Here is a 72,089-nt window from a genome sequence, read left to right on the forward strand (position 1 = left end):
CAATCAATGATAATTAATTAATTAAGTCTATCAGTAAAATCAAAAAGTAGCACAAGTTTATTGGTGGTTAGAATATGCTTACATTTCTGGGAATTTCAGCGTGTTGTAGAATTTGAAGTTCAGATTGGGAATGTAATTTTCAGGCTTTCTACTGGGTGTTTCAAAAAAGGTATAGTTTGAGCCAACTTATTATTTTATGAATCTAAACTTTATCTAAACTTCATTTCACGTGTTCAAAAGTTATTTGTAAGTTCTCTTTTGAAAAAAGCAAAACTCTAGCTTACAAAAAGCTTTTTTCTGACATATTGAGTTGTAGATATAGCACGCTTTTTATATGCCTTGGATCATGGGTTCTATGGGTTCTATGGATAGGGGTGCTACAGGAAGAACCCATTAGTTTTGAATCGCCCCTGAGAGCTTAAAAAAAACTAATGCTCAAATCTGACTGGCTCTTGATTTTCTCCTAAACTTAGACTAATTCTAGTCTGAAACCCAATTTTTACTTTTTGTATAATGTTCAAACTTATGTTCGTTGAGTTCAATTTATTCGATCAAACAAATGTCGCTTAAAAATTGAGTTTTAGGCTATGCTGGATTTTTGCGTCCGGCGGTTCAAAAGATAGTACCCTTGGTATATAGTTTTCATTAACAACAATCTAGAACTTCCTAGAAATTCGAAATTCCTGATATAGAAATGTTGGAAGTAAAGCAAAAATCTATTTTCATTGTCTTGTTTAAATCCTTACGGTCTAGTATTTAGAGAAAAATTGAATTAGTTTTGTACCATTGAATTAATCGAAATGATGTCTTCTAGGCTACTCTCAACTGTTAACATTTTTCTCTGACCTTTAGTTGATCTTCTTCTTCTTTTAAAAAAGTTCCTTTCTATACTCTCGTTCTTTAGTACGAACAAGATCATTAATAACTTGAAACAAATTAAATGGAAAGATATCAAGGCTCCAAATTACCTCTTACTCAAATGTTGCGCTAGCACGCCGTTTACCTCTCTCACCGACCGCTTGCCGTGTTTTGTTTTTACACAAGAGGTTTGTCCTTAATGGTGTGATTGGAAATTTCAACGACCAGAAAATTTAGAAGAAAATCCGAAAGATTTTAAGGACATACATTGTAAAAACTTGGGCTTATGGATTTTATTACTGTTTTACAGAAAAATTTATCCACTCCCATATCAAATATTAAACAAATAAATAAAAAATGTAGATAAATATAGGTATAAAAAGATAATACTAACACTAATCATAAATAATAACAATGAAAATTCTTTACGTATATCGAAGCTTTAAAATTCAGTATAATTTACACACTTGCATACTACGTAAAGTTTGCAGTGCCATCCAATTCTTTTTACTTTCATAGATAGAAGATAGAGTCAAATACATATTTTTCCTTACCTTCTTTTATTTGTTCGTGTCTTTTAAAAAGAAATGAATGTGATCAGAAATGTAAAACTATTTTACAAATTTCTTTGCGTTTTCATAAAAAATACAAAAATGAATATCAGTGAGGTGTCATCATTTGTAGTAGTGATTTTGTCGGCTGCACAAAGCTTAGATGATTGTTTTCTGTAATAAGAAAATACAGTGTGTCCGGCAAAAGCGGAACAACTTTTGTTTATACAAACTGTATGAAAAAGATCTGTTTTAGACATATCTTTGTAACATCACTGTTGATAGGGTTCGTGTGTAAAATTATTACCACAATCTTAGGGAGGAGCCCATCTGATGACACTTGTGACCACATTCCTCTGGTGGTCGTGCTTAAGCTTACTTGACTAATTGTAGAACCTGGCCTTAACGATAAACCACTACCATTGTTAACGTATCCAGGTTTAGCTTTCCCAATTCATCGTCCAGGTCGTCTTCTTCCCTGTCTCTGTCTGTTAAATAAAAAAAACAATATAGCCTGCTTTAGAGGTTTTAATTTTATATTTAACCTAAAAATCTTTCTAAACTAAAAACATGAAATATTATGCAAATAAAACTCACTCTCACCAGCTCGCTGCTCTCACCAAGCTTCCTCTTTTTGTTTGGTTCCTCAGTTTCCCGAAACAATTGAGTTAAAAGCAAATTATCTTCTTCAAGCTTTAAATATTAGATATTGTCAATTCATGCATCCTAAAGCATGTACAAAATTGCTTAAATAAGGCAGTAAACAACCTCACTGGTGAAAGTAATTTTCTTCTATCAAATAAAGAAAACCTCAGAAGAGTATTTCTTTTCCACGGAGCAAGAAAATTATTATTGATCAAGAAAACGAGAATAAAGCAATCTTAAAATAAAAACTCGTAAATCATAAGAAAAATAAACTCAAAGTAAAAACTGTCTTCTTTAGAGCTAGCAACCCAGGTACCACCTGCTAAAGAATCCATCTAAGGATGTGCTTACCCTTTAATACAAGAAGGGAGTACTAAGATTTAGGTTGCGAAATTCGCACCTGTCAAGGGAACAAAAGTCATCAAAAAAAGCAAAAAAATACTTTCATAATAAACCTCAGGTTTTTCTCGCTATCCTATAATATCGTTCGGGAACCGAATCTCAATTCAGGAATTTTATTTTGTTACGCCAACCAATACCCCCAACAGATCTCCACAATGAGAAATTCGTCCTTTCAAAGAAATCTGTTCAGACATCAACTTTTATTTTCAATGCTGACATCGAACCATTTAAACTACCTCTAAACACAATAAGTAAATTTTCATTTGTTAATATACAGGAATTTCCCAACAAGCAAAACCTTCATTGGTGCCATCTTATAATATATTGCATAAACAATATCATCTCATAATAAGTTGTGATGAATTATGGGGGTGAATTTTATCTAAGTGCATCTTGTTGAAGACTTAACTATTAACTTTTAAATTTCTTACTGTGGCCTCATTTTTTATAATCTGTAATTCGACACTGGAATTGCTCGCCTGAAAACAGTATTAAAGGTAATTGTCATCATGTAAATATACATAATCCTTATTCTCACAAGCCCGGTAGGTTTTTTTCAGCCATTAGGGTTAACAATAATGAACTGCAACTAGATGGCAATTGATATTACCATGTTTTTTATTGCTGGGAATCTGAATGCCATTGCTTTCCAAAAAAACAGAAAACATTTTCTACTTGATCTTTAAAACTTTTTTTACTTTTAAACTTTATTTTGCGCAATAAACGATTAGTATGGAATCGTATGATTAGTTGTTCAATTGACTGTGTCGGTTAATACATGGGGAGGTCGTTTGATTTTTACGTTACTAAATTTTTGTGATCAACGCACTTGTTATACATTTTTTGAAATCTAACCCCTTATTAAATTACACCACCATTCCAAAAGCTCTCAAAAATCGACCTTAAAAGTTTATGTTAATAATTATATTGATTAATATTTAATCATTTCTCAACGTAACTCGAGAAAATCGATTCTAAAAATTGCAATTGTGACGTCATTAATATTACAAATCGTTATAATTGTTTATGAGTTGACTTTCAAATATTGATTCTAACCTTTATCTTCACAACGTTATCTTAATGGTATTAAATTTTTCGCGTTTTATAAAATTTTACGAGTACTTCGCGTTTTTTCGGTCAAAATTTGTGAAATTTAAAACCGCTTAAATTTTTCAAAAATACAAAATTGCAAAATTAGATACACAAAACAATTTCAAAATAGGCTGAAAATTGCAAAACTTTCAAAAATCTATGTGTACACCCAATCAATACGTTGTGTTTCAACTGAAAACAGTCGTTTTCTTTCTTTATTTCTACTTTTTGAAAAAGCCCAATTTAGTGCATCGCGAAATTTAATACGCGTGAAACACGTTTCCTCGAAAAAAAATCGCGACTTAACATGCGAAATTTAATACTTAATATGTTCATATTTTCTTTCATGAAATTTTTCGTTTTGATTGTGACGTCATTAAAAACACGACTGTTCCCAGACGCTCCCGGTAAATAAAGAAGGCTATTTATGAACATTATGCTAAAAAAATTCTACGAAATAAAATAATGTAAATAAAGCACAAGTAAAATATCATATTTGATTGTCCTGTCCGACACATCACATAAAATGAAAGAAAAGAAATTAGTTTAATTGTGTTGTATGCAGGAAACCTATTTTTGTCTTTCAACGAATATTTGGATCCGATAAAATCGATTTTTCGAAGGTTGATTGGGATATTAGATGATAAAGCGTTATAAACAACACGTACAGTCTGAAGTGTAAAGGTACCAACTGCGTTTTTGTTATCCCCAAGAATACCAACACTTACGCAAATAACGTAGATAATAATTGTTAAAATGATTTAATACTCAGAGAATACTGAGATAGTTAAAACAAGCTCGTGGTCTCTCGACCCACATTCGATCGTAATCAATTTTTTCCTCAAAACTTCTGAAATAATAAAAAAAAAGGAAAAAATGTGTTTAAGGTTTTTTGTCTTTGAACGAATACTTTTATCCGATAAAATGATTTTGATATAATCAATTCATCACATGAAAATTCAGATTTTTACAATATTGATGTAAAAATGAGTTTCAGAAAAGGGGACCGAATTTAGAACATCCTGATTTAGACTTTTCTAATGTTGATTTGAATTTAGATCTTGAGGATAGGCATTCAACTTATGGACTGTTTTATAGAAGAACTCGCCCACCCCCATATTAAATATATCAATAATAAATATCAGTATAAGTAATAATAATAATGATAACAATAACTTACTTTCTTTACCCTGCTTTATGCAGCAATCTCCCTTGTTTGACTTGAAGACATCCAGGCTCTAAAATTCAATAATTTATATACATACTTAGTATTTATTGATGAAAAGAGCTCTTCAAATTGAGCAAAAGATGTTCAACATTCAGACTGAGTTTCGAGTTCAGCTTTTCATTAATTTGAACCATCGGAAACAAAAATTGGAAGGGGTAATTGTGATAAAAAGGAAAAATGAAATAACAGATTGAAATGATGTTAATGAAGACATATCTCTTTTTTGATTAGACATATCTCTTTTCATTAATTTGAACCATCGGAAACAAAAATTGGAAGGGGTAATTGTGATAAAAAGGAAAAATGAAATAAAAGATTGAAATGATGTTAATGAAGACATATCTCTTTTTTAAGACTAACTAAAAAGTATCAAGGAACAGACTACAATTAGTGCTATCGTCAATATTTGATATGTCGATAGACAAACCCTGCAAAACCTCGGACCTTTTAGAAGATTGTTGAGGATTTCTTTTCATTCATCGTTATCATAAAAGGGAACATTAGGAAATTTTATATTGTTTCAGAGGGCCTGCTAAGCAGTATTCTATTTAAAACCTTCACGCTTCCGAGCCAACCAGAAGCTGCTCAAATCATATATAAAATTTAAAGGGTTTTCACAATCCATCATAAGTTTTGGATTTCATTCAAGGAAAAACTTATTAAATTTTAAAAGAACAATTTTTAGGTGAAAGTAGTTATATTTTTGTATCAATTCTCATGAAAACCATCTTGGTTTCTATCTAAGGCCTGTAATTTGAAAAGATGGTTTTTTGATACATTTGACTTTCGATACTTTTAATTTTGGTTTATAAAGAAAATTTGGATTTACCCGAAATTCGTTTCATTATACGCTCAAATTTCATATTTCTGCTGTCCGCTAAATTTGATCCTGGTTACGTATTTTCAAAGCTTGTGCTATTTCAGGGCATAAAACACGACTTTTAGCCAAAAACCATCCTTTAACCGCCAAAATTCTATCTATTCGCCTATTGATTTCTCTATGAAAAACTTTTTCACCCATCCGTTAAATTAAATTCTCGGTAAAATTAAATTCGCTTCCAATCGCCAAAATTAAATCATTTCATATAGGCCTTGAAACAGGTTTTTGGCCAAAATCGTCCATTATCCGCCAAATCAAATCCCCACCAAAATTTCTTCCCTTAAAGTTTTGTACTGAATAAAAAACTACGTTAGTGATAGGAGAAAATTGACGAAATTGTTAGTGATAAGGCCATGTCAATATAAATGAAAATAACAAAAATACATTTTCCTTACCCTGTTTAACCAAACAGTCGTTCTTTTGATTTTTTGTAGACATTTAATATTCTCAGTACATCTACCCAGACCTATGCCTCTGACATGCACCTTACGAATTGAAAATAATTAATGAATAAAATTAATATAAGTAAATTATAACTTGACTTATATCGTCACTTACATCACCCAAATCGTGTCCTTCCCTGTCTTTATCTGTGAAATAAAAACAAATACGATCACATAAAATCCAAACCTCTAAAGAAGGCTACTTATGAACATTATGCTAAAAATGAATTTTACGAAATCAAATAATGTAAATAATAAAGGCAATTAAATTATCGTATTTGATTGGGTCATAGTAAGTATAACCATATTACAGCGTTTTCAAAAAGCGTAAACCAATTTGATTGGGTGTGGTCTGATGTCTTTGTTAGTTTGGTTTGTTCGTTTACTTGCGTTTTGTATGGGCGAGTTTCTTTTGGTTTAAATTTCCTTCATTCTCTTGGAAGACTTCATTCGTCCTCTTTACGAGACATTTTCATGGTTCAAACCATAGCTGGTAAATTGTGAATTGCTTTTGTTTTCAGTCTTTCTACAAGCACATGCCTCTTTGGATCTTGAGATTCTCGGCTTCTCTAGCAGCTACATTATCTGAGAAGAGATGAACTTGAAATGTGTATTTGAAATAGAAAAGATAATATAAGACACAAGATTTCGGATAGCCTTAAATTTCCCAAAGGAAATTCTACTGAGAAAATTGCTTACTTTGAAAAAAAGCGTATGAATACCTTGAGCTTTGCCTTTTTTTACGTTCTTCAACATGGTAACATCTACGAAATAGTAGATATTTTTCAAGTTTGAAGCAAGCAATATACTTGCCAAATTATTATCAAATCAGCGTTTTGTCATTCCCTAAAAGTACCAGCACTGAAGCTATTAACATTGATAATTGTCAAGATGATGTAACACTGACGATAAGACTATTCTTACCAGTAAAAGCGAGCTCGTGATTCTTTATAGGCCGCAATTGGTTTGTCCTTTTTTGCCTCACGACTTCTGAAAAGATGAAAAATTGAATGATCACTTCTGGGCATGCAAAAATTCAGTTTTTTGACGGAAAAATTAGTCTCAGAAAAGAGACTGAAAGCTTTTATTTAAAGAGTTTGTAGAAAATAACGAATCCTGATAGAGACTTTATAATGTTGATTTGATTTTAGATTTTAAGGATAGGGATTCAAGCTTGGACTTATGAACTGTTTCTTTTAATAGAAAATCTCTTCCATCCCCATAAAATATATAAATAATAAATATCAGTATAAATAATAATAATGATAACAAAAATAACTAATATTCTTTACCCTCTTTTATGCAGCAATCGCCTTTGTTTGGTTTGAAGACATCTAGGCTCTAAAACTCAATGTTTACATACTTGGTATTTATTGATGAAAAGAGCTCTTCCAATTGAGCAAAACGTGTACAACATTCTGACCGAGATTTATTTGTCGTTTTATTAAAGGGGACTTTAAAAAATTTGAGATTCTTTCAGGGTTCCAGCAGTACTTGATTTAAAAATTTCACCCTTCCAGGTCAACTAGAAGCTGCTAAGATTATACAAAAAAATCATAAATTCTGCATTTTATTCAGGGAAAAACTTATCCAATTTTAAGAGAACAGTTTTCATTTCGAACATTTCCCTAAATACACGTTTTTTCATAAGAACCTCGGATGTCTTTACACTTTTTGGATTTTAAAAGTTTTCTTAAAATATTCTTGTTTTCACAATTTTTTGAGCATTTTTTGGCCATTTTCCCAGAAAGAAGGGTGCTTTTAGAGTCAAAGTTTTAAAATGTAAAACTATTTTCAAAAGTTGTTCTTATATAGTTTATTCTTTGCGAAGAATAACCGTATCGAACTTTTAACTTCTTTTTATCCTGTTTAGACCGTGTTTTGTTATAACATTACGACCCGAGCATTATAACTAGTAGATTTGAAATTGATGTTGTAGCATTTTAGAGCTAGACCCCTCTCACTTGGGCTCTTGAGCCCATCTTTTTTGTAGTCTGGACTATTAGATTCCAAGTTTTGTAAAATGGAATATAAATATCTATCACTTATTTTCTTTGTTAATCCCAACGAAAATGTTAAATCGCTCATCGTTGTCTTAATCTTGTAACTTGAGTCCAGTCCATTCCAGGCTCTTGAACCCGTTTTTGTAGTCTGGACTTATAAATTCTAAGTTTGAAAAATGGAATATAAATATCTATCACTTACTTTCTTTTTTGTCATTCCCAATGAATGAAAAGGTGGTATCACTCACCGTTGATAACTTAATCGTGAACTGTATCGATAAAGCTCTCCGTTATCTCTCCTATGTACTTATCTGTGGAAAAGATTCTTTCTTTTAACATTTGTAAATTTTGTAACTCGAGCCTTGTCCACTTCTTACAATTTTGATAGTATCAATCAATGATAAATAATCAAGTCTATCGTAAAATCAAAAAGTAGCGCAAGTTCAATGGTGGTCAGTATATGTTTGCATTTCTGGGAATTTCAGCGTTTCGTAGAATTTGAAGTTCTGATGGGGAATGTCATTTTCAGGCTTTCTATCGGGTGTTTCAAAAAAGGTAAAGTTTGAGCCAACTTACAATTTTATGAATCTAAACTTTTTACCATCAGAAACAGGAAAGCATAACCTAAATTCTGTTTATATCTTAAATCCGTTTCACGTGTTGGAAAGTTATGTGCAAGCTCTCTTTTGAAAAAGCAAAATTCAAGCTTACAACAAGCTTCTTTCTGACATATTCAGTTGTAGATATAGAAAGCTTTTTATGTGCTTTAAATTAAATCATGGATAGTTGCAATGAATTTGATTAAACAATCTGTTGTGTGAGTGAATTTAAAAGCAACCATTTCTCACAATTCTTCTTGTGTGGTGTAAGATATTTATCTTACATCAGGTATTTATCTTACTTTTTTCCCATTCAACTTTAAAATCTAGAAGAAATTATACTGAGGAAATTTGTAATTTTACTTGTTGTTTTTAATGTTCCTGCACACAGGCAGTTGAGAAAATTTGCTGTATTCTTAAAGTCAATAAGATCTTTTGTCTTTCGATTAGATGTCCTCTACAAATAAGTGATTGAAAATCTTCCAGGTTTCTTCCGCTCATTTATGTCCAGGATTTTTTGCATTTTCAAAAGACGGTCTTAGAGAAGAAAAGAAGAAACTTTTGATGTTAGGAATAAAAATGAAAATTGCCTCTACTTTTAAGACACATGCGAACAGGATCAGAATTCCCTAGATATTTTCGAGACATTAACTACTATTCAAGGATTTGATCTATGCAAGGTTTTGAAAATTTATTTTTAAAAATTATAACTTAAATTCTTTAAACATTTCACAGTCCTCCTCTCAGACACATCAACTGTAACACAGAAGTCCATCTTGTTTGTTTGGTAGACATCGAAACAATCTTTTTCCAACGACGCAGTCCCTGACTGAATACAGAGAATAAACCAATAATAAATAATAAAATAAATAGTTACAGATTTAGATAAAATTAAATTTATATACTTAGTACTTAAATTGATGACCTAAACATGTACATTCATTCAACATTCATTCAACATTCTACTTTCCTACCGTTTATGTTTCTATTCTTACGATGAAAAATGATCAGATCGGAACTCAAAGACAAAACTTTAGAATAAATAAATCAGAAGAAACCAAATTCGCTAACCCGATCGTAGTGTACTCTTATATTAGCTGCAATATTCTATTATATGCTTGAGATTTGAATCAAATATTGACCAATTAAACTGCGAGATTTCGATAATGATATCTTTTATCGGCGTATATTCTCTCAAGTGGCACAGTCGGTAAAAATGACAGTGGCAATTTCTCCCTAATCGATTGTAGAAAGGTCTTGTTCCATTTTTGAAATGTTTCATTTGTCCGTCTTCTATATTCTCTTATTTTCTTTTACGCATTTGTTCCTTGATAATTATTTAACGCAACCAAAATTCTCACTATCATTTGCGTTGCCTTGGCCGATGTTGAGGTCTAAACTAAAATTCTATTTTAAGTGTGAACAGAAGCAAGCTCAGTCTGTGTCTATTGTATGTCGAGTATTTCTTCATTGCGAGACGACGAATTGAATTAAACTCTGAAGCTCGACTTGTATTTTGAGTGACTTCTTCTTAATTATAGGCAGCTCTAATCCCAGCGTAGTTAGGTGGCTTCATTTGAGCTGTAATCTTGTCCATATTTTCAATTGACACTTTTTCAAATTCGATTCGTGTTGAGCAGTATTCCGAAAGATGTTTTCTTTTCTACAAATTCACGTACTTTGTTGTCACTATTGTGTCTATTCTAAGGCTGAGTTTTGAAAATGAAGAGATTTTGTGAAATAAAGGGGTTAAGTAACGGGTCTAGATAAATGGTTTTGACAGAAATTTTTTGATCAATACTCAATGTACAATTTTTAAACATTACTAGGGAAGCAAAACCCTTTATGACAAATAATTGTTTGTCTAGATATTGAATTTCATACTTAGTCAATAATAGAGACTAGTTTATTTTCCGAATTATTTGCAAAGAATTTCATACTTAAATATTCACCAAACTGACTTAGACCAGCTTTTTCTTACTTAGTTTGTTTGATACATTTTGTAATAATACTCATTTTCAACTTTCATTTTATGATAGAAATATTTATTAGCTAGAATTTAAAAATGTTGTCATATTAGTTTTTAGGGATTAGTTTGCTGTAACAATTTAGAAATAAACTCTATTACCAATTTATCATTCATGCATACATTCTTTGTCCCTTTTAAAATCTTTGGAACACATTAACAATTTGACCTGTACTGTCTTTATGACAGAAAGTCTAGGATCCTTAATTTTAGCCCTTCCAAAAATAAGTGGACGAGATTTTCTTTTGAACTTACAATCACCATATTTTACCAGTGAAATGTTATCGGATAGAATATCATCTACCTTGGGCTACTTCGTCATCTATTCAAATTTCTTTTGTTAAAAGTGATTATTGGTCGTAAAGACAGTTTCTCAAAAACATGAGCGTGGATAGAAATCTCTCTATAAGGCTATGTTTGCACGGTATTTTTTCTCAGAACACAAACTTTAAATTTTGAAAATTTTTTGATATTTACAAATCCATTTTCACTTTCGATCTGAAATTTTAGGATCTGAAATTTAGTGACTCAATCTATTTTCACTCCAAAATTTAAAAATTAAATTTTAGTCTACATGAAAGGAATAACTAATTTAGGTGAAACCTTGACAGAAAATTATCTCTACTTAGAAATGCGTTTTCAAATAGTTTTCAACACTGGTGAATCTTTGTAAGGAGCTGATTTCAACTATAACTCTTATATGTTTTTAGGGGACCGCAGTGTCCCCAATTTTCATTTGAAAATAGTCGAATTATGTGCATAATTTTCTAAAATTCAAAAGAATTCAACCAACCATGAGAAAATATTCAATTAAAACACGATTAGAACAAAGAAAACACATTATCATTTAACACGTGCAATAGCATTCCCATTGCAACTAAGGGACCTCACACAGACACGCTTCATTTTAAGGAAAAAAGCTTGTATTTATTCTATTTGATAGTAATTCTATGATTTTACTGTTCCTTCAAGGTCGCCATTTGGGAGAGATATATTAAGATTTGATCTTACTTGAAGTCTGGGAATTTCTTAAAATTCTTAAATTTTTAATTTTTTTTAGATTATGGGAGAATCTTACACATTTCCAACACCTCCTTTTAAAGGAAAGGTTTGATATCCACGGGGGGGGGGTATGCGTGGACGGGACTTCCGAAAACCAACCCTTAGAGATTGATTTTTGCTGAAAAAGTGGCCCTTAGAGATTTCCAAAAGAATTTTCCCACTGTCTTGACGTTTCACTCTTTTTTTGACTCGAGTTTGTGAAAAAGCCGACCGTTACAGGGCCTTATTTAAGACTTCCTGATTTTTGCAATCCTTGGAGAGACTTTGGAAGGTGAAAAACAGGCCCTTTTCCGTCCGCACATACAGTACCCGGCATTTCTGGGTTGGTAATACATGTAAAATATGTTAACTGCAACGATGTTTTTCTCTTTTTTCTAGAATAAACATAAACAAAAAAAACTAAAAACAACAAAAACGATAACTACTGAATACATGCCTAGATGGCATAAATGAGAAAATCTCGCACATGGATATTGAAAATTTCGAAAGTAGTTACGTTTCTACCGTTACTCAAACATCTGTTCCGGACAGCTGATCAGAACAAACTGCTGCCAGTTCAACTAACAAAAAGGAATAAGCGTCGCGTAAAAACTTTCAGATCACGAGCTGAGAAACCCAGATGAGAACTCCACGTCAAAACACCCTAGGGATGGACAAGGAAAATTGTAATTTGTAACTGATAGGTGCTTCCTGAATAAAACAGGAATGCAGCAGAGGAAGGAACAGTTGATATCATCACAAAATCGTGAATACCGTATCAAAATCTGTCAGAAGATAAAGAAATTAAAGTGTACAGTTTTCAAGAAGAGTGACATATCCATCTACATTGAAAAGGTTAGTTTAAACTTGAGTCGCTGGGTTACGGCGAAAACTTTTTCTAATTTTTCAATTAAAGTTCGGACTTGTCGTCCCTCGGATTGAAAAATTTCTACATGAATTGAAGTGTAACTGAAGGGGGAAATCGCCGAAGTCATGTGAAGTATAACATGATTAAATTTCACTCTTGAGTGCGTTTCATATAACCTGCGATTAACCAGCCTCTTCTGAACAACTTAAGCCTAAAAACGTTCTTAACATGCTCTTATCCTCATCATGTTGAGTTTTTTTTATCCATTTTCCTAAGAAATTGGGTGTTTTTGAGTGTGCGAAGACTTGAAATGTTCTGAACTTGTTCTTAACATTTATGCCATTCTTCCGTAAGTTCTTATATAGTTTCTTCTTATGAAAAAAAACTTAGTATCTTCTTGGATGATAATTAAAATTTTCAGACTCAAATGAGAAATTTTTTACATTTTTTACGCAGTCAGATTTAGGCTCAAAGATCGAACCCTTCCGTTAGATCATAAAGATACAGGCGGGTGGCTACAGTCATGGACAAAATATTTGAGACAAAGGGATTTCCCTACGATATTTTAAACACTACATACAAATGATATTTTAGCACGTTAAACTAGTTGGAAAGTAGGGTTTTAACTCTGAGTTTCACATGAGACTTAAAACTTAAGGTATGGAATATAGCCACCAAACCCCTCCAAAATCGAAACATTCAATAAAAGAAAGTTGAAGTGCTAAAATAGCAATTCTCGCCCGAACTTTAAATTCTAAAAGACGTGTAAATACACTAAAATCTCAATAACATATTTCGACCATGCTTGTAGAAAGTTTCAATAAAATGTCTTAATTATTATAGGGTAGGTCACAGGTCAATCATCAACACGACTCAAGAATTACGAATACTGGATTTGAGCAATTATCGTATTTCTAAAATTGAAGATCAAATGAGGAAATTTTTATGCTAATTTTGCTGCTCCAAGTTTGATAGATGATCAATACCAACCTCCAAGTTAGTTCAAAAATGTAATACATTAATACATTAGTTTTAGTTTAATCAAAAGGGACTAAGGGGTCGGTACATATGCTGCCAGATGAATCTTTTCCTTTATTTATACTGCTTCTGTGATTTCGAGAGGAATTTTGGTTTAGATTACCTTACGTAAGCAATCCCTTGCAACCTAACCTGAGATTAGATTGTGATTGTTTTCTGCCCACCACGCTGAAGCTCTTAAGGGCTCTCTTTTCTGTGAAATATCTCCAACTTATTACTAAGAACGGGGGTTATGTTATCTTTTTTGAACAGTGCAATTAAAAGTCGGAAAGTGTTGGTGCATTGGTATATTTGGTATCATTGATTATTTCGAAACGAAGTGAAATCACAGTATAATTGTTTTTATTGGAAAGATAAGCATGAACTTATATTGTCTTTGCTATTTTTAAGGCATTAAAGAACTTTACTAATTCCCAAAACACTAAACACAATTTGGCTATGAGGTCATTAAAGAGATCGTAAAATGTGTTATGATCGAACAACTGTTTTATCATGTCACTACCCCCGTTTTAGTAATAAGTTGGGGATTTAATATTTCACAGAAAGTGCTACGAAGGGGTATTCCGGGTCCCATATCTTCCGAAGGACTTTTTTGTTTGCCTTAAAATTTAACAAACTTCTTAATCTAAGGTTAAACTACCACTGTAAAAATGAACGTTATAGAATAATAGAAAAAAAGCTCAATTTTTGCAATCGCAAATTTAAGGGCTCTGACCATAGTGAATTTTTCATAATTGCCGTGTTTAAAATGTGTTTTCTGACTGATGTAACCAACAAAACTATGGCATGTTATACATTTTCTGTTAGACAAACTATTCCTGAATCTGAAAATTCAAAAATTGCATTGAAAAAATTGATGAAGAAGAAAATGAAGACTTTTGCGAGGAAGCGTATTTCAACTTTGAAGAGCTTAGTTTCGGCGAAGAAAAATCATTTTGAAAAATTTTTCGCAGTAGATGGTGTATCTTTTATAGAACAATAAAAATTTTTGCGGAAAATTTTTGTAAATGCTTCTTTGTCTCGAAATCTTCAAAATAGTGGTTTTTAATCAATTTTTCATCTGGATTTTGCTTAAATAAACAGTCATAACTTTTGACACATCTTTTTAAAAAAGTTTTCCGCAAAATTTTAAATAGTTCAATTCTTTGCGGACAGTGTAAAGAAATTTTGAAACAAAAAGTTTAATTACCCATTGAAACTTAGCTATTTAAAAATAAATGAAATGATTCCTCAATTGTGCAAAAGGTTTTAACAATTTTAGATTTAAACTATAATTATTCTTAATGACATCATTGCATAAATTAATTAATTTTATGATCATGAAAGTAATAAATGGTTCATTGCTATTATGGGAATTTACTTTTATTAATGGTGAACACTGTTTAACTTCGAAATACAATGTGTAAGCGATGAGCTATTTACAAGAACATTTTGCGTCTTGGCTTGGCTTGGCTTGTAATTATTCTGCCGTAATTAGCTTGATGCATACTTTATAGAGAGTTTTGATTTTAAAAAATGAGGTTTTAGATACACAAAGTTTGATACTAAATATCTGACGAAGGAATTATTATTTCACAATTCTGTAAACGCCGTTTTTTGCTAGTTCCTAAAAGGAACCTTCAGCCAAAATATCGACATTAAACTGAAATACTGATTTTTGACTATGGTCAGAGCCCTTAACCGCTAAAAATGGCGAATTTTTCAACCAAAAATACATTCAAATATAGCGCTTTTGATTCTCTGAAATAAGCAAAAAAATTTCCATAATGATATTTGACTATCAAAAGTTACAGGCATTCTTGTTTCCACTGCCAATTCTATCTGGACAGACTTTAGGTATTAGAATTGTTTGATGATGCTCTTTCGTTGATCTCACAAGAGACCCGCTATGTTCTTACAGTATTGTTACAAAAAGATATCATTACAATGGCTCGGACACTTGCATGGGATATTGAGGGGTTAAAATGAGGTACCGTATTACTTCGAATTAACGACCCCTTCTTTTAAACGCCTCCTCAAATAAACGTCATTTTTCCTAAAGGAAAAATCTTTCAATTAACTCTCCGCCTCCAAATAAACGTCTCCCCTCTAGGAGGGGCGTTTATTTGAAACAACCAGCTGTAAGGGAGAATAATATGGAGGTTAATTATTGCATTCTTTCAATATTCGAACTGATTTGACCCAATTTCATCCTTGGTTAAAAAATATTTAGTAAACTCTCTCTTCTTTTTCAGATGATCTGGGGTTTTTACAACGTCGGCTAATGATTTGTTCCAGTGTATTTTACCGAACCAGTTCTTACACCCCCACAAAATACTTGTACCCAGAGGTCCCGAAGGTCCTGAGGTCCCGAGATTAGAATATACCAAATACACTCCAAAATATACATATACCCCCTTGTCTCAAAGGTCCCGAGGTCCCGAGATGAGAATACACCAAATACACCCCAAAATATACATATACCCCCTTGGTCCCGAAGGTCCCGAGGTCCCGAGATGAAAATGCCCCCTTAAAATACTTGTACCCATGGGTCCCGAAGGTCCCGAGGTCCCGAGATTAGAATATACCAAATACACCCAAAATATACATATACCTCCTTGGTCTCGAAGGTCCCGAGGTCCCGAGATGAGAATCCCTGCAAAAAATAGTTGTACGCTTAGGTCCCGAAGGTCCCGAGGTCCCGAGATGAAAATACCCCCCATAAAATACTTGTACCCTTAGGTCCCGAAAGCCCCAAGGTCCCGAGATTAGAATATACCAAATACACCCCAAAATACACATACCCCCTTGGTCCCGAAGGTCCCGAGGTCCCGAGATGAGAATACACCAAATACATCCCAAAATATACATATACCCCCTTGGTCCCGAAGGTCCCGAGGTCCCGAAGGTCCCGAGGTCCCGAGATGAGAATACACCAAATACACCCCAAAATATACATATACCCCCTTGGTCCCGAAGGTCCCGAGGTCCCGAGATGAGAATGAATTTTTGCTACCTAATACTAAAGTATTTGAAATGTTACAATTGGGCTTTCGAATAACAAAGTATCCGAAGTTGAGCCCAGTGTGGTGCGCACGTTTGACCTTGATTATAAAAAGAACATTGTATTGTCATCTATAAACAATAACTTGTGTATAACGCCCGTTATTGTTCTGTTTTGACTGATTATATAATTGCAAAGGTTTTTTATAACATCATCAAATTTTTTGATCGATAGCCGGACTGATTGATATTAGATGACAATAAAACTCGATCGATTGCATGGAATCAGCAAAGAAAATAGAATAAAAACAACAAATTTGTGTTAAACATTTAGCTAGACACTTCGAAATCGTTTGAAAACAATATAAAACAACCCCGACTCAACCAGTAAGGTTCTTTCTTCAATGATTATAGACATGATGCGCTAACCTGAGCTACCGAGCTGTGCTGTTCAAACACGAAATTTCAAACATTTTAAAGAATGACAAACATATTTTGCCCCATTAAGCAAAAATTAATGTTTTTGAAAATGCTTAACCCTATTAGTTAGAATCGTTTCGTGTCTGCCAAGCGCGACGGCTTGATAACAAATTTTTTCCGGCAAACCGATTCTTTTCAAACCTGTTTGACTTTATCTTTTATATATTCAGAACAGTATCCGGAGAAAAAGAAGAAGAATCGGTCCACCATAGCCACTTATTTCAATAGTTTGTGGCAGCCTATCGGAGAATCAGATTTTTACCTAACTTTTGCTTATATTTTATCCAACTTTTTGCTTTTTCTTGCACAAAAACATATGCTAAATCACATGAACTATCTTTAGAAGCTGTAGAGTGAAGCCAAAGAACTCAAGTTGAAACCTTTTGGTGAAGAAAACGGATATCGCAGGCGGTCTATATTTCAAAATGCGGGTTATTTCTGAGTCTTAAAGCTGTAAAAAGTAATTTTTTGCTTTTTGGCTGATTTCCCCCCGGGGGGGGGGGTACTACCCTTGTCGACCGACGGGGGTGCTCCGCTGAGGTTCGAAAAATGGACCCTACGTGGGACTCGAAATTTGCGGAAAAAGTGACCCTGAATGGGACTAAAATTCAAAAATTTTCTCAAATTTTCTACTTTTTCCCCAAATTTTCCAAAAAAAGGCACCCTACGAGGGACTGATTTTTCTGTTTTGGTGTTTTTGCGACCCTACCTGAATTTTAGATTAAAGAAAGCAATCTTGGAGAAAAAAAATTTACGTAGCATGGAGCGGTTTACAATTTTTCATGAACAGGATTCTGCTCTCGACTAAAATTCATTTCAGATTCAAATTTTGAATTCGAAAAAGAGAAAAAGTGAATGATAATTCAAACCAGAGGAATGTAAAAAGGTGGAAAAACCTTGCCCTTAGTTAGTGTCGAGTTAATAGGTTTCTTTTGTTGTTGCTTTAAAAAATCTACATAATTAGCATGCTGTGACAAAATTCTTTTGTTTCATGACCTTCGGGACTAAGGGGGTATATGTATATTTTGGGGTGTATTTGGTGTATTCTCATCTCGGGACCTCGGGACCTTCGGGACCAATGGGGTATAGTATATTTTGGGTTGTATTTGGTGTATTCTCATCTCGGGCAATCGGGACCTTCTGGACCAATGGGGTATATGTATATGTTGGGTGTAATTTGTGTATTTCTCATCTCGGGACTCGGGACCTCGGGACCAAGTGGGTTATGTATATTTTGGGGTGTATTGGTGTATTCTCCTCTCGGGCCTCGGGACTTCGGGACCAATGGGTATATGTAATTTTTGGGGTGTTTGTGGTGTATTCTCATCTCGGGACCTTGGGACCTTCGGGACCAATGGGGTATATGTATATTTTGTGGTGTATTTGGTGTATTCTCATCTCGGGACCTCAGGACCTTCGGGACCAAGGGGGTATATGTATATTTGGGGTGTATTTGGTGTATTCTCATCTCAGGAACTCGGGACCTTCGGGACCAATGGGGTATATATATATTTTGGGGTGTATTTGGTGTATTCTCATCTCGGGACCTCGGGACCTTCGGGACCAAGGGGGTATATGTATATTTTGGGGTGTATTTGGTGTATTCTCATCTCGGGACCTCGGGACCTTCGGGACCAAGGGGGTATATGTATATTTTGGGGGTGTATTTGGTGTATTCTTATCTCGGGACCTCGGGACCTTCGGGGCCAAGGGGGTATATGTATATTTTGGGGTGTATTTGGTGTATTTCTCATCTCGGGACCTTGGGACCTTCGGGGACCAAGGGGGTATATGTATATTTTGGGGTGTATTTGGTATATTCTCATCTTGGGACTTCGGGACCTTCGGGACCTTGAATAAATGAATATTGTAGAGGGAATAGTGTTTCTACATTTACATTACATGTCTCATTTTTAACAAATATAAGTCTTTTGTTTAAATGAATTTTAGAGGGTGAACAAGTAAATTCTTTTCCTGCTGTTCTGTAAAATTCAAAGTATTTGCGTCTTATAAAAACCCCAGACTGACCCTTCTTTTTAATGCCCCATTTGATAAACGCCCCCTCCTTTAAATAAAGAAAATTCAAGCCCTGGGCCTTTATTTGAAGTAATACGGTATTTTCTTGTTAACAATGTGACACACGAAATGGGCAGTGACATGTTGCGATTAACGATTTATACAACTTTTGGCAATTTATCAACATGACTTTGAGCAGTCTATATTCTAAAAGAGGAATCTTGACTACGAGTTACAGAGAAAGAAATGTAAAAATCTAACGTGGTAGATAGATCGTAGATAAGAAATGTGTCTGACAGGATGGACTTTGGTCACTTTTGCCACATATATTATTGCTGAGTTTTTTGCACTTTACAGATACATAACATTGTTTATAACGGTCGAAATTTTCATATTTTAGGGTAAGGAACATTGAGGAAAACTGGGAAATTTAGCCACTTACATTTTATCCACAACGCGGTAAAATTGGTGTCGGATATGTGCGAGCCATTTTTACACACTAGGAAGTCTTTGTAAGGGTTACAAAATACCAATTCAACATTCTGAAAGGGTCTGGATTTTATGAAAATCGAATTTTCTCCCTCTCAAAGGGTTCGTGATTTACAAAAATCCTGACCAAAATCGAACTTTTGGCTTGGATATACCCGTCAACTCACAAACCTAGTACCCCTGGACTTAAACGCTGGATTGAAACTAAAATCTTTAGCTTGGTTTAAAAAAACGTACTGTATAAAAATGAAGAAAGTTTTAAGTTTAATCTGTCATCCCAGAAGACTCTATAAAGTAGTAAAAAAACGACAAAAAACAGCTTTTTGTCGATCAACCAATAGCAATATCTTTTGATTGACTGAATAATTTTGAAAATTTTTTTCACAGTGATGATGATCTAAGATTGAAGAATCACGTCTGTGAAAATGGTAATTATACCACATAGAAGTTGATTTTTTTATTCAGTTTTCATTTTCATTTTACTTTTTTTCCAAATTTTTTACTTGATAATATTCCACTCACAAATATCTTTTTAACGAGCATAAAATCGCAACTTGATTCGAATTCTACAGTTACAGTCATTTTTGTCTCAGAGGCAAATTATTTTGAGACAGACTTTGCCAATAAATTTGAAAAGTAGAGCCTTAAAAAAAACAGGAGAAAACACCTCAAATGAAATATTACTGAAGGCTAAAGATGAATCTCTAACCTTTCCCAAGGAAAAGAAATTAATGCCCGATGACGGATTGACTTTCTTGGTTTTTGCATGGTTTATTTACAAAATTTTGGTGGTAAACGTTACTGTCCATTGAGTTTAAGCCCGAAGGGCTAAGGGCGAGACTCCTGGATGGGAAATGAAACCACTTATTTCCCATCCAGAACGCCCGCGCGTAGTTTTTACATAAACGCCGGATTGAAACTAAAAACTATTGCTAGATTTAAAAAAATGTAGTCCTCTAAAACAAAGGAATCGCTAGATACAATCCGTTGCCATGATTACGGCGCATCCTATGCACGTTTTGGATGGGAAATAAGTAGGCTCAATTTCTTTTGCCTGAGAAGAATTAAAGTTCGCCTCGAGCCCTTCGGGTTTAAAACTCAATGTTACTGTCCTATCTAGCCTAAGGGCCGCTTATAGCTTATTGATAGACTGGGTGGCGCTGATAAGTTGCTTGGTGTAATTTGGCAGGCTTCAAAACCCCGACAACTGCTCAGGTCCAAGAAGAGCCCCTTTACAGATGTACTCAAACACTTTAGGTGTACAAGACGTATTCTACGGTTTAATCGTGCAGATTTTTTCATGAATCGTTGGAAAAAGAACACTTTAAAATGAAAGTGACTTGTAGGTTAAACATATCCCTTTAATCCATAATTGCACGATGGGTTATTTTCTTTTTTATTTAGTGGACTTTCAAAGAGAGCAATTAATGGTTAATCGTTAATCGTTAATTGCATCCTGTAGTCATAATATTTGAGAAAAACACCCAGTCTATCAAAAAGCTATAGTGGCTCTTAGGCTAGGTAGGACAGTAACATTTACCACCAAAATTTTGAAAATAAACCATGCAAAAACCAAGAAAATATAATATTTGAAATAAAAAGAAAATTCCCGCAGACGATTTGGAAGCGCTCTGACTTAGGTTGGAAGGATTGTGTTCTAGCTCTGAGTTTTAACATGAGACTTAAGACTTGGGACCTTGGGATCTGAGGATCCAAAAGTTCAAGAATGGTTATATATAGGGCTCAGAATACAGCCTTGATTAAGTCTATACCCAACCCAAATTGAAAAATTCGGTAAATTTTACAAACAGCCAAAAGCGACTTTCTCGCCCGGATTTTAAAATGCTAAAAACGAGAAATACACTCTTCTCAAGATGCATAAATTTATTGTTGTCCTCGTTTTCAAACAGATTTCATTGCTATGAAATTATACATTTAAACCAATTTAAATTCAAAAAAGGCAAACTTTAACTCTAAAACAAAAGTACTTGAAATTCAAAATGTCTCATGAGGTGTAAACAACACAATTATCATTGTGAATACACGCTTTTTTCTTATAAGAATAGTGTACTTTGGTTGAGGGTAAGCATTATTCTTATTTTTCTATTGTTCTAAACAATAGGCCTATTGTTTTAAACCCGAAATCTCACCCTGATATTCTTATAGAAGTTATTCTTATAAAAGAAAAAGCGTGTATGTAATTTTATAGCAATGGAATCTGTTTAAAATCGAGGACAACAATAAATTCATGCATCTCGAGAAGAGTGTATTGACTAAAACATATTTTGACCGATATTGTCTCGGTGCCAAATTCTACAGGGTGTCTAATTTCGAACTAAAATCATTTTTTCCGGTTAAAAATGTCCCTTTCTTCGAATTAACTGACAGAAAGAAATATCAGCATTTCTGAATTTCCGTAAAAGTGATCTTTCCAAAAAGTAAAATATTTCACAAAATACTAATTTGGGCTCAGTGAAAATACTCACCGAAATGGTCGGAAAAAGTTTTTTAATCAAAATTTAGGGGTTTTTTGGTAATTTTAGAGCAGAAATCGAATGCTGTAAACGGAATTAACCTAAATTCTCAATAAAATTTGACCAATATTATAGATCCGGTCCCTTTTGGAGAAAAAAGCCATTATCAATAAAATTTTGGGAGGTATTTTTATGATTTTATTACAGTTTCAAAAATTATCAAAAAATAAAATTCAGAAATAGACTATAGTCTACTTTCAACCTGAGTATTTATGTGAAATTCACGCGAACCGTGCAATTTATGTAGGAAACTTTGGCCTTCTCAATATTCGGAAATCTATGATATTGTCACACAAAAACAAAGTTTGAGGTTTTACCCTATTCCAAACCCCGGGCAAATGCTCCCCAGCACTATGTTTGCAAAAAGACAGGAGATGCGCTTGACCTTTGAAAATTGGAAATTTAGGGTATACAATCGAGGGAAAAACGAAATGTTTTCTTAAAAATTTAAGCCTTTCTTAGGGATAGATAATTTTTGATTTTTAATTTTTGATTAACCCTTAGGGCAATGATATTAGATATTGTGATCTTTACGACCCTCAGAGGGGCTTAAAAACTTTAAAGGTCCACCCATAAAGGCGGCACATACCTTTGTCTGTACGCAGATCGAGTATCTACGGTTAATTTCAAAATTTATTGCCGTAGACGGTCTGTTGTCATTATGTTTTTTGATTTTTCACACCGACCACTGCGATGGGGTGTTAGTCAGAGAGGGAGACAATGAGAGCACTGTTGTTATTTATAAATCATTCTTCATCGCAGAGGTCTCCGTACGGGAATTTTTTTATCAAACACAGTGTACTACGAAAGCGATAAACGTGAGATACACTCTGGTACAGAGTACATATACCAGTACCATCCATTTGCCTAAGTAACCCCCTTCCCCCGGGTCCAAATTGTTTAAAAGAAGTGATTGAGGCGAAAAGAAAAGAAAAACAACTTGATTTCCCGTCAAATTTACTTTTTCTACCATTCATTATAAAAATCCCCTGCGAAATACGGGGAATAATATACGCTTCCCCCTAATTCGTGATATATCAATCCTTGAAAAAAATTCCATCGTCCACTAATTTGAATTAATGATTTCCTTATAGGTCGAAACAGCAGACAAAGATGCTGGATTAAACGCAAAAGCTCGTTTACTGAATCAGCGGATCGGCTCAAGATCATAGTACGTTTCGAATCAAAAGAAAAAACAGTATCGTCAGAACCAATTAGAAGTTAGATTACGGAACAAAGCAACCCTAACTGCGTACGATTCCTGAAATCCCCGACGATCTGAAACAAGCACTAAACCAACAACTTTCCAGATGAAGGATGCTACCAAAACGAAACTGAATGAAGGTCAAAGAGAATTACTTAATCAATAAATGGGCAAAATAGACCCATTTGGAGAGTTTCACAAGAAACAATGTGAATGGATTAATTGAAATAACTGAAGTTTAAAGTATCAGTAAAGTTTATAATATATTTTTTGTCTAGCAGAAAATACTTTTTTCCTTTTCATTTTTAATCTTCATGTTAAAGACCTTGCTTTTATTTTTCAAAATCTTTGAACATTATATTCAGATATCTTCCTTGGTTCGCCTTTGAGAGAATTATTTGTAAGCTATACTCGGGCGTCTTTCCGACTGCCATAAATTTGGAGATGACTGCCGTCAAATTTTATTTTCTTTCATTTTGTTTTTATTATGGAGAACACCTGTACCAACCTTCGTGGACTTAACTCTTCTAGCTCTAAAATGATCGAAGAGTGATAGATTTTAGCCCCACCCTCGGGGCTATAAAAATCAAAAAAGCTTTGCGTTAATAGAGTTACTTCTAAATTCATCTTTCAATAAATTTACATTAAAACTCAAATCTTAAATAAAAAACTTCTTATAAAAGATTTTGTGCAGTTAAATATGAGTATCCGAGATCATAATGCTATTCTTTTGCAGTATATAAAAATGTTAGTTGCGATTAAATTTATTGTAATTAGATATCATTATAATTGTCCTTCAATTTCATTGGGGAAATTACTTTTTACTATTTAAAAATAAATCGCCGATTCCCAAAACATGTTGAATTTATTGTTTCCGATTGCGAAAAGAAAATTATTTTTATTTCCTTTTTACAATCTATTGTTTCAATACTTTTACGACTTCGATAAAACTGATTACCCGAAAAGATCGGATAAATTTGCGATGCAAAATCCTGTTCATTTGTTTGCTGATTTATTCTTACGAATCACAGGAAAATCTGATCAAAGGATAAGTCAATTTTCTTTTTTAAAATAAATATGGTAAGAATTTTACTTTTCATTATTTTCTTAGCAAAATGATTTTGTTCTGTTTTGATTTGATGGTCTACTAGTGAGGTTGGCCGAACAGTTGTAAGAGTCGATAGTCTGGTCGAATTAACTGGTGGAGTTAATGGCTCTGGTGACGGAGTTGATCGTTTTGATGGTTTTGATGAATATGCTGGTAAAATTGATGGTTTTGATGAGTCTGCTGGTTAAGTTGATTGCTTTGATGAATCTGCTGGTAGAATTGATGGTTTTAATGAATCTGGTGATGGAGTTGATGGTTTTAATGAATCTGTTGTTAGAGTTGATTGTTTTGACGAATCTGCTGGTGTAGAATGATTGAGGGTTTTATGATATCTGCTGTAGAATTGATGGTTTTTAATGAATCTGCTGGTAGATTGATGGTTTTAATGAATCTGGTGATGGAGTTGATGGTTTTAATGAATCTGTTGTTAGAGTTGATTGTTTTGATGAATCTGCTGGTCGAATTGATGGTTTTGATGAATCTGCTGGTAGAATTGATGGTTTTAATGAATCTGCTGGTAGAATTGATGGTTTTAATGAATCTGGTGATGGAGTTGATGGTTTTAATGAATCTGTTGTTAGAGTTGATTGTTTTGATGAATCTGCTGGTAGAATTGATGGTTTTAATGAATCTGCTGGTGATGGAGTTGATGGCTTTAATGAATATGCTGGTAGAATTGATGGGTTTGATGAATCTGCTGGTCGAATTGATGGTTTCAATGAATCTGCTAGTCGAATTGATGGTTTTAATGAATCTGCTGGTAGAATTGATGGTTTTTATGAATCTGGTGATGAAGTTGATTGTTTTAATGAATCTGTTGTTAGAGTTGATTGTTTTGATGGCTTTGATGAACCTGCTGGTAAAATTGATGGTTTTGATGAATCTGCTGGTTGAGTTGATTGTTTTGATGAATCTGCTGGTAGAATTGATGGTTTTAATGAGTCTGCTGGTAGAATTGATGGTTTTGATGAATCTGCTGGTTGAGTTGATTGTTTTGATGGTTTTGATGAATATGCTGGTAGAATTGATGGTTTCAATAAATCTGCTGGTTGAGGTAATGTTTTTAATGAATCTGCTGGTTGAGTTGATCGTTTTGATGGTTTTGATGAATATGCTGGTAGAATTGATGGTTTTGATGAATCTGCTGGTTGAGTCGATTGTTTTGATGAATCTGCTGGTAGAATTGATGGTTTTAATGAGTCTGCTGGTAGAATTGATGGTTTTTATCAATCTGGTGATGGAGTTGATTGTTTTAATGAATCTGTTGTTAGAGTTGATTGTTTTGATGAATCTGCTGGTAGAATTGATGGTTTTAATGAATCTGCTGGTGATGGAGTTGATGGCTTTAATGAATATGCTGGTAGAATTGATGGTTTTGATGAATCTGCTGGCCGAATTGATGGTTTCAATGAATCTGCTGGTCGAATTGATGGTTTCAATGAATCTGCTGGTAGAATTGATGGTTTTAATGAATCTGGTGGTAGAATTGATGGTTTTTATGAATCTGGTGATGAAGATGATTGTTTTAATGAACCTGTTGTTAGAGTTGATTGTTTTGATGGCTTTGATGAATCTGCTGGTTGAGTTGATTGTTTTGATGAATCTGCTGGTAGAATTGATGGTTTTAATGAGTATGCTGGTTGAGGTAATGGTTTCAATGAATCTGCTGGTCGAATTGATGGTTTTAATGAATCTGTTCATAGAATTGATGGTTTTAATGAATCTGCTGGTGGAGTCGATGGTTTTGATGAATCGGCTGGTAGAATTGATGGTTTTGATGAATATACTGGTGGAGTTGATGGTTTCAGTGAATCTGCTGGTTGGAAGAATTTCAATGTGGCAAAAGTTTGTTTATACTAATTACGACAACATACTAGGCTATACCTGTATACATTCAAAGGAATAGGTGAACATTAGCACAGTTTTGTATGCAACGTTTCGACAATTGTCTTTATCGTCTATTCAAAAGATAAATGGCATATATATGCCAGTCATCAGGTAAGTATAAAAACTCCTTTTTTGCGATGGAGTTGCTAGTTCTGCTGGTTCTGTGTCTTGAGGTGATATGCTTAAAATTGATTTCGATTCTGGTAAAATCTGGTGGTATAACATGGTAGTAAGTATAGTAGCATTGGCGCAGTAGTGCAGTGGTTATCAATCTTGACTGCCGTCTAGGAGGTTGGGGTTCGATTCCCGCTCGGTGCTGTGATTCACTTGGCAAGTGAATGTACCTTCGCCCGGGCCAACCCATGCCATGTGAGGGGAATTGGGTAGACAGAAACTCAAGAAGCCTGTCGGTGACTGTGCTAGGTATCGATTCCACAATCCATCGTGGATGAGGTGAGAGTGCGCTGGCCTTGCTCCCTAGTGGTTCACGCTGGACTTAACGCACTCGATCCAAAAACTGTGTGTCAGTGTTTCGCAAGCTTGTCGCAGTATCAATACGGAACCGGGTGACCTCTGTAAAGAGCAGCCAGTCATCATGATCATCATTGGCATATATGTTAAGATACAAACGCTATCTAGATATTGAAGAGCAGTTTTTCATGAAGCATTATCAAAAGATACTATACATCTGTGATTCAGCTCCTAAATTTTTACTGAAATAGAAACCATGATTGGACTTGGTGAATTCTGAAGTGTAACGTGCTTAGAAATGCAACAACTGAATAATTTGAACTACATGTTATTTCAGGCTGAATCAATCGTTTACGACGAATCTAACGTGAGTATTACGTACTTTATTCCTCTGATTATTAGTTAAATAGACGATATCGGCTTTCCGAATGATTACCCATGATGCATTGCGCAAAATTCACGGACGATATTGACTTACTGAATTTTTTTACGTAATGCATCATGGGTAATCATTCGGGGAGAATTTAGTTAAGCCGATATCGTCTATTGTATTGAAAAGATGCAGATAGTATGAAATTTGCTTTGAACGAAAGAGCACTGAAAGAGATGACAAAAACATTTGAAAATCTTCTAGAATTCTGTTCCTTTGTGAGAGAATGCATCTGTGTTGAGTGATAAGCTTGTTTACTTTAATTGAACAAAACTCTATTATTTACTTTATAGGACAGCGAAGGCAGCACAATCTTTTCTACGTGCCTTACATCGACAGTAAGATATAGTTCTGTTTATAATGATTCGCTTATAGTCATCGATTATTTGGAAAGGAAATATATAGCGAGTTTATGTATTCGAGATAAATCGAAGAAGAGGGTATAAGGCAAAGGTGACACTTTGCTCGAAGACAGTAATAACACCAAAATACCGTCGTCTGTTTAGGTGAGCAAAAGTGATATAGGGCCGTACATCAACTATCAACTTTGTGTTGCGTCGACTTTACTCACCGTTGCCCTCGACACATGATAACAGCAAAACACCCCCTTCTTACAGACTTCTCACAGACCCACTGAGAACCTTTCCCACTGGAAAAATTGGCCATAGTATCGTCCCCAGTGGAAAATTATACTATAATTTTTGTCCCCGTTGAAAATAATCAGATCAGTAAATCCTCACTGCAGAATAATATACTAAAGTCTGTCCAGATATAATTGGCAGTGGAAACAAGAATGCCTGTAACTTTTGATAGTCAAATATAATTATGAATTTTTTTTTGCTTGTTTTAGAGAATCAAAAGCGCTATATTTGAATGTATTTTTGGTTGAAAAATTCGCGATTTTTAGCGGTTTAATTTGCGATTGTAAAAATTGAGCTTTTTTTCTACTTATGCTATAACGTTCATTTTTACACCAGTGGTAGTTCAACCTTAGGTTAAGAAGTTTGTTAAATTTCAAGGCAAACAAAAGAGTCCTTCGGAAGATATAGGACCCGAAATACCCCTTGGTAGCACTTTTCTGTGAAATATCAAATCTCCAACTTATTACTAAAAACGGGGGTAGTGATATGATTGATGAAACAGTTTTTCGATCATAACACATTTTACAATCTCTTTAATGACCTCATAGCCAAACTGTGTTTAGGTTTTGGGAATTAGCAAAGTTCTTTAATGACTTAAAAATAACAAAGGCAATATAAGTTCATGCTTATCCTTTCAATAAAAACAATTATATTGCATATGATTTCACTTCGTTTCGAAATAATCAATGATACCAATAATACCAATGCACCAACACTTAACATTTTCCAACTTTTAATTGCACTGTTCAAAAAAGATAACATAACCCCCGTTTTTAGTAATAAGTTGGAGATTTGATATTTCACAGAAAAGTGCTACCAAGGGGTATTTCGGGTCCCATATCTTCCGAAGGACTCTTTTGTTTGCCTTGAAATTTAACAAACTTCTTAACCTAAGGTTAATAAACTACCACTGGTGTAAAAATGAACGTTATAGCATAAGTAGAAAAAAAGCTCAATTTTTACAATCGCAAATTAAACCGCTAAAAATCGCGAATTTTTCAACCAAAAATACATTCAAATATAGCGCTTTTGATTTTCTAAAACAAGCAAAAAAAATTTTCATAATTATATTTGACTATCAAAAGTTACAGGCATTCTTGTTTCCACTGCCAATTATATCTGGACAGACTTTAGTCGACAGGTTATTTGCATCATTAGCCGAGCCTTTGTTTTTGTAAATAGGCTTTAAAACAAATTTTCAGTTTGTATTGAAAGATTGGTTGAGACTTTGTTATATTCATTTAGAACCGTCTTTAGGATTTTTGTGTGTAAACAAAAAGGGTCATCAACTGGTGTCAGTGAGTCAATGATAATAGTCTCAAACTGACCATTGTTTTGGTCAACCATGATGATGTTGACCGGAAGCGAATTCATAAATAATTTATTTCCACTGGTGTCAAATGGAAATTACTTGGCAAAAACACTCAGATAAGTCGTTTTTTCTTCTTTTTAGAAAATTGACGTAGAAAATGACGCCGGCACCGCTGCCGCGACAACCCCCACCACTACCACTCCCGCCATGGCCGTAAATTCAATTTTTTTCTCAAAATTTTTCTTTATGTTGGATTACAAGGTTTTTGAGGTGTCGTGTATATTTACAAGCCAAAGCTCGAACATTTTCCTCTAGAGAGGCTATTTTCCCAAAAATTTCATTTGGAATTATCTAATTCTCCAGTTGCTAAGACTGTGAGAATTCAATAGATAAGTGATCAAACCAAAGGATAAAGGTATCTTAATTTTGAAGACCAAGAACCTGAGTTTTGTTTTATAGTTTTACATTCCAAAGTTCTTCAATATTGACCATATTCTTTTTAGAGTGGAAGTTCCACAACAAAAGGAAGAGCAGGAGTAAGAATTTTATAGTTCATGTTGATCGAAAAGGATGGTCAATTTTTTGAAAGTTTGTACAGGCAGTTGGCATGTTACTCCCATTCGTTGAAATAAGAAAACTAAAAACTAAAGATAAAACCTCATATGTTGGTAGTATATTTTCTAACCAGATTAATAATGTGCCCAGCTGGTTTTAACGTTCAAATGACGTTATTTGGACGTTATGAATGTCAAATGGACGCTGTTTTGACGTTGTGTACCGGCTGGGTGAAGGATTTAATAATTCTAAAAGAATGAAGTTGGAAAATAACTGGCGAAGAAGAAAATGAAATGTTCATTTTAACATACCGACTGGCATACTCCAGTCGCAATGTGAACTAATTCTCTTTTTTGCTTGTTGTTTCTCAACTAAATCAACTCTTCAACTCTCACAAAATAAATACAGTTAAAAAAACACATTTATTCTTTTCACAGAAGCGCAAAAAACAACAAAGCAGCATAAATTACAAAAAAAGTAAGTCCTACCTCTTTATTGCCCTTTATTAGCTTAAATTTTTCGTTTTATCAAATCAACTTCTCGATTTTTAAAGAAGGCTCAACCAGTTTGCGTAAGAGTGTGATTCGGGCTTTTTTCTTACACGACGTGATTCAAAATAGTTTTGCCTGATCAAGGTATGGGCGTTATACGAAATAACGAAAATATTTAAGACATACATGGCTGCAATCATGGACAAAAGGTTTGTAGACTTCTGCAATATTTGCAAAATACTGCAATATCGATCAAAAACAAGTTCCCAAGAGATTCTGGGTGCTTTCCAAACCCATCCAAAGTCTTTGAAAGTCACCCACTGCAGTCTAACCACAAGGGCTTTACTAACTGGCTTACACCAGTATCAAAACGCTGATTTTTTGCTTGTGGTCCCCTAAAAAACAATTAAAAAGCAATGCAACCAACCCCTTTCAGACACATTGAAGAGTCATTTTACTCTATTTCTCATCATTTTTCACTGAAATTTCATTTGTCTACAACCTTTTGTCCATGATTGTGTGTTTTAATACTTTTTTAGTCTTTGAGCGATGATTACATTTCAGGTATGTTCGCGATCGTTATGAGGGCAATAACTCGGCGTGATGGGGGTGCGGCTTGGGAAGAGGGGGCTCATAACTAAGCTAAAAGACTAAGTACCATTCAATTGTATTTAAAACCTTATTATGTCTTTGTTTTATTTTCAGAGCTTGCACATCAATTAGAAGGTATATTTTACAAATGTTTTTGCGATATTGAGGCAGCCTTTTAAGGAAGGCAAAAATAATAATTCCAGTTTTAATCCATAAACGATCAAACTGATTAAAGTTCCACCTCATTCGAGTATCCAAGCTGTACAGAGGCGGTTAATCGATTGATCTATCACAATATTTCTAATGATAAAGTCTCAGCATACTAAACGAAGCGGTTTTTTTTTTTTTCTTTTTTATATTTATTGCACTTCATTTGGCAATTCACATCTTCTCCACAATTCAACATTATCAATCATCCACAATCTAATTGCAACTCAACTCATAAGAGAGGGAAGATCTGTTACAGCGTAAGTATCTCTCTGAATATATGCAAATCATACATCATTCAGTTTCTGTTTTGGCGACAATTGGTATAGTTAGATTTTTTGGAATTTGAATCAATTGTTCCTTTTCTTTTTGGAAAGATCATCAGGGTCGGTTGTGCCAGTTTGAAAAGTTAATCTTACCTAAAATTTATCACGTAATTTAAAAATTCTAATATTGATTTCTTCTTTCTTTTAACAGAAGAAGAAGCGAGAGATGCAGGTACTAACTTTAAGCAGACTCGTTTTTTTTCTGATACGTAAAAAAAACAACTGTACAATCCAACCAATTGATAAATAAATATATTGGCAAAAAATGTATTCATAGCTTTGTCCTTATTAGGCATACTCTGTCCTTTGGAAAAGACAATCTTTATATTCCTCATCATCAATAGCTTTTAATAGGAATTTACCACCGATGCTTTTGATTATATTTTTAGAATTCGTCAGCTGGGAGCAAGGTTTGTGATACAATCTTGGTCAAAGATGTTTGATATTGTACAAACAGTCACGCAATTCAATGATTTTCTGCTACAGCATGCAGTCAATGTAACCAGGTGAAATGAACCCATATAAAAGGTTTAAAATCGATGCAAACAATGCACTGTCTCTACCGACCCTATGAGACTTTTAAATGTTGTGTAACATTTCAAATTCCCGGGGGGGGGGGGGGGAGACAATCGATTTCTAAACAATAGTGTGCGTGGCTGATGGACCATTACAGTGCAGCCCTTGAGCAGTTTAATTTAATATTTATTTTTGCTGAAGCCACTTGAAAATGAGTCTGAGTTGTCGACGCAATGTGCAAAATAAATCATACTGAGTGAGAGTCAAAATATACATCAGATTTTTACAGTCAGCAGTCCCCCGAATTACCCTTATAGTATACCCAGCTAAAGTAAGACCCTTGTAGTGCACTCTATCAAAGGTACACCCTTACAATATGAGAGCTAAGGTTTTTTGACAGAGGACTTACTATACCTATTTCATGTGGAATCATTTAGATAGATGAGTTTTGAAATAGATTTGCAATGGATTTCCAAGAGAAAATCGTTAATGTACGATCAAATTCTTAACTTTAGTATAGATTCAGGGAGATTTACTTTTATTAATTTAACTAACTTTTTTTTTGGCTTTCAGATATCGAGGAAGGGGCATTTGGTAAGTGGTTACAGTATTATAGATATATAGGTGTGCTGCTCTGCCACCCAAATCTAAAATCCAAAGTTAATATACCCTGAAATTCTTATTTTTCACATATATACTGTATGAGAAGTATATTTTAGCTTCAAATTTTTTATCAATTTAGCAATAAATAATTGTTGCTTACTGTCACCTGAAAAGAAAATCCATAATGACTGCCGTAATCATAATCATCGCGAGGTCATGTGAATGAATGAATCCCCAACACGTAGGCTAATATTAAGAAAAGGCTAGAGTTTTTGACACATAGTGCGTTGAATGGGATTTCTGTTTTTTTTTGTATCGTTTCAGACATGAAAAAGATAAAGCAAAAAAAAATTAACGGTAGGTAATCGATCAACTTTTCTACTTTAATTTTCTACAGTAATTTTCATGGATTATATGAAAAGGGTGGCTATATAACGATTTCGATAGCGCGTACTGTAACACTCTACTTTGCTAGCGTAGCTGGTTAGAGCATCTCACTATAATAACTTTATAAATATAAATATAAATATTTTTCTAGACTTTGCACACATATAACCGAAGAGCCAAATGTAAATTTTGGAGATTGAAATATACCATTCTTAATATTACTGGAGATATAAAGAGAAAAACTTTTGAAAGCCTGCAGATATCAATCTGCTCTGTGATATTTCGATAGTCAGGAATGTTCGATTTACAAAAGTTTTCTCCTGATTCCTTTTTATATTGGACATCTTGGAATACGCAGAATCGCAGAAAGAGATAGCCAAACTTGAACAAGGTAAATTGAATCGAGTTTTTTATTTAACATTGAAAAGAAGAGTAATACATATCGATACAATGATCAGAAAGAAAATATTACTACGTTCTGACGTCATTATTGTTCCAAATTCATGTTTGGAATGACGTCACTTTTTAGAAAGCTGGTCTGCGCCTTACCTCTCCTTGAACAAGCACCTTTGCGTATCTTGATCTAATCATAGTTGGCAATTACTCAGGAATTGTATATTTTGGTCGTAAAATTAACGGCCAATTATAATTTGATCCTTGTATTACGGACTAATTACAATTTTCTCCTTTTAATAGTGATTAATCGTCAATTGTATACGATAACTAGCACAAATAAAAAATATAGGTTTTGAAGATAATATTGTGTGTATTACTAAATTTTGATATCGGTGATTTAATATCTAAGGCAAGTTCAAATCTCATTTTCATTTTGTTCTACGTAGTTTTTGAGCTGAAATTAATATCGTCTTTAATTTCCTTTTTCAGAAAAATATCTAAAAATGGGAGGTAATAGCAATGCAAACTAAGGATGTTTTAAACCCGGAAAACTTGAATAACAGGCGTTATTGCAATCTCAAATGATGTTTTCGAATTTATTCAAACAAGTATCATTAGGTATTACCGTTTGGTATGACTTTGTACGGTATGGAACCCAATTCAAGATTTTCAATGTTTGAATGTTATTACTATATTTACTATAATGGCTGATGTTATTCACCAAAGAAAACAACGCACTCTGAGCGTTGCATTTAAATCTGTTGAAGCATTCATAAACTAAAACAAGCTCAAAGCAAGACATCCTGAACTTCTCAACAGTTGGCATTTTACTTGAGGGCATAAACCCGGAGGGGGGGGGGTACTAGGACAAGATGGGTTACGGGGATGCTCCGCTGGTCAGGGTATCTTTTTTAACCTCCACGAGTCCCAGGTAGGGTCACCAAAACAGAAAAATCAGTCCCTCGTAGGGTGCCTATTTTTGGAAAATTTGGGGAAAAAGTAGAAAATTTTGGAATTTCAGTCCCATTCAGGGTCACTCTTTTCGCAAAGTTCGAGTCCCACGTAGGATCCATTTTTCGAGCATCAGCGGAGCACCTCCGTCGGTCGACAAGGGTAGTACCCCCCCCCCCCGGGGCATAAACGTAAATAAGTTTTGAAAAATGAATCACTTCATATAATTTTTTAGCCTAATCGTGGTTTTTCTTTTTTAGAAATCCAAGAGTTAATCGAGAAACGTAAGTTTTAACCTCCAATCAGAAATTATTTTTGCCGATTTTTAAGTGCAAGATAAAGTATGCTTTTAAGGTGTGGAGTAGTAACTAATTATCACAAATTTTAAGGATTGTTGCAATAAGTTTCTTTTCAATTATTTTTCTTTGTTTGTACTTTTCATTTTGGTATCAAAACATGTAATCTTTCTTAATTCAATTTTAGATTCCTTCAAAATTGACGAGGAATTAAATTTCCCATGCATAACAGCACCGCACATATTTAGGGTGACGTGTAAGTATTATTAAGACGGCCGACGACGTCAAAAGCATCAATCTTACTCATTAACTTTCAATCCTAGTCAGTTTTTGGCATTTTAGCTAAATTTAAGCCGTTTTTGAATAGTTTAAAAGGTTGATACATATTTGGAATCGGTGAGGTTCAAATATCTAAAAAAGTGTTATGTTCTGATTCCGATTCCGAAATTTTTTTTTCATCTTCCGATATTTTTCTTCTTCATTTTTAAAATCTTTCAGAAATCTTAAGAGTATTCCTCTTAACCCTATTCGGCCTAGGGGGGGGGGGCTCTTTCTGTTCGGAGGTCAAACTATTGGTAATAGCTCCTGAGATAATAGAGCTTCTGCCTTGAAATTTTCTGTAAATTCCTAACTTTTATTTAGCTTCAAAATTAAAAAAAATTTGACACCTAAAAATTTTCACACCTTGAGTATGATGACATTTCTGACAGTAAGGTGTCACAAAAATTGACACATTTCCAATACAAATTTATTTTCAATGTCAAATATATCGTTTAAACCGTAATTTATTGAATATTTAGGATAAAATAAGCATTTTAAACTCAGACAACTTTTTTCTAAAGCTTTTGTTAGAATAAAATAGCTATTTATAAGAACAAAGGAAAATTTTGGTATTTGCTCACTTTGGGCATGCTGAGTGACGTCATCAAAAAATTTTTTTGTCAAAAGTTACCTTACGTGACAAAGATCTTGTGTGCTAAATTTCATCCAAAAAGACCCACTAGATCAAAAGTTAAGGGGTGGTACAGGAAAAGCCCCCCCCCCCCCTAGTTCTGAACCGCCCCTAAAAGCCTAGGTTGAATAGGGTTAAAGTTATACATATCCATTCAATGCTTTATAACTTTTTACTATAGCATATATTATGCTTATTAAAATGAGTGTCGAGAAAATGTTCAGAAAAATGTTTCCGACATTCTTTTCATACGATCTTTAATTATCTTACTCTTTACAGATGAACAAGACGTGAAAAGTGCAACGGCCACTGGGCCAAATGTTGTATTTACATGACAAAGCTTTACGACGTAAGATTAAATGAAAACTGAAATATCTACTGCTTCAGTCTTTATTGTTTACTTTAGAGGGCCCCTCAGCAGTTTGCGTGATTGCATGAATGGGCATTTTCGGTTGCGCGAAAATAAAAAACAATGCGTGAATGCGTGAATTAAATTGCTCTTTAAACTTAGGATGTTTCCCGTAAATTACAAAGTTTATGACGTTTGCTGGTCCTTTACCCCTGGGATTATTGATTTTTTGAACGAATTAATTTATTATTCTTTATTCTTTTTTCAGGATTTATATGATGGTTTATGTTGAAAAATAAGAAAATTTGAACATCGAAAATTAGAGAGTTGTTCTCATTTCATACCGATTTCTCCTTAGAGTTTAAAATTTTGTGAGAATCTTTTTGACCTGCAAATACTTAAAATCTTCTAAGTTAGGAATTAGAGAAACTTAATTTAATTTTGAAATTTCGACCTCCAGTAGTGGGGAGTAATTATGGGGGGGGTAAAACTTCTTGGAATCGAAGATGTGATTAAAATGAAGAGTATACGGAAGAAAAAAAAAAGGAGCCAAAATTTGGAAATTATTATGATGCTCAGAAATCCATCCCAACAACAAATCAGATAAACTGAAATTTCAAGAAAGTGTACGAGACCAGGAATGGAAATGATCTCATTATTAACCAACCTATCAAGCTTCAAAGCCGAGCTAATTAAGGTATGTTTGTAAGGTCGTTTCCTGTTAAACCTAGATTAAAATGAAAGTAACATTTTAACATTCTGTCTTTCTTTTAAATAACCTGTGAGCTAATAGGAGTTAGAACTATTACGCCAGTATAGGAAAGTCGTAACACAAAGCCGCAAAAACTATCTGAAAAACTACATCGGTCTTTTATGTGGATCCACATTCTCGTCAAGTTTTACAAATTATTTTGGTTAATTTTTCATTTTTTTCAGACGATCTGGTGGTTAAATGAGATGAGATGGTGATGACAAGAAATTAGTAAGACGCTTCGACACCAACAATGATTTCAATCAATAACAAGATGTGGAAAAGCTAAAGTTAGTTGTATACCTTAACTGAGAGGGGGGGGTTTGTCAGGCCATTTTGTTGGGAAGACTTTGTCTCTTTTGTGAAAATTATTGTCAACATCTTCTTAAAGTTACTGTACTAGAAAATATTTCGTCGGAAGAAACTTTGTCATTTACCTAGAGCATAGTATAAGAAAGCCGCGGCTGGAATGATAACATCTGAATTTCTGTTGTTCTATCTCTGTCGTATTTGATGACTATTTGTTGATCAAGAAATCAGTAATGTAGCAACTTTAATGGTAAATTTTATTGGATTGTCGTTAATACTTACTTCTCAGTGCGTTTTAGACATTAATGGTATGCCCTTGATAATACACTTGCATTATAAAATCATTGTGCAGGAAAGATCAACAATAAGAAATTTAAACAAGCACAAAATGGCTGGGCTGAAAGAACTCAAAAATTAATAAGGTGCCTCGAAATGCCTTCGCAATATTTCAGTGAAATCTTTTTAGAAATCAATGAAAAAATACATCAAGATAATACTGTGAAAATTTCAAGCCAGCACCTTCAAAATTGATCATTTAAACTGACAGGAAAGTTGTCATCTTGAATATAGTTCTTATAATTTCAATTTTAGCGAAAAACTATTGTTTCCACAAAATACCCCTAAAATATGTCCAAAATTAGTTCAAGTGTTCTATTGGGTACAAATTTAAAGATATCTAGCAACGAAAAAACTTTTTGTGAAGGAAAATAAGAGGAAAATTTCAAAAACTATCTACCAATAAAAAACAGAGCATCTTGATGTTCTTATAAAGCTCGGAGACAGAGATGGAACAGCAATTAACTGAAAAGACAATGCGGTACATATTCCAGCCGCGGCTTTCTTATACTATGCCTAGAGAAAAACCTTTTTAATATTGTTTTTTCGGGTTGTTTTAAAAGGTGGTGCCGTACCATGGGGTACCTCAATGGTGTACCTTATGGTCTACCCTGATTTCTCATTCCCACAGCATGATAACTTACTCTCTTCGTATATAAGCTGACTGTTCAAGCCTTAAATACTCCCCAATAGCAATAACAATGGTTCCAGAATAAAAATTCGCTGAAAAAACAACATATTCTTGTTTTGTATAGAAGAATCTCATGTAGCGCCGTCGTTTCACGAAAAATCTTTGCACGGGCTTTAAAATTTTACAGACCAAAAAACATTTTGTTTATGTTATTTCCCGATATTTTCCGATTGGGGTCAGACAGCTTGCTTTTTCTTTACATCAAAAGATCACAGGCTAGTGAGTTTCTTTTGATTGGCTTGGTCAAAGATTACATAATTTTAGACCAATGAAATTCGTTTAATGACACGCGGTTGGAGAAAAAAGCTTTTCGTATTCATGATATTCAGGACGTAATGTTTTCTACGGAAAAACCACGGTTTTAGCCAGTAGTGGCAAATTTAAACTAGACAAAAGTTGTACAAGATTTGCCACTACTAGCAAAAACCGGGGTGTTTCCGCAGAAAACATTACGTCATTAATATTATGAATTATTTTCCAGTCTGGTCTGTAAATTATTTTTCGGGGTAGACCATAAGATACACCATTGGGGTACCCGGCGTTACTTTTTGGCGTTACTTGGTACGGCACCACCTTTTAAAACAACCCGTTTTTTTTCGGTATCCACTGAATAAAGTTATAAAATGTTTTTGTTTCAGTTTCTTCTCTCCATCTCTCGGATTGTATTGTATGTTAAAAGACAAATGAAGACTTTAAAAGTTTTTAACAAAAGATGTAAAGATTAACAATGACTCAATTGAAGGTGATTATAGATTTAAGAAACATGAAACATTACATCTATATTTCTTAGAAAGATTTGCTGATTCATCAATTTACCGAACATCTCAGGGTCGCAGGGTACTTCTACCTCAGATTTTCGTACAGTCGTTAAATAGAGACGTACAATTCTGATTTTCATGCCTCGATGTCACATTTTGATATTTGTTTTAAAGCTTGTATGGGTTTGAGTAAATGATATGACGTCAAGCATTTTCCTTTTTCTCAAAGAAAACTATTACTTAATGACTATTTTGAGTGCTAAATTTTGCCCCCCCCCCATTTGGTGGGAATGTTTATAAATGCCTCATCATTCAATTCGGTTTTATTTCTTTAGTCTAGTTTGAAAATGAAGCAAAATGTAATGTTGCTTTTTGTCAATAGTCATAAACAAAAATGAAACTTGCATTTTTCTCAATTTTAGACTTCAGACGAGGAGGAAAAACATACGACAATTACCACACGCTTGAATGTTGGCCGTTGGGTTGCATGCATCTTTGTTTGAGTCATGACTAATTTTACTTAGTGCTTATAATATATAACTAACTCGTTCATTATAAGGAAAAAAGGATGGCTAAAGCCTATCTCAATATAATCTACAGCGGGGATATAAAAGGTTATAATATAATATTTGATAAGATTTGAATCAGAAAGTGATTTTGTAGTATAGTATCTAAAAATATTTTTCGGAGTGTAATATTATCAAAAAAATAAAAAATGAAGAAGAAGAAGAAGAATATCAATTTTGTTGTAGGATAGTGCTTTGCTCTTCATTTTTATATCTGAAACTGATCGATCTTAGACCGTCATGAACGCGAAAAAAAATTCAAGAAATATTTATCCAGCCTGTCTCAATACAGCTTAAAACTTTTCCCTGGTTTACTTGAAAAAAGGGCTCTTTTTTGTTGTTTTTAGTGATTTTCAATGTCAGCGATAAACTTTGGGCTAGACACATATCTTTTGATTGAAAATCTTTGTGAGAAAGTATTCTTCACATTGATGATGTGTTAAGATCAAAAAGTGAAGATAATTATTGCACTGTTATTGAAGTTTTTGAAATCTTTGTGAGAAAGTATTCTTCACATTGATGATGCGTTAAGATCAAAAAGTGAAGATAATTATTGCACTGTTATTGAAGTTTTTTTGTTTTTCTTTTTCATATTAAATCTTTAACCTTTTTTGAATGTCAGCGATAAACTTTGGGCTAGACACATATCTTTTGATTGAAAATCTTTGTGCACATTGATGATGCGTTAAGATCAAAAAGTGAAGATAATTATTGCACTGTTATTGAAGTTTTTTGTTTTTCTTTTTCATATTAAATCTTTAACCTTTTTTGAATTTTCTCTTTTTTGATAAAATTTCACTACTGTTTATTGGCCTTTATCTTTTCATTTAACCCATCTCACAAAACCACTAATTCGAACTCTATCAAAAGTAACAGTCTATATTGTCGCCGCTGAAGATTTTATCGAGAGAGCAGACTTTTAGACCATTAACTCTTGAATCTGACTATTTGTTATTTATCCGGACTAACTATTCATTTATAAATTTGAATTCACTTAACTTCGACTTCAGTCAAAATTGGAAAATTGGAAAATGAGTCTACAGTTTTTGAAAATCTTTGACAAGTTCGCGGCAACATTTTAAACACCACAAATGATTTTCTTCTGCAGTTCTCGAATGAGCTTACGACCTTAGGATATTAGTCTTCAAGCTCAAAATTGTACAATTAAGTCTGGGGATATAGCCTACAAGCCCGGGGGTACTAGGTTTGCAAGATGACGGGTCTGTCCGAGAAATACAACGTTTCTTTTATCTTTATCTAATATTTTAACGTATTTATATTTATAATAGATAAAAGATTTTCAATAGACAAATCTTACAATACATTTCTGACTTGTATTTTAAGGCCATTTAGAGCTAACCCTTATCCTAGACCCTAGACCCTGAAAAAAAGTTAGACTGTTGGCATCCACTAATTTATACCGGTGGTTTTATAGAGGTCTGTGATTCCGACTAGAAAGAAAGCCGACCCTCGAGACCAAGAACAATAAAAAACTAACCACCCATGGGTAAAGATCATACGCTTTTTTAGGACTTTTTCTTGTTAAAATATTGCATACGAATACTCCCGTTTCAGGGTCTGTTTAATTTTCTATTTTTTTTGGGAGGGGGCATCGCCAGTTGAGGCCCCTTCATTGATTTCAAACCTCCCAGGGGGTTTCAAGGGGTCTTCCATACCGAATTACTAAAATATTCTTCCTGAAATACAGGAATGCCGTACAAAATAAACACTAAATACTGTCATCGAAAATTTTCATATTTTTTGTGAGTAAAAGTATTCCACTGCAAGAAATAAGAAACTTGGTACATCAGAAGTACGACCTGATTTAATTTTAAACTTACCTGTTTGGGCTAAAAGCTAAAAGGTTATCCTTTTCAACCAAGTACCAGAAAAGCATCATTTACCATTAGTACCGTAAACGGCCATAACTTGCAACGAAAAACACCGTTTTTTGACTGAACGATGCTATATCTCTTAACCTAAAAAAAGCTGTAGCAATAAAACTTTCACAAAATAAGCTTCTACCTTATTCTTTTTTATATTACTAGTACCATACATAATTGATCCAAACAGAAACTTCAATCGAAAACGTCGTTAATCCAAAAGATGACCTAAAAACCTTCTTCAAAGTCCACAACTTGCAACGGTGCTAATTTCATAACAACAACTAGCCTGGATTTCTAAGCTCAAAATTTTAGAAAAAACAAAATTTACCTCAACATTTAAAGTTCTAGAATTATAGAGCTTGGTCTCCCTAGAAACTCATGTTTCCAAAACCTTCCTAGCCAGCCCATGACAGCAAAACAGAATTAAATAAAAGCAACCTTACAAGATCTAAAACCATTTAAAACATCCAAATTTTACACCAGAGTCCATGAACAGGTTTGCATGCATTATCATGACCAACCATCAGACCATGTTTTCTTGGAAAATGAACTTGCCTCTGTTTTCTTCTTTTTCATGTTTTCGTGTAACAGAAATATCTATCTTCACTTCACTAACAATTGATCCGCACCGTGTAGATTGGTCCTTACGGCTTTAGCGGAGTGAGCGCAAGCAAGCGGACTGCATTCTCATACGGAGAATTCAAATCAATCTAGGGAGACCAGGATGTAAACCAGAACATAAAATATAAAAACTAGACTGTGAAATAGTTTATAGCCTGGATATCCAGGCTAAACAACTAACAAACTGGATACCCGCCAACATTAGTAAGGTTAAGTAAATCGCTATAATCACGACGACGGACGAATATGTAACAGGCTGGTAAGTTTCAATCATTCAAATTTCGTATTTTCATTAGCCTGTTCGAAGGAATACATCATACAGTATCAAAGGAACAAAAGAAGAGGAATCACGACTTAATTGTTCATCACATGCCAAAATTTAATGTCTAGCTGAGTTCGTTATGATACTTGAGACGGGGGTATTGAAGGAACATATGGATCTTTGAGGCGGAGCTCGAAGTAAATATGTTCCTTCATTCCTTAAGACACCCCTGTCTCAGTGACCCGTTGTTGACTCGTACGTCGTAGTATTTTATCACTGATGAAAATTGTTTTTTGGAAATCAGCCGGGATTTTTACTGCCCCGTCAGGTAACAAACCCATATAAAGAAGTCGATTTTTGTTTACGAATAAACATAAATCGAATATCTATTGTATATAATGTAAAGACTCAAAACTTTGAGGCACAAAAAAAAAACCAAGATCAAATAACTCGAACAGTTAAAGGCACGGAAATAAATGACTTAAAAACGTCATAAAAACGCGAAAAATTAGAAGCTGATCAAAAAAGCTCGAGTATCATTTTTGTGGTAACGTCATTACATTAAATTTTGATGACATACACGTTTTTTTTTTATAAGAACGTCAAAAAATTTTCGAAGCCTTCGGATGTTCTTAGTTTTTTTGGATTTGAAGCCTAAAAATGTTCTTAAAATGTTCTTATTTTCAGCATTATTTGAGCATTTTGATGTAATTTCTTAAGAAAATGCATGTTTTTAAGTCTCCAAAGCCTTAGAATGTTCTTAGAATGTTCTTAAATTTTTGGGCCTCGAAGCCTTATGTTCTTATATAGTTTGTTCTTATAAAAAAAAATCGTGTAAAACCAGATAAAACAACTCAGAAAAAATAACTCAGAAATTCCAGGCTCCCATAGAATTTTGATTAAAAAGTCTGGAAACAAGTGGGGGATGAGCTGAATTTTGCTCACTCTCAGCGAAAAAAAATATAAAAGAAATGAAAATTTACAAAATTCAAACCCGAAAAACAGAAGTCTGTAACATTTAAGATTTCTTCGCAATGAAGATATTATTGACGAATATTGACAAACTAAAAAAAAAGTTTATAAATGAAAGGATGGAGGAAAATAAATCATTTCATTCGACGACAATGTCGACACCGGAAGTTGACATCTTTCAGTTGTTCTTCGCATGCATCTTCCCCTGCATTACACGTGGAAGCGTTTCCGACATTTGTGAAACTCGTATTTAACCCATCTATGAAATAACGATTTTGTGTGATATATTCTACTTACTTACGCATGCTAACAGGTTAGATCTTATTTGGGTGTCTATGAGCTTTTCATGGCCACGCGAGTAAGCCTTGGCATGCTATGATTAACTTATGTTGCCAATCATGTTAAACACTGACACTATTTTCCTTTGGTTTTATCTTTCTATGGTTCCAACGGCTACCAAGAATCTAATATATACCAGCAGACGCTATTAAAAAGTCTTACATTTCTTCATTGGCACCGTCATAATCTTTTTTACACTTGAAGCAATTCCATTGCCCTTCTGCTTCTTCATCGTTATTTTGTTCATTGTCTACTTGACATGCCGGTGGCTCCTGCCTTTTTGGCCTATTGATTTCCACTGTGCAAACACCCTCTGACAGCTCGTCATCTTCGTCGTCTTCTTTATAGGGTAAAACGTTCTCGTCGAACTCGTAATCAACAGCATAATCCTTTAAGGGCAAATTATTGAGGTTAATACTCGTACACAACCCTGAGTGTCATTTTATGTCCTTGTTCAAAGATGGTCGGGACGGCCTAACCGCATACCCATTTGATAGGTAAATAAGTTCTTGTCGAATAATCCCTATGGTCTTCCGACATCCTCCCAAATGTAGGGCGACATGATAAAAATAGCCCCAAATGGTTAGTTATATACCACAGTGAATGCCACTTACCATGTCCTCATCTAGCTCTTCCCGATTTTCATTCGATTTTCATTTCAGTCACCAAGATCTTCATTAAACTCTTCATCGTCCAGTTCTTCGTCTTCACTTTCTTCGTCGGACCAGTCCGTTACTTCTCCTTCTTCTTCTTCCTTTTCTTCTTCATCTTCCAACACTGTGTCACTTTCGCGTCTTTCTCGTCCGTGCTCATATCTGCAACGTTACGGCCGGGTTCGACTTTACGGCCTCTCTTTTGTGTCTGAGCTGTGATGTGTAACATTTCAAATATATAATTGGTATAGTGAAAAACTAAATTCACCGATAGTTACCACAAGTGGATAAATTTTGGTTGGGATTAAAATTGGGAAATTTGGCAAATTTTGCCAAAATTCACCAAATTAAATCCCCGCCACAAAATCGTATTTTGGCCAATCGCCAAATGTAAATCAACATCAAAATTTATCCACTTAAGTAGCCTGGGTATCCAAACTCAAAATTTCAGAAAAAACTCTTACCTCAACATACAAAGTTTCTAAAATTTTAGAGTCTGGTGCAACTAAAAAAGTCTGGCACATTTTGTTTGATACTGTCTGTGAGTGAAAACCCTTGTTGACAGACTATCAAAACTTTGGAAACCCAGGCAGATACACATAATTAAGTTATCATAAAATCTATTTTACAAACTCAGAAAACTTTAAAACTTACTTTAAACTACATCAAAACATCATCTACATTTATAAAGGCTTCTTTCCAGCGGCCATTTTGTTTAGAAATGAAGCTGTGTTTACATTTTCATTTGTTTATATTATTTTGCAATGTCAGCTTTTTTCCATAAATTATACGCGCGCATAGAAAAATATAGAAAAGCCCGCGAAAATTCTGCTCAGTGACTCGGAACAAATCGCGCGTCCAATCAGATACACTCGCATATGCAGGGACAAATATCGTGGGACCAGACCGTAAACCAGAGACAAGATTATAAAGAACTAGACGGTGAAATAGTTTACGGTCTGGATATCCAGGCTACCACTTAAGGTACTCTAGAATCGATTCTCTGCACAAATCACAGAATTGTTCTTTTTAAATAATGTGGTCTTACTTGTGGTTTTTGGGTACATTTCTTTCAGGAGTTCTACCGTCCCCTGCTTCAGAACTTCCATAACATTTCTTTCCTCTGGGGGGATTTTTCTCAGGATTTCATCTTTGTTCACAGGAGCGATACCACATGTACGAAATCCTAAAAATGATAAAGAACATCTAGCTATTAGTTTAATGTTTTGGTAAATAGCCCAACTATCCAATTTTAAACCCCTGTGTTGAAAGCAGGCCATCACTGTTTTTTTTTCTTCGAGTTTTGGAAACTGTTCTTATCAAAAGGATTGTTTTTCAATTGAGGGAGAAATGGTCTTTTTATCCCGGGCAAAAATGTCATACCTATAAAGCGAATATTGATGGCAACATACTCCGTATGTCTCCCACTTTGTGGCAAACGAAGCAAATGTTGGTAAATATGTGCTAAAAAAACTTACTGGACTTAAGTTCTTTGGTTTGAGATTTATGCACGTCCGCCTTAACAGTAACGGGAACGATGTCTGGGGGATTTCTTTCTTCGTGTGTGTCTCCGAGCGCCACTTTCGTAGCACACTGCTCAAAACTTGCTTCAGTGGCTTGAATACTGCCACATCCAACGGCTGGCAAAGATGGGTTGAGTTTGGCACAAGGGGTAGGAAACTTATTAAAATTTCCTTACACAGCGAAATGCCCTGTGTTTAAGAGAAGATAGAGAGCTATTATATGACGCTCGCTGCTGCTAGGTTAAGAAATTGTGTGGATATGTAAACTTTGAACAGAGACACTTTCAAGCATGTTTTGTTGCGAAGAAACTCATTGGGTTTAGTTAAAAACCGATTTGTTTTGTGTTGCACAAATATAACATACCTCAGCTGAAAAAATACATCCTAGATTGTCGCCAATGTTTACTTTTTTTCCGGGTGGTAACTTTTGTAAGTGTGGCAGCAGGACCAACGTCCGGGTCTCGAACCAGCCTCTTGTGGAGTGGCCCCTGGCCCGTCCAAGTACATCAAAAAAGGGTTACATTTCCGGAAATTCTGCCTAACCTCCGAGCAAACAGGTGGAATGTCAGACTTGCCATTAGAGCAACACAATGGTAATACCTTCTGTCTATCAGTACAATGCAAAAGCGACAAGGTTAAAGAGCTATTATAAGCAATGGCATATTTCACCTCTAGGACCGCCTTCCGTCCATTTGTCCCAAACACATTTTGATTTATATACTACCATTGGGGAAGGAAATTGCCATCCGCGTCACCACAAAACATAACTGATATGTTTTGTATGCTGGTGCTCATAACTTTCTCTACTCGCTGCATACCACGATAACCTTACATTATAAAAGAGAAAGCTGCAAGTTATTAACCCATATTTAAGCACGAGATTCACCGTGAGTGAGTTATATTTCAAACTCACAGAAAAAGCAATATCTTTGTGAAAATTAACGTCAACGGGCGCAAGGTCATCACAAATATTCAAGAAAAACTTGACCTAGTGCTTAAATTGCATCTACACCGGTATTCAGTGGTGCTTAGAGCACCACACAAAAAAAATCTGATAAAAGACTTGACAGAAGTTGACCGAAATAATTACTGCCTCCCTAGGGTCCATATAAAGCTCGGTGTTAAAACCCCCATGAAATCAAACAAATTTAGAAACAACGTCTGTTCGTGTGGATTAACATAAATTTTCGGCAACGTTTAAAATTACGAACTTAGGGTCTAGCTATATTCATTGTACGCAGGTTTGTGCTACCCCTCCATTGCGCACAGTTTCGCCATCAAAATAAAAAAAAAAAAACGTAATTTTAACATATACCTACCCAATGTTGTTGGCAAAATTGGTCACATCAAAGTTAAAAATGCAGTTGTTTGGTACACCTGTAAATAGTTGTATATTATAAAACGTAATATGTCGCATGGCGGAAAAAAAGAGTCTGTGTTTACGACATTGAGCCCCTCCGACTATTTTTCGCCCGCGCGGACAAAATTTTCGCCTGACTGCTAATTTGCGTGTTTGAGGGTATTCTTTATTTTTCGAATTCGTCTTAGACTATAGCATAGTCTACAATGACCAGGGAATCTTTGGCAATAAAATCATGAATCGAGAAGCGAATGTGCGTATTTTCAAGAATTTTTGACTGAATAAATAAAAATGCGGTACTTTAAATGTAACAGTCGCCGTAAAGAGGAGCAATTGTCTTACCTAATAACTCTTCTGCTATGTTCCTGCAATAGTTTACAATTTGGTCATGTGTTACGGACGCCCTAGTGGTCTTCAACTTGTCAGCTTTCCGAAAGGAAAGTTTGTGGCGCCGAACAAATCGTCTCACCCAGTTGTCTGAAGGTCTGGCCTTCCACAATCTGAATTTCTATAAAGTAAAAATTAATAAATATGAGATTCCCGTATTTCATATCAGTGTTACATTCAAGAGTAAAAAAATCAGCTATGTAACAATAGACAATGCCCTCTCCTAAATCGTTCATTGAAAAATGTTTTTGGTGAAAAGTTACCTTATATGACAAGGATCTTGTGTGCCAAAATGCATTCAAAAAAAGTGATCCAGGAAAAGCCCCGCCACCCCCTAGTTTCAAGCGCCTCAAAAACTAATATGAAATACCACCAGTCCTTTCACATCTTTCAACTATGGTCAGTTCGCATCAAGAAAGTTTACTGTATTTACCAATAGGCGTTGGCGTCGAACGTAAAACTGGACCAATCCCGATAAATCTCGTGTTTCCAAAGGCAAGCGCCATCTTGCCAATTCTTGCACCAAGCTACTAGCGAGATACTTTTCTGTTTGTTCCGATAATGCAAATGGACGCCCAACTTTTTTCTGAGATTTTCCTGAAACCAAAAAAGTAAACTTTATTTACGTGTTATTAAATAGGGCGTTGGGTATAGAAGGTATATCAAAGGCTTGTCTTTTTAAACAACTAAATGTAAGAAATGATAGTTCACGCTAGAAATCCCACAATCGCGTAGTCAGAGTATCATTTTTTGATATTACTGATGGACAAAGGTGGTGCTTTTGTGAGCGCTACACACCCAGTTTCTCATTTCTTAAATTCGAATAATGCTTTACAATGTCAAATTTTGTCAGAAATAGCCCCCCCCTAACCCTATACCGAAACTCGTATTATACCACATCAATTTTTGTCATTTTTTTAAAAAATGAGATATTATCTATATATTATTAGTATAACGCGTATGTCATTTTGTTTTCTGTCTGTGTGTCACTTTCGATTTCACAAGCAATGTTTTGTTCTCGATAAGTTTGTTTTGATTGACAGATCGGATAGAGCCTGGTTTAGACTTTATTCAGCCTTTGTTTTGAAATTTAAGGCCCGTCTACATTTAGTAATTTTAATTTCTGCCTAGGCATGCCCGTTTTTTTGTTTTTCTCTTTTCTTTTGTTTAAATTCTTTTCGAATGTAATTAACGATCGTATTTATTAATGACATTCGAATTCTTTTCAAAACAAATTCCTTTAATAGAAAAGAATACTTCAAATGTAAATCAAAACATAACCAGACATAACAATCAAAAAGTTTGTCAAACAGTGGCGGCCTGGCAGTGCACCACCCAGAAAGATCTGAGAGGGGCGCCAAAAGAGCTTTTTAAGGGGCGCCAAAATTTTGTTGATGTTTAATTGGGCAATCTGGCGTATCTATAAGTACAATGTTAATTTTTTTCGCCTGCGGCGCTTTATTTTACCTTCTTGCATCCTTTCTCTTGAATTTTTTCAAAACTTCTATCAATATTGAATCAGAAGTAAGAGAAGTGTTGTGTAAACACCAGGGGTTAAAGAGAATGCTCAACCAAAAAATGAGAGATTGCCAAAATGATCAAAACTTGTTGACTAACTTTCTCCGTTTTAGAAGATCTTTTAAGCTGTTTAACCTTTCTTACACCAAAATCTTTTGCCTGCGGCTCCAAAATTACAAATAACCCTTCCTTCAAACTTTAGAATTTTTGGCCTATTTCAGCCATTGATCTTTAATAGAGAATAAAGTAACACCAGTGGCGCGAAAGTTTAAAGATTATCAGGTAATTTTTCTGATAAGAGTTTTAGAAAGCAAAAATATAGACTAAATCGACTTACCTGGTATAAAATTTCCATTTCAAAGATTAGGGGCGTTACTTTCAACCAGTCACTGCTCTTACAGTTTAGTATTTTCACTTAATGATGGAGGGCGCAAATAAGGACAAAAATACCAGGGGCGCCAAATTCATAGTTTGCACCACCAAGAAAATTAAGCCAGGCCGCTACTGTTGTCAAACCAAACAAAGACAGCATTCAAAAGGCGATAAAAAGCAAAAAGGGAAAATTAGTCAATCTCTTTCTTCATATAAAAACATTCAAGTAGTCGCTACTGTCAAAAAGTGTGTACGTCATTTTACATGTTTAAATTCGAAGAGTTATGACAAGGGTTTTAAAAAAAGTAACTTAGAATTATCTTATTTTTTCAATCTGATAAAAACAAAAAGTTGCACTATTCTTTGAGACTTTCCCACTTTTTCCTGAAGAATTGTCATTTCAACTGGACGGCATATTCAGAGTTGTTTCAGACGACACTGGTACAGTAAACGATGCTCTTCCTGATAACTTTTGACTTAAACAAAAAAATTCGTCTCCATCCAAAGGACTTTTATTGCGTTCAGCTACAGCTTAACCGGCGTGCGACGCCGGGTACCGGCTAGTAATTCATTATTTTATTAATTAAAGTCATTTTGTGTAAATAAGGTATACTTTTTTTAAGGTATAAGATTTTTAGCACAAGAATTATGAGTATATATAATGAAGTTACTTAATATATTGACTTAAATTTTAAAGAAGAAAATCATCCAAGAATATTTTCATTCAATATCTTATCGAATTTAATCTAGCGTCTAATTTCATTAAATGGCAGCAATGTCGGTTGATGGAAACTTCGTATTTAAAATAATCACTTTCAGAATGAAATATTTTCGCTACAGTAACCTGAAATTTAATGTTTCCATACCAGACGTTTTATGACTGTTTCAATGTTAAACACCCCTGTCTCAGTGCCCCGGTGAAACCTTTTCCCACAATGGGGATGAAAATTTCTATCGAAATCCCAATGGGGATAGAAAATCTGTTGTTTCCAGCTCAAAAATTCCAGTGGGGATGGTTTTGGAGTGCAATTTTTTCTATTCAATTTTCAATGGGGATAGAATCATAGGGCAATTTCTCAGTGGGGTTAAAAATGTAGGGTATTTTTTCCACCGGGGACAATATTTTTTGGCCTATTTTTCCAGCGGGGTTGGGGGTCCACCGGGTCTGTGACACAGGGGTGTTGTTAAGAAATGAGACGGATCAAGTATTTTTTTTTACCTAGAATATATATTCCCAATAAGCAAAAGTTTTTTTGGTTTAGAAATCTGCATCTTTTCGAAAATGCGTAAATAATAAATTGTTAATCTTTCTTTTAATATAAAAGATTTCGTAATTTTTTCACAAAAAAAGGTGCGCCTTTTCTCTATTTTGAATTTAATATTTCCATAAACAAGAAAATAAGTAAAAGTGAATCTTCACTGCATGGAAATATTCTTATATTTTCTTTTCAGAGAAAAGTGGTACTTTTCGTGGCTAAAAATATGATCATTTTGTGCAACAAAAAGTTAATTTTTTCGATTTTAGAAAATTTAAGCTTTTCGAGAGACAGTGAAGATTCACTGTTACTTGTTTTCGCACAGAAGAAAATTCAATGATTTCAAAACAAGAAAATTGAGAGAAAGGTTAACATTTTTGTCCTATATCTTGCGTTAGAGAAGACGACTTTCCATGCAGTGTTTGGTCAGTGAACTGTTATCAGATCGAATAATATATCACTTTGGCTACTTCATCATCTATTCAGATTCCCTTTGTAAAGTGATTATTAGTCGTAAAAACAGTTTCTCAAAATCTGATGCGTGGATAGAAATCTCTTTATAAGGGTATGTTTGCGCGGTATTTTTTCTCAGTTACGAAATTTTTAGTTTTGGAAAACGATTGATTTAATTTAGTGATTCCATCGATTTTAACACCTAAAATTAAAAAAATCAATTTTAGTCTATACGGAAAGAATAACTAATTTAGGTGAAAACTTGACACCCAAATTTCTTTTCTTAAAAGTGCGTTTTCAAATAGTTTTCAACACTGGTGAATCTATAAAATGAGCTGATCTCAAATTTGTAGTTCTTATTTGCATTAAGGGGACCGAAGTGCCCGAAATTTCCATTTGAAAATAATCAAATTATGTACATAATTTTTTGAGAATTCAAAAGAATCCAATCAAGCACGAGAAAAAATGCGATTAAAATACGATAAGAACAAAGAAATGACATTATAATTGCACACGTGCAATTGAATTCCCATTGCAACTAAAGGACCCCTTACAGACACGCTTCATTTTGAGGAAAAAAGCATCAATTCATTCTATCTGATAATATTTCTATGGTTTGGCGTTTTGCTGTTTTTGTAACCCGTAGACAACCCTGCCTGTGGTCTCACAGCCCCGATGGAAATTTTTTTCTCAGTGGGGATAAAAATTCCTATTGAAATAAGATGGGGATAGAAATTCCTTTTGTTACACGGGTAAAAAATTCAGTGGCAATGGTTTTGAAGTGCAATTTTTAAATTGAATATCGAATGAGGCTGAAATAAAAGTTAATTTCCAAGTGGGGCTGAAATTATAAGGTATTTTCCCACCAGGGACAAAATTTTTGCCGATCTTTCCTGTGGGGCTGGGCACCCAACGGGTTTGTGACACAGGGGTATCCATAGAGAGAATAGAATTGTGAAGGTATAATTAAACATACTTCAAAAAAGCCCCCCCCCCCGGGTGGTCGTAGACAATACAGTATGGATTAAAACAGAAAAGCAAATAAGGCAGATGCAATAACATTCACAATAACATTAAGCTTTTTCAAATTGCTCAATACTACACTTGCTAAACGAGTCTCTCCATGTCACTGAGACAGCAGAATGTCAAAGAAACGTAAAAACCCGATCCACTTACCTTTTTTCCACTTTTCAGCTTGTTGTCGCTGCATCTATATCTTCTTGCCTACACACGTAAGACATTATGTTTTCACTCTCTCATTCAAGCTACCTTTATCCAAAAATGTGTGTAGTATGACAATGATGACTATGGCTTTCTGATTGGTTCCTTCTAAAAGCTTTAATAACTGTTACATTTTTCACGCACGTGCAATAAGCACTTGGCAATATGTCTTTTCACAAATTAATGAGTTATCGAGACATTCGGCAAATATATCTTGCCTTGTCATTTTTACATAATTTTTCTGATAATGGAGTACGGGGCACCCGGTTAGGGGCACCAGTACTTAGAACAAATGTTAGATGCCCGTCTTTAGGGAGGGGCCCACAGAATCTAAAAGATATCTTACGGGGCACCCATAAAAACTTTTTACAACTCGTAGTAAAAATCCCTCAAGATATATATTTATAATTAACGAGTCATCAATTCTCCAACTCTCCAGCATTGCGATTCAACTTTCAACGGCTCATTAACTTTACATGTCAACTTTGATAATTATCATGTTTATGCGTAGAAACGTCTCTTCATTTTGAAATGTATTTCTAGCAATTTCAATCGAAGAATACGGAAGAACGAAAAACTGCACCAGCTGCGGATTTTGACCCAGCAAGCCCTTGTCTTTCTTCTTTCGAACTTTTTAGAAATTGCATTGTAAAAGGACGTCAATTGCCCAAACGTGGGGGTTTATTGGAGTGACCTAATTGTTTTCACTTTTAATTTTCATTTTCGCAAAAAAATATTCAATCGGGTTTGTTTCGCTTGATTAACGTGTAGTTTACCATTTCGATCATTCCCTGAAAAAATTAAAGAAAACAAAGCAATCAATGTGGAGAAAACGTAAATAATGAAGGAAGCTGTTGCAAGTTAAGTCCTACCCTGAGTATCAGAGGTTAAGTTTTCAAAGAAAATAGTCACAGGAAAAAATTTTCGATTTCCAAGGTTGGAAATTTCAAGTTTTCTTAGTTGGAAAAGAGATAAAATCCAATGGAAAATCCAACCTGAAAATGTGGGACATTCTCCAAGGTTGGAAATTTTGCATTTTCCATGGCTTGGAATTTTCGTAAATCCAGGTTGAAAAAAGCCAAAATCCAAATTTAACAAGGTTGGAAATTTTTAAAATTAGGTTGGAAAAAAGCCAAAATCCAAGCTTAAACAAGGTTGGAATTTTCGAAAATCGAAGTTGGAAAAAGCAAAAATCCAAATTTTCCATGGCTTGGAATTTTTTAAAATTCAGCTGGAAAAAAAGCCAAATTCCACTAAACAAGGTTGGGAATTTCGAAAATTCAGGTTGAAAGAAGCCAAAATCCAAAAATTGATGGCAGAGATGTGGAAAAGAGATCTTGAACAAGGTTTTTGTTTTTGTGAACAGTCACTCGCTAGCCTAGGCTCGCTCGGGTGAAACAAGGCATGTCCCAAATATATTTTGCGTGACGCACACCGCTTCCCATTATTCATTAACTTTCATATATAGTTCAAAAGAATCGTATCAACGAGAGGATTTCGGAAAGTGCTGGGTCAAAAATCTACATCAAGCCAATCTCAAGATATCGGCCAAAAACTGATTTTGACGTTATAAAATACATCGAAAAAACAATTTAAATGACGTCATTATTGAAAAAGGCGATAATTCCGATTAACTTACTACTATCAAAGCAAAATTTTGACTGGAGATGTAAATTAACGATTCTAAAATATTTCATTAAAAAAAATTGAAAATTCCTAATGATGTCAGCATTTTTTGACGTATTTTAATTTTTCCCGACAACAAATGACGTCATTCACATTTTCTGAAAATTTTTGAAGAAATATTTCAGAATTATTAATTTACAACTCCAGTCAAATTTTGGTGTTGATTGCATTAATAAAATTGAAGTTATCGCTGTTATTCAATAATGACGTCATTTGAATTTTACTTATGACGTGTTTTTTCGATGTATTTTATAACGTCTAAATCAATTTTTGACCGATATCTTGAGATTAACTTGGTGCAAATTTTTGACCCAGCACTTTTCGAAATCCGCTCGTTGATATGATTCTTTTGAGCTATAATGAACGTTAAGGAATAATTGGAAGCGGTGCGCGTCACGCAAAATTTATTTGGGACATGCCTTGTTTCACCCGAGCGATGGCTCCCGGTCAAACTCTCGTTATTGTTCGCACAGATACGTGGTTGATCTTAGATCACTCACACAGCTCAGCAGGGTACTATTTGAAACTATGACACAAGTACCCTATGGGCTTCACTGTGCGAACTCACTGCGATTGACCGAGGCCGCTCCGAAGAGACGCCTCACCTGACGGAAACTTACAGCCTGACTGCTCACATTATAGCCAAATATCTAGGTTAGCTATACATCAAAACAGTTTTGTTTTCCCAAGGACATGCGCAGAAAATGGTTAGAAAAACGTAATTTCCACATGGATTTTTAACTTTTTCCAAACTGTTTGGAAAAACACAAATTTCCGACCCAAAAAGTCTGAGTTATTTTTCTTATCGGAATCCGACAGGCTGAGCAAAGGGCTGCGCAAAAGGGGAATTACACTTTCGTGCGCCGTATAACGCTGATAGCGCCCGCACACTGTAGGAAATCTTTAATCAAAATGGTAAACTAAGCACCGCATCGTATGGCCACTCCAGGTCCTTTTTTGTTTTTATTTAACCTTTTATGTGAGTTTTCTTATACTTATAGCTATCGAATTACAGTTCTTTATGTTTAATGTGCTGGTTAAGTTGATTATAGTCTGCCCTTTCTCTAGTTAGTCTCAGTCTAGTCTGAACACTGAAATCAAGGGCACAGACAGACAAACAACAGAAAAGAAAGAGAGGATGGATGACCATCCATATTTAATGATAGCATTGGTTATTTGTTGTTATTACTATTGAGTTTATTCCTGATGTTCATTAGGATCAACAAAATTGGCAACAATGGTGATGGTTGAACAAAACAAAGCCAAATTGAGAATTTTGAATTTGATTATACAGTGGGTGCGTGAAAATTCTTTAGCAGTATTTATATTATTTAGTTGGTGTTTGAGATTTGCCATTCAACTGCCCATAGCAGCTTGGTAAATTGCATAGAATGATAGCACAGGCAGACAGGAGAGAGCGCTGCAAAATTTTGTAACTTTTGCTTTCTCGAATTCCCCAGTGTTGTCAAATAAATGCAGCTTTTTTCCGCTGCCAAATTACAAATTTGATAACGCTTGTCTTTGATTCAAAGAACCATGAACAGGGTCACAGGGTCATGAAAGGGATCTCAAAATCATGTGTATTTTGTAGACCAAACCAACAGTAAACTTTTCACCCTATAATTTTAATTTCCACGTCCTACTTGAAGTTCGATTCCCACTTGCAGCGGTTCACTTGGTAATGAACCTTGGCCTGGGTCAACCCATGCCATGTGAGGGGAATTGGGTAGTCAGTCCAAGGTGCTGACGACGAGGCGTTCATTGAAAACGTCTATAGTTACGTAGGCCTTTACAGGTGTTTGCCCCTCAGAATGCCACTGCCCCTCAGAATGTCAGTGTTTGGAAAATGGCAGCTACAGGCTTTGAGAATCATTTTAAGCAAACTTTTTTGTGGTTTCCTTGTGTATGAAAGTATAAGGCCTCAATTTCAATTGAAAAAATGTGTTTAGAAATGGGTGAAAAAAAATTAGGACCGGTTCAGTAAGAATAATTCACATAAAAAATTTCACTTTTTTTTTGGTTTTTGGCCTTGAATCCTGTGATCTGAATATAAGTGTGCAAAGTAGCAATTTTCAATAAGCCCCAACATAGTAGAAACATTTTAAGTATAAATTAGCTGTTCCCAATACCATAGACAAATCTATGATGGCAGAAACTCTTACATCACTAGACTGGCATTTTGCGGTCCCCCTTAATTGAAAACGGAGTTTCATTTCATTCTTTAACATATCGAATATTTAGGAACAAGGATTTCAATGCAAATTTAAAATAAACTATAAATAAACTACTATGAAACACAATTTACAATAAAATTATCTAGAAAATTGTAGGAACCATTTTTAATGGAAAAATATATTAAGAAGGAACAATTTTTAATTTTATCAAATATTGCATGATTGGAAGTTTACATTTGTCCTCTGTCTTTGTTTTTCACAATATCGAAGATCTGTTTTACTTTTTCATAGGCAGGAACATTGAATTTAGATGCTCCTCTTAAAGGACTTCTAGAGGCCCACATATTACATCAGTCAATTCAAAGGTTGACTCGTCAGGTGGTAGATGGGAAGGTGTGTCTTCCAAAACAGTGCCAGATCCAAATTTCGGTTTGAGTGATCTCATCACAACATTAGTTACATCGCCATCCTTATCGTAAAGAAAGGGAAGAGACAAACTTTGAGATGTAGAGTGTTTCAGATTTTTTGCCTTTGTAGCAGACACCAAACCACTTTCCAATGAGACTAGCCTCTGTATTCGGAGGGCTTAGTCTTTTCCAAGTTGATTTCATTGTGGCAATTTCGTCTTCTTCCTCCAGCTCTTCATCAGCAGTAGACCTAGCATCAGCTTCGTCATCAGTAGTTGAGTAGCTCTCACTATCATCATCATCAATGTCAGAAAAGAAGTCTTCATGTCTTGATAACTTAAACTTTAGCCTTGGTGGATGCAGAAAAAGCAGTGAGGATCATAACTGGTTTCTTTCCATTTTGAATACATCCAGATTTTGAACAAACAGATTTTAAGATGTCATGACATACAGGGCACTCTTTAAGGCTAGCTGCTTTACACTTTTTCTCCAATTACATGTACATCCAGCAATAGGAAAGGGTGGCTTTTAATCAAACTGGTCTACATAGTTTGGATTTTTCGAAAAATCATCTGCAAAAGGTGGCATTTTGAGGTCCCTATCACTGGCACTTTGTGGAGCAAAGTGGGGTTCCCTTGAAAATAAGTCAACATAAATTTTACATATTAAAAAGGATTCAAATAAATGCATTCACAAAAAATTTCATCAATGGATGACTTTTTGTTCTCCAGATAATGCGATTTTCCAGACTGACATTCTGCGGTCCCCCCTAGATAAAGTATAAAAGTTCAATTTGAGAAAAAAATACCAAAAACCTATAACTTTGAGATTTAAGTTACTGGGAAGAAATTTTATAAAAGAAGACCTTGTAAAAACACCAAAAAAAGTTTTAAAAAGTACAGAAAAAAAAAATTAGAGCAAAAGTAAATTTCACGTACATTCTGAGGGGCAAACACCTGTAAAGCCTCCTGCCACTCAACCAAATAGAAATTGCCCTATTGGCTTGGCAGTAAGGCTACTTTATTATTTAAAAAGGCGCTCTAAAAATTTAGGGCGGCAATCAAAAATATGTTCCATTCGGGTTGTCCGACCGACTGTTTATTTAAAAGAAAACCCAATTCGGAAAGTCGGTAAAATGGTTTTTTGGGTGCTGTTCGCAGGTTCGGATCTTTACCATAATGGCGGGCACGGGTGAACAGAGCATATCTGTCTTTGAATCATTATTTTTTGTTTACTTAACCCACATTGACAGATTGAGTCCCGTTCAAGTTTTTTCATGGACCCTTATTGAAATTTTCATGTCCAAATTCAGCAACGCGGTAGGGCCAATACCCTGGGGGCCAAAAATAAGGGCCAGTTTAAGGTTAACACATGCACGCGCACATTTAGTTTGGCAAATTAAAGATGGCGGCCAGTGGCGGCATAAGATTCTGTTGATTGCCGACTTGATTCATCAGGATTTACTAGATCTTAAAAATCTGACAAAATTTACTATCGACCGACCAACCGACTGGATTTGAAGATGTTTTAGGACCCGAATGGAATATATTTTTGAATTCGCCTAGTCTGATTTTGCTTGTGATTTAAAGGCAAATGCACAGGTATTCATAATTTTCAATTACAGCCTTTGATTGGAATTGCTGCATGAATATCAGCGCACCTGTTACGCACACTATGAAAGCTTTGCGAAAACTGCAACATTGCAGAATGTTGCAGCGCGCTACCATTCTAGACAACTTGTGAAACTGATACTATGAACCTCCTCTTGTAATGAAAAATTGCACTTTATTAGCTAGGCAACCTTCCATGGAATATACATTCTGTGATCAGAGAGCCAAGGGGTTGTTAGTTATTAAATTTCAAAATATGCCACACATATTCACAGCAGGACATGTTCATAAATGATGAGTAAATATTGGCCTTTTGGAGACATTTGAAATGACTGTTACAATTTTACTCATGATAAAAATGTAACAAAATTTCAGAGGTCCTAACTGCTGCAGTGGTTAAGCTATATAGCTAAGGTTTCCTAAGATAATTTTGTATCAACAAGAGACTTGATTAAATTGGAGCTATGAAGGTTTGTTTCAGGGTCAGTGAAATGATAAAAAAGTAACAAGCAAGAAATAAATAAGATGATAAAAATGGCCATAACTCATGAAATATGTATTGTAAAGATGTGAAAATGTTACACATCACAGGTTATACATACACGTACCTTCATTTTGAGTTTCATGCATCAATGGCTGCTCATTTGATAAAAAAGTAACATTTTAAATCCTTGAAATTGATACTTTTAAGAGCCCTTGAAACAAACAAAATCCAAGTAAAATTATTTTTCTTTTGTGGTTTATTGGACAAAATAGTTTGGAATTGTGCTTTATATATTTTTTTGAAATTGTAGAAGGCCTAAAAAGGGTAATTTTGTAACATTAAATTTAACTCTTTCTGATATTGGCATCTTTTTTATATATGTTACATTTTTACATGATTGACATTAAAGAGGTTTCAGAGATGAATTTTATTTCTTCAGAAGGAAAGTAACATACTAAAGCACTGGTTTTCATGTTAATAAGTCAACAGTATTGGGTCATTTATTGGTAATAAAGTAACAAAATTGCTATTTTTTCGCAATTTTTCCCAGTTTTGTTACAAATTTATCATGTTTTTATTGACTTTTAAATAGGTATTGGATGGTTTTAACTAGCCATAGGGTCAATGAATGGAAATAGTGACCCTTCACGTCTTCAAAAGAGTTTCAATTTGATAAATATGTAACAGGAATTCAAGAGTACAAAAAAACATGAGTCTAAACTTGTAGCATAGACACCCTGTTTGTTACAGATTTACCACTTTAAAACAGACAAAGAAAACATGACAATACAAAAGACATGATATTGGTCTTAGGGTCAATTTAGATTAAAGAAATAGCCTTCTTGTCACTAATTGAATTTCTTTAATGGTCTTTCAACAACAAGTGCACACCTTGTCCGGTACTAAACAAGTTTGTGGTGTTACATTTTTACCCAAATGCAGCGTTTTTGGAAATTAAAGACATATTTTTAAAGGTTATAAGCCTCATTAATATTTCGCCCCAAAGGAGGGCCTTTTTTGGTGAGATTGACATGATTAAAGTGATTTTAGGTACTATTTTTGCTATTTGCTAATACTGTTACTATTTTATCTTTTTCTTAGCCGTAGACCCTGTTACACTATGGCCCTTTATTGATTTTTTATTTTCTAATGGATAAAACTAACCATTTGAAGAAAATTGAACAATGCAAACAACATTGAATTTCTTTAATGATAAAAAAGTCACAATTGTTACATTTTTACCAATAGCAGGCCTTTGAACACATATTTTTTTTCTGAAACCACTTCTAAGTTCTGCTAAACAATAATTGTCACCCTTTCACAAATTTTGGAATCTCAAAATTGATTTGTTACAAAATTATCCACTTTTTGCTGATTTTTGCCATTTTCCAAATGTCTCCATTTTACTCACCATTTATGAACATGTCCAGCAGCTCAGTAAATAAATTGGCATATTATATAATTTGTTTTGTCCTTTTGTTTTGTGGGTTTTGTTCTCTGCGTTTCCATATATAATAGGAAGTTTGGAATAAGTGTGTTAAACCTTCTGACCCTGGACACGTACATTGTAAAGTTTTGTCCGGTAGAATTGAACCTTACCTATTTTTTCCAGCTTATAAATTACCCAAAATCCCACCGCATTTTAAATCCAGCCCTACCGAGTCGTCATCTCTAAGTGAACATGCTTACATTATAGTTGACACATGAAACACATTGACAAAAATACTGCCCATGTGGTATTTGTATCAAAATCTGTAATAAAAACAAAAGTGATCTCTTCTATTCAGTGCTTCTGTTACTTGCTCCAAGGTTGGTCTAAAAAGCAGGGTAGCTAATTGGGGTAGCAAATTGGCTACTCTGCTTTTTAGACCAACCCCTTGCTCCATAAGAAAGTGTTTTTTTATGTCAATAAATGCAATGCAATTGCAGCATATATTATGATGCTGGTTAACGGATGGTTGGACCTAAATTTTGGCGCTAATGTCAATTGCTTTTTGGTATATTCAACTATTTGGTGCCTCGCACAAAGGAGGTTTTATAATGGGCACTCTATTAATGTCACCTTTATTTGTTTCAAGTACAATCTGATTGGATGCTACTTTTAAAACAATCACATTGCACGATATATTTGGTGATATTTGGTGCTTATGTTAGTGTTTGCTAAGATTGAACAAAATAAAACAATTCCTGACAATTCACATATTTTCCAGCAGGTGAATTTTTAGTTTTCAAATGATACAAATGATAAATTATATTATCAATCTTCCAAGATTTTAATATAAAAGTTTGCAGATATTGGTAGGATGAATAAAGGCTAAAAAAGTACAATCTGAACTATTTTTCTTGGAACTTGTTTCAAAGTCCAAGATTGTTGGTCATTAAAAAGGGACTGGTCTGTGACCATATTTTTTTTCTAGTACTTTTTCTTAATGTTTATTTTCTTTCCTTTAGATACAATACAAACAGCATTATTGTTCAATAAGTAAAATGTTAATGAAACAAAACAAATAAATTGTTTGTGTTGTTGGTATTTCTATCTGGAAGAATAAAATGCCCTCCATTGAAGGTTGCCAAATATGACTCAACAGTCCCTAATCTTCACTGCAAGGATTTTACTATTACTATTACTACCTTTCCAGCCAACAATAGCTAACATGGCGCACAAACTTTGATGGAACACTTTACAAGTCTGGAACACTTTACAAGTCTGGAACACTTTACAAGTCTGGAACACTTTACAAGTCTGGAACACTTTACAAGTCTGGAACCTATCCAAAAGTGGAACAAACATAACAATTAGCTGCGACATTGGAAGTGGAATGTTGCTGGTTTAAGATTTATAAGCCTAGACACTAGAAAACATACCAAACCCCAGACGTCATTTTAAAATGAAATTATTGAGCTCTTGCCCAGGCTGTCTCGATCATTGACTTGTTGGATATGTGGGCATTTCATTTTCTGTGCTTCAATGCACTGACTATGAACAGGCGACAGCTATGAACATTGCTAATTTACATACATTTTGCTATTTAATCCATTTGAAATGCTGAGATACTTTGCAAGGAAGTCTCGCGATTTTTTTCCTATTTCGTAGATTATTCTTACTTTGCTATTATTTAAACATCCAGGAATGTTTTTAATTGGAGGAATTTGCAATATTTGTTTTTTTTTTCGTTTAAAATACAAATGACATTATGGTTACAGATAAAATTGTAACAGTGATTATATTATCTGAAAATATACTTGTTCAATAGACCAGCACACTACATGATTGAAGGGGAAACCCTGGAATGCTTTTTTTATATTCCTAGATAAAGCAATTTGATATCCTGGATTCCTAAACTAAATTAATCAATTTTTTGGATTTTCGGTCTGGAAAGAAATAGAAAATTCTACTTTGAACTGTCTCTGTCCTCTCTTAGAAACTTTTTATAAAAATAGGAACGTAGGGAAATAGCTGCTTTAGAACTTTTTTCCCTTTTCTTTCAACAAACCGAAATGAGAAGATTATTTTGTCAGGCATTCTGGGCACACAAATAATCTCTGCAGTTATTCAGTTGCCTTGAATTTCACTAAAATTTGAAGTTTAGACCAAAGGAAGTTTTTCGATTTCATCGACTAATAATTAATTCTCGGTTTTATTGGAAGAAAGATCTTTTTGCATAGGAATATAATATATTATAAATCATCATGGAAGTGGAGGAGACGCTAAGTCAATCATCAGACCAACAACAAGACCAACAACCAGGAAAGCGACATGGTAGTCACGGGTCGTTTAAAAAAAGCGTAAGTGTATTTTTTATTTGTATAGGTACCTAAGTTGTAGCTGTATAATTCTATAATTGTAACAAGTTATTTAACAACTTTGATTCTAGGTTGATATTCTGTAAAAATGCTTGGTCAATTATTTACATTCCTTTTCTATCATAATTTTAGGATAAGTACATAACCGATCCTGCCTCTCGCAAAAACAAAGAAAAAGCGAAAATAGCATCAATTCGAAGAAATGTAAGTTAAATCTTGGCATATATGAAAGGAAACAGTATATGATTCCAATTTGTTGTTGTAAAACCAATTTCTTTGATTTTATAACTACAAAATGACTCCTCTAATGAACATCATTTTATTTGGTAAGCATTGGCAGATTTAACTCTTGATCGAGACTTCATTTTCTGCTCTCTGTAGAAGATATTTTGAATCGTTGGAAAAGTAAAAGAAAATATTATAATATTCTGCATAATGCATTTTTTTGCTCTATTTTAAGATACGCGACGCGGCTGTATTAACCAAGATGCCGAGTGCATTTTTTGCCTTCTCTGAAGGTAAAGTAGAAGTAATTGGTAAGTACCAAGCAGATTACCTACAATCTTAGTGTTTAAAACAACTGATCTGAAGTGACACTAATCACAAAAAGACCATTATAAAAAAAGAATCAAAAAGACTGTTTCAGACGTACTTTATAATAATATATTTCACTCTTCTCAGGCTCAACAAAAGCAATGAAAGAGTTTTTGAACGACGAATCTATTAAACGTCGCTTTCTTGAATGTGCGAAAGCTAATCCGGAAGTGGAGTCGTCAGATGATGAAGAACCAATAGCTGAAAGTAGTCCAAGTAAAATTTCCTACTTTCCTCCGATTTGCGACATTCTACTAGTGTTGATTATTATTTTTCTACACATTAAACAAACAAACTAACTCTATGATGAAAATTTAAGCTATTTCTTTAAGCTCAAATTGTAAAATTAAATGTTATGTCGAAAAGACATAATTAGAGTTTCAAGAATTAATTCACACCGTGCTTTCCGAAGTGTGAAATTGAATCTGAATTGCCATCCCCTATCCTTATTTTTACTTATTTTGTTCATAGGCAGTAAGCAAGAAAGTGCAACATATCCCTTGGAGGAAGGATGGAATACTGGCAACGTCCATAAAAAAAGGAAAGTCATCCGAGATATCGTGGTTTGGGATTCAGGTACATGATTTTCAGTACGGCTTTTAATTATCATTGCAAAGAAGTCTTTCTAAGAATGAACAAAATATAAAGAGGATGGGTCAGTTATTTTCAACCTATGAGTATTCCTGTTTAGTTTTTCAAATCTAAGAATTTCCGTAAAAATTAACTCTTTTTAAATCTATTTTATTGTTTGTACAAACTTTCGAATTAAGTATCTTTTCGTCTTGAACAAAACTTTTTATTGTTTTTCTAATTTCTGTTCAGGTTTGGGGGACGCTTTCAAATGGGACAAGGAAAGAACACCATTCTGGTGGCCGTCTAACCTTACATTCGGTAACATGAAAAGTGTGAATGTTGCATCTTGCGATCGAATACTCGATGCTTACCGAAAGATGTTGATAAAGTCGAGGATTGTGAGTTTTTTCTATTATGGTTGTCATAAACCCGTCTTTTATTTTATTTATTTAATTATGATATAGGCACTTCTGTCCAATTTTGGACTGAAAATATCGGTATGGACCTCAGCGGACCCAACTTTCACGCACTCATGCAAGAAAATGCTAGTAACATAAACCCAATGATAATACAGTATGGTCAATTATCTGTATCTTATCTGATCTTATCTGTATGTAGCAATGACAATGATGCGTTACTCTGTCAGATATTCGACTTTTTAACTAAATTTTGGATTTAGAATCAAATTACAGAGATGCCTAATCAACCCTGGTTAGAACTGAAGAAATGGGCAGATACGACCGTTGAAGAAGTTGATTTGGTGGTAGATTGGGTAAAATGTGACTGGCAGGAACCCACGATCAACAAAAGATTTGTTTCGCGCAGGTTTGTTGCTTAGTTTCCGTTTAAGTAGGTTTATTTCATGTCATTTTTGGAACGAATACGTAGTAGTTGCGATTAGTATTGAATACCAACCGTACAACTATTTTACGAAACAATACCTTTGATACAAGGATAAAAACCTAAAATCTAAACAGCCAATCATTAACTTTAAAGAATAAGTTAAATTCATTTCCTTTCTACTTTTATTCAGATTTAGATCTGTCACATCGGACTGGATTGCATCGTCCGAAAGAGAACCTTTTGGTGGCCAAATCTAACGAAATCTCTTTCTTTTGCTGTTTTCGCCACATCAAAAGAAGAAAAATTCATTAAAAATCTTGCACTTGCTGCATGCATTAAAGATTTTTCAGCTCTTTTAAACTTTGTAAGTTTTGTTGGGATATTTGCTTTTTTTCTCACTACTTCTGTAAGTAAGTTTGCGACCGCAGTCGAGGGCGACCTGAAGGCTCTCTTTTCTCTAACTGTCTACCGAAGGTAGGGGAGCGGGCGCCACTCTTTTTCCTGGATCTCTCCACTTACCCTTGATCCGTCTCTTTAGTTCCTGATAATTAAGCAGAGAGGCATCAAGTACCGAGAATCTTCGGTACAACCCGGCTGGGGATCGAATCCACATCCTTGCGCACCGTAGCTGGATGCTCTAACTTAATGCCACGGTAGCCATTTTCTGTAAAGCACTTTTATGTCAAAAGATACTTATCAGTTTAAAACACTTTATTTTAGTTTTTATTTCGTAATTTTAGGTTCGAGAAGGTACTGATTCTATAGATGCAAGCCAAATCAAAACCTGGCTGAATGTTGATGGTGATTTTAACACGGAGGCCTACATCGTTAAGGACCATTTAATGAATATATCCAGTGCTAGTGGTAATTATTATTGTCTTATTCTAAAGTGCAATGAATTTTTGTATTTAACTTGCTACCTTACCATAAATGTTACCAATAATTCTTAGATGTATTACTAAATTAGTAAAAGGTTTAATATGTCTCCTGACGATGATCTGGAAATTTACCGGGGTTTAAAAGCAATAACTAAAAACCATATTCAAGATTCTTTAAAAAAAAGAGAGCTCAAACTTTAGGGAGGAAGATAAAAAAAGAAGGCAACAAAGCTCAAGGGAGAACCAAAATCTAAGGCGTTAACATGTTATTTCATATTGATATATATTGATGTTTTACTCTTTCTTCCTTTAAAGGACTGACGGAACTGTTTGCCGACGAATAGTGACAAAACTTGACGGTATACGAATAACAACTGAACTGTACTACTTTTAAATGATTGTAACGGGGGTAATTGACATACAACAAAAGGTCACTGACATTGATTGACTCCAAAAAACATGTATAATAATATGTGTAACTATAAAATAAAATTTGTTTTTTAGAAATGTATTATCTTTTTGGGTGTGTTCTTGCTTTCGACCTGACAATCAATATTATTGATATGGAAGGGATAGAAAACAAGATTGCAAAGAAGACTTCACATCCCAGTAGCACAACAATAACAATACTGAAGTCTGAATCGGGTTATTGTAGTCTAATGAAGATTAAAGAGCCCATCAACAATGGTCCATGTGGGGAGAACCCGTATTGTTGGGCCTCTCCTATTTCAAGTCACGCTGTCATGAAATGCAAGCATTGTAGACTGACTTACCATAAATTTTGTGTGGCTTGGAATGAGGAATTCTGTGGATGTGATAACCTGGTTCCTCTGGCACAAAGGTCTGTATCAAATTAGATTTGATCTTTTGTCGGCAGGCACCTCCCTTGAAAGTATCTATCTTCATAATAGCTCGAATGGTTTATGCTTTTGGAGCTTAAGTTATGACATTAATGGGTCTAAGTTTTGTCTCAAAATTGTAAAAAGAGCTGGTTTTAGATTATATTTTCATCTTTGTTGGGGACCGTTCTTTTTTTCTTTTTTTCTTTTTTCTCTTTTTTTTTTTGGCTTGGGGTATTATTTTAACCTGGCCTAAACGTTAAGCCCATAGCCCACTGTATGAAAGCCCATGTGGCATAACAACCGCTATTAATTATTCTATTTCAATAAAATAATTCATTTTCTAAATAGAGTGTAAAAACAAAAATTCTCGATCCCGATACGTTCGACAAATATCTTGACATAGGAGTAGATTTCCTTGGGGTAAGAAAATATCTAGTATTTTTGTCTGTCTGGTTATCCAACGATTTGAAAATAATTTCTGCGGTCATTTCAGACCAAGAGGGTATGTCACGTTGTTTACCAAAAACCAATTTATAATATCGATTAAGGGCTATGACCCTCGAAAAGTTGATTTTGTTATTTGAACATAACATTTATAGGTTCCTTACAGTTTTAACAAAGAATTGCCTTTTAATCAAATCCCTTAAGAGTAATTAAAAATTTAATTGCAAAAATGACGTTATGAACTTTAAAAAGACTTCGTTTTCGTCTTCGTTAATTTTTTTCATTATGTTTCTTAAATTCTCAGGCTCAAGGATAGTCGGCCTAACAGAAAATAACATGCCAAAGCTACATCATGCAGACATTTATATTTTGTACTTGGCAAATATTAGAAACTATGGTCAGAGCCCTTAAGGTGGACCAAAAGGACGTTGACTAATTGTGGGTGACTTTTTTCTCTGAATGGCTTTTAGACCTTTTAACAATTGATGCATAGTTTGAATGTAAAAGTTAAGGTTTTCACTGGTTCTTTTTTTATTCTTTTCATACTATCACAGGATTTTGTAAAACAGCTGGCAAATGGTATGTTTAGAACGTTTCGGGGCAATTTAGCGACGAAACTCTTTGAAAAAGAAGAAGCAGAGTGGTGGAATGGCTTCTTCAAAAATGTTATGCCAACCAACTCGGTATGTTCTATTTTTTTCGACTCATTCTTTATGCCGAAGAGATCCTGAATACTGAAAAATTCTTGAAACTGTAAAATATCTCAAGCAAAAATTATCAGATGAATTTATTACAACTAACCAATTCATAAGGTTTGTATAAAATTGCTGGTTTTAGTTTCATTAATTTATAATCTTTATTTTAGTATAATAAAGCAGTCGAATTCGTGAAGAACTCTATTACGAACGAGTCGAGGAAAGAGCTTATGAAGAGATTCCCTGAGGATAAGATCGAGAAATTGATCGAAGAATGGCTTATGCCAGATGTAAGTAGAATACTTGCTTGCTTGACCATGCAAAGACAATGGGCTTTTCCAGAACAATTTTTTACCCCCACTGTTGAGGCTATTGATTTTTCAAAGTATCGAACCCCCTGGATATCCTACTTTATTAGAAAAGACCCCCTGAATATCCACTCTTAAAAATATGCTCAACCCCTGGATATCCTCTCTTATAAAGATGCTTACCCCCTGGATATCGTATTTTTTACTTGAAAAGACACTCCCTTGACACTCCGCTCCCGTGTAGATATTTAACCCCATGGATATCCACTTTTGAACAAAAATCGTTAACCCCGTGGATATTTGATATCCTCGACAGGGGGGCACGGCCATTGAGTTTAAAGCCCGAAGGGCTAGAGTTCAATCTCTAACCTTTCTCAGGCAAGAAAAAGTGAAGCCTTAAAAAATACGCCGCATTTTTGACGACAGATTGAATCTAGCAATTCCTTTGTTTACGATTGATATTTTTTTCGAAATGTAGCGGCAAATTTTAGTTTCAATCTGTCATTTGTGTAAAAACCAGGCGAGCCGCTCAAGGCCTACTTTGGTAGGATTTATTGGCTTCAAATCCTACCAAGGAGATTGACTTCTAGCTCTTCGGGCTTATACTTCATTGGGCACGGCCTATTTCTGGAAAAGCCGAATGGAAGCAAAGATTACATATCAAAATGAATTTGAAATCTAGTTTTTATAACAAAAAGAATACGACTTACGACTTTTCTTGATGGGAAAAATAAGTAGATAGGTTAGCAGTAACCTCAGTAACGAATTCGAATAAGTACTTTGTCACCTCAACAGGTGTGTCTCTAGTAAACAAAGCTTAAGTCACACACTAATACACAGTGGAAACCATGTTTTAATGCAATAAAAAACACTTTGTTGTAATAAATATTTTTATATCTCTTTAAGGTTGTCATCAAGATTTGCCAAACTTTGGCGGCAACAAATGGCATTCGGAATGTTTCGGAGATGACGATTTCCAATATCCTTTTTTATTTAGAATATGATTTATGATTTTTATACCCCTCATTTCAATTTTGAAATAACTCTTCTTCGACCGTATTGCACTTTTCCAAAAAATCGCGTTGGGATGTTGAGGATATCAATTCATGAAGAGATTTCAGGTTTTGCAATTTGATACATTGAATCTTGACTCTTTCTTACATAATTTTGCTTGTTTTGCTCTTTGCTTTTTGCTTTTCATTCCTAAAGCGTAGTTAAAACTTGAATACAGTTTATTAATATTTCGTCATATTTTACGGGTATCCATGACTAACAACCCCAAAGATTGAAGAAAAAAATTTATTTATAATTTAGATAAATACCTTTTTTTCTACTTCCCCTCTGGATATCTAGCCCTTTTGTTAAGCATACGCCCCTAGATGATACGCCCCGGCCTTTATCGAGAAGTTTTAAACCACTTTATTTGGATCATAAAGTAAAAAGCCCTTATTCATATTAACCTATTGTCAGATTGTTATGTAAATGAAATCATATTTTTGTATTTTATAGTAGTGATTATTTTCTATATAGAAAAGGAAAAGAAAGTTTATCTCGGTGTACAAAGCTCTCTAATATACAGTCTGCTTGTGGTCTTCCTAGCTTGCTATGAACAAGAAACTTTCTTGCTATATGAACAAAGCCTCACGTGTACACGATCATTGACTTCGTAAAGTACACACGTTGTCAATTTCTGAATAAAGTTTTATCGTATATAGTTAACGGACTGAAGCCCCCTTAAAAATAAAAAAGACTGACGTTTCTGATCGGACATCTACATTCCCATATATCGTTTCGTTAATTTCTATGCGTTTGGTTTTTATTCAAGAAATTAAGTCACAATGTCACAAGTCACTTTAGGAGGCATTTAGAACTGATTACACTTTGTTATCTCAGAACTACAAACTATAGGCCGTGGCCAGTGGATTGTTATTGTTTCAAAAATAAAGAAAAAAATGTCTGTGACCAACTTTGAGTGCTATAATTTTGCATAAATTATGCAGATTGTGGGGAAATTCCCTGTTTTCAATCAATTTTTGACCATAAAATCGTCTATAACTTTTGATCTAAAAAAGTTGAGACTTTGATATAATACATTTTTTTGCTCAGTTTGAAGAGCTCTATCACGTGGTATAGGTCTTTTTTGATTTTGAAGACCCCCCAAAAATCACAAATTTTCAGGGCTTACAATTTTGCCTAAAAACGCAAAAAATCGCAAATTACGCAAAAACTGCGGGTTTTCAAGCTTGGTAACATTCAAATTCCGAATCAGTACCCTCAAATTGACCAAGAAAGATATCAAAAGTTTATTCACCGACATTTTGAAAAAAAGTGAAACGTTTTGAGGTACCTGGCCATGGTCTACTATAAACAGATTGGTAGCCTGTTTTTTCGGTTTGGTCCTGTTGCATATTTTCTTTTCAAATATAATTCATACATACATTAATTAAAATTTCGAGGGGATACTACCCTTGCTGACAAATGCCGAAATCTGCGCAAAAAGTTATGGCACATCCCCGTACCCCTTTCAGACTATGGCCTGGGGTAAATTTTAACTAAAACAGCGAAAAGCAAAATGTCTTGTAAAAAGTTTTCCCGGGAACCTTTGCTAGTTTTTTTTGTAGGTTATGAATATTCAAATGGAAAACTATTTATCTGTTGAGATGCGGAACTACTTGCTTATCGTTCACTCTGACAATAAGTACTGTAAGAATGTTTTTATTAGACTTTTTAGCTGATAGTCTTCTACTGTAAATTAGTCTAAAAAGCTACTAAAAATATGATGAACAAAGAAGAAAAACAACTGAAACTAAATTCATTTTCCGAAAAAAATTGTTTGTAATAAAAGAAATACAGCCAAATAAGAATAGAGATTAATCTCCTATGTCGCATGGGCCGTCTCGCTTTTACACAAAAACAAAGAAATAAAATAAAGAAATAAGCGCTACAACCAAGGTCATCATATTTGAGAAAAAAGAGAAATCCACCGGGAAGTTTTGAAACCACAATCGGATTTGTAAGTGCTCTAAAGTAGGTTCAAAGGGTAAAGTTTTAACTCTGAGTTTTAACGCTAGACTGAAGACCTTAGGATCCAAAAGTTCAAAAATAGTCCAATACAATAAGGCTCAGAATATAGCCTGGAAGTCTGCCAACCCCTCTCAAATTGAAATATTCGATTAAATTAAAGAGATAACCCAAACTTGACTTTCTCGCCGGAACTTTAAATCTTGAAAAACGTTAAAATAACCGGAATTCTCAATGTATTTCAACCATGATTATAGATTCAATCCGTAATCATCTATTACACGGCGTAAATCCTTTTCTTGTATAGGTTAAAGGTTCTAGTCTGACCTTGGTGGTTTAAACCGTGGTTTAAACTTACCAGCTATGGTATCCATCAAGTTGAAAAAATATAAATGTGTTGATTGATGAATGCAAGCAATCTAGGTAATTCAGAACCAACTTACTAAATAACAGTTTATAATTTTTATTTTCGTAAATCTCAACTGCTAGGGATTAGTATCGTTAACCAAGATATTAAAATGAAATGATGACAACGACCCTAGGATCGTTGCTGTTGTCTGCAATTAAAAGTTACCCGATATAAGCAAGTATTTGGTTTGGTTTTCTCCGCTCTTTTCACTGCGTTAACCCACGCCACCCCGAGCCTCTTGCACTAACAATGATATTTCGAACTTATCGCTAGGTACGCTTCTCATCTTTGAGAGGACTTTTGTCAAAGTTTTAAGAGTACTTAGAGGAAAATTTAAAAAGAAGCGCTTTAAACACAGGATAACTCAATGTGACAAAAATTTTATCTGTCATGGAGACTTGTGAACCTCAACCAACATAATATATCGTACCCAGGGTCACTTGGACCAAATATTTGATTTTTCTCAGGATATGATACAAAAGCAGTGGTAAATATTACCGGCCGGTCATATAATTCAGATTTCAAATAAATGTACTTTTTCATGAGCTTTATCATCAGAATCATAAAAAAGTGGGACCGAACTAAGAGAGTGGGACCGAGTTTCAGAGTAAAGTTTACCGTTGGAAATTATGTATTCTCAAAAGACTATTATTAAGCTTGCTTCAAAGGTGCATCAAACCCTGGGTGCATTGACCAACATCAATTATGTCTTATTTCTTATATTTTGGCAATATAAATTTCATGAGGCCAAAATGATTCCTATAGCTTTACACTTAACTTGAGAAAACGGATGTTGCTCACGTATTTTAACAAGAATAGGGTTGACTTATGCAAGCCGCCTATCAACAAGAACAGGGTTGACTATTGAAAACTCTGTTATCTTGTTTAAAACCTCTAAATGGAGCAAAAATACCTTTTGAATACCTTGCGCTCTATAAATGGGATTCCCACAAAATCTTGCTCACGCCTTTCAACAAGAACAGGGTTGACTTATGCAAACTCTGTTATCTTGATTAAAACTCTAAATGGAGCAAAAATACCTTTTAAATACCTTGCGCACTATAAATGGGATTCCTACAAAATCTTGCTCACGCCTTTCAACAAGAACAGGGTTGACTTATGCAAACTCTGTTATCTTGATTAAAACCTCTAAATGGAGCAAAAATACCTTTTGAATACCTTGCGCTCTATAAATGGGATTCCTACAAAATCTTGCTCACGCCTTTCAACAAGAA

General features: G+C 34.4%; 3 protein-coding genes and 4 long non-coding RNA genes across 8 annotated transcripts; 6 read left to right on the top strand and 1 right to left on the bottom strand.

The window, feature by feature from the left end:
• Positions 1–12,171: 12,171 nt before the first annotated feature.
• LOC136816661 (uncharacterized) lies at positions 12,172–23,589 on the top strand. Of its 2 annotated transcripts, none has more exons than XR_010847958.1 (3): positions 12,172–12,623; positions 13,480–13,646; positions 23,270–23,589. It is a non-coding gene; the product is annotated as an uncharacterized lncRNA (long non-coding RNA). The 2 variants fall into 2 exon arrangements; XR_010847959.1 differs by having other exon boundaries at positions 13,480–13,632.
• Positions 23,590–24,589: 1,000 nt separating this feature from the next.
• LOC136816645 (uncharacterized PPE family protein PPE40-like) lies at positions 24,590–26,071 on the top strand. Its single transcript, XM_067072979.1, has 3 exons — positions 24,590–24,640; positions 24,860–25,346; positions 25,641–26,071. Exons 1-3 carry the CDS (start codon positions 24,590–24,592, stop codon positions 26,069–26,071), a joined length of 969 nt encoding a protein of 322 aa, XP_066929080.1.
• A 2,418-nt stretch (positions 26,072–28,489) lies between these two features.
• On the top strand, positions 28,490–32,874 carry LOC136816653 (uncharacterized). Its single transcript, XR_010847952.1, has 9 exons — positions 28,490–29,441; positions 29,732–29,764; positions 30,221–30,260; positions 30,980–31,000; positions 31,312–31,332; positions 31,550–31,570; positions 31,788–31,808; positions 32,488–32,508; positions 32,842–32,874. It is a non-coding gene; the product is annotated as an uncharacterized lncRNA (long non-coding RNA).
• A 919-nt stretch (positions 32,875–33,793) lies between these two features.
• On the top strand, positions 33,794–36,170 carry LOC136816662 (uncharacterized). The gene is made up of 5 exons (XR_010847960.1): positions 33,794–33,918; positions 34,512–34,535; positions 34,735–34,803; positions 35,779–35,848; positions 36,117–36,170. It is a non-coding gene; the product is annotated as an uncharacterized lncRNA (long non-coding RNA).
• A 180-nt stretch (positions 36,171–36,350) lies between these two features.
• On the top strand, positions 36,351–39,301 carry LOC136816633 (uncharacterized). Its single transcript, XR_010847947.1, has 4 exons — positions 36,351–36,545; positions 36,785–36,889; positions 38,574–38,677; positions 39,116–39,301. It is a non-coding gene; the product is annotated as an uncharacterized lncRNA (long non-coding RNA).
• A 5,752-nt stretch (positions 39,302–45,053) lies between these two features.
• On the bottom strand, positions 45,054–52,088 carry LOC136816663 (uncharacterized). Its single transcript, XM_067072992.1, has 5 exons — positions 52,038–52,088; positions 47,696–47,859; positions 47,218–47,383; positions 45,471–46,892; positions 45,054–45,178 (listed from the first exon to the last, which is right to left on the bottom strand). The coding sequence occupies exons 1-4, from the start codon at positions 52,069–52,071 to the stop codon at positions 46,831–46,833; spliced, it is 426 nt and encodes a 141-aa protein (XP_066929093.1). The 5' UTR covers positions 52,072–52,088; the 3' UTR covers positions 45,054–45,178; positions 45,471–46,830.
• Positions 52,089–62,098: 10,010 nt separating this feature from the next.
• Positions 62,099–64,514, top strand: LOC136816646 (uncharacterized). Its single transcript, XM_067072980.1, has 8 exons — positions 62,099–62,229; positions 62,380–62,451; positions 62,708–62,783; positions 62,929–63,057; positions 63,313–63,417; positions 63,664–63,812; positions 64,094–64,239; positions 64,448–64,514. The coding sequence occupies exons 1-8, from the start codon at positions 62,134–62,136 to the stop codon at positions 64,512–64,514; spliced, it is 840 nt and encodes a 279-aa protein (XP_066929081.1). The 5' UTR covers positions 62,099–62,133.
• The last annotated feature ends 7,575 nt before the right edge of the window (positions 64,515–72,089 follow it).

Source organism: Clytia hemisphaerica, unplaced genomic scaffold (assembly GCF_902728285.1).
Source record: "Clytia hemisphaerica strain Z4C2 unplaced genomic scaffold, Clytia hemisphaerica genome assembly, whole genome shotgun sequence".
NCBI lineage: Eukaryota > Metazoa > Cnidaria > Hydrozoa > Leptothecata > Clytiidae > Clytia > Clytia hemisphaerica.

What these genes read in the sequence shown, in the direction of transcription:
- LOC136816645 (XM_067072979.1), top strand. Translation starts at nt 24,590, where the DNA reads ATGGCTCTGGTGACGGAGTTGATCGTTTTGATGGTTTTGATGAATATG. An exon ending in TGGTTTTGATGAATATGCTG is followed by an intron (nt 24,641 to 24,859) that starts GTAAAATTGATG and finishes ATCTGCTGGTAG; the next exon opens with ATTGATGGTTTTAATGAATC. An exon ending in TGGCTTTGATGAACCTGCTG is followed by an intron (nt 25,347 to 25,640) that starts GTAAAATTGATG and finishes CTGCTGGTTGAG; the next exon opens with TCGATTGTTTTGATGAATCT.
- LOC136816663 (XM_067072992.1), bottom strand. Translation starts at nt 52,071, where the DNA reads ATGCAGCGACAACAAGCTGAAAAGTGGAAAAAAG. An exon ending in AGCTGAAAAGTGGAAAAAAG is followed by an intron (nt 47,860 to 52,037) that starts GTAAGTGGATCG and finishes TTTTGGTTTCAG; the next exon opens with GAAAATCTCAGAAAAAAGTT. An exon ending in TTCGACGCCAACGCCTATTG is followed by an intron (nt 47,384 to 47,695) that starts GTAAATACAGTA and finishes TTTACTTTATAG; the next exon opens with AAATTCAGATTGTGGAAGGC.
- LOC136816646 (XM_067072980.1), top strand. Translation starts at nt 62,134, where the DNA reads ATGGAAGTGGAGGAGACGCTAAGTCAATCATCAGACCAACAACAAGAC. An exon ending in AATAGCTGAAAGTAGTCCAA is followed by an intron (nt 63,058 to 63,312) that starts GTAAAATTTCCT and finishes TTTTGTTCATAG; the next exon opens with GCAGTAAGCAAGAAAGTGCA. An exon ending in AAAAGATTTGTTTCGCGCAG is followed by an intron (nt 64,240 to 64,447) that starts GTTTGTTGCTTA and finishes ACTTTTATTCAG; the next exon opens with ATTTAGATCTGTCACATCGG.